The sequence below is a fragment of the Schistocerca americana genome, chromosome 3, assembly GCF_021461395.2.
Source record: "Schistocerca americana isolate TAMUIC-IGC-003095 chromosome 3, iqSchAmer2.1, whole genome shotgun sequence".
In the NCBI taxonomy this organism is placed as follows: Eukaryota; Metazoa; Arthropoda; class Insecta; order Orthoptera; family Acrididae; genus Schistocerca; species Schistocerca americana.
The window spans coordinates 524996413-525063934 of record NC_060121.1 but is presented as its reverse complement, the minus strand read 5'-3'; the positions used below and the strand labels follow the sequence as shown (position 1 = coordinate 525063934).

Here is a 67522-nt window from a genome sequence, read left to right as displayed (position 1 = left end):
AACGGGAACTGGGAGAAGGACAAAGATTTTTGCTACTGCACTATGATGCGTCCCCAAACTACATACAAATACTACAGATCCACGTCCATTCACATCTATCTTCCCAACGAGTTATCTTCATTATTCTGTATCATCCAACAGAGAAATATTACCAACTATAAAAGCTCCACTAACTTCACCCAACAGAGAACTCGATAAGATTTTTACCGCATCTCTCCCCTCCCATACATCGATAACAAATACCGCATGCATGCAGGCATCGAGCTCATGTGACGATCCTGTTAAATATACAGATATTGATCAGTTGCACAGACCAGTTTAAAGTTTCATAACCTGTACTGTAGGTGGATGATCATATCCCGCGGACCATACTGTAAGTCGCAAGAGACGTGGCTTGTGACCCTATCTCGTTGTTTGAAACATTGTTTTTTTTTCTGCTCTAACATGCTTTCTACACCGCCAAACATTTTGTTTTTCCGCCACGACCTCGAGGTATGTGTCAGGTTCTAAACTGACATTAACGCATTCTGATCCATGACCTCTCCCAGAAAACTAGGTGTTGCACAGTGTAAATCATGTTGTTACTGCTATTATCATAACACACCACACACACTGGATGATTTTAAGTAAAATTCAGTTACAACATGTGGAAATTGGAAGAGTTTTGCGGCGTTGTGTGGGGTTTCAAAACTACAGTCTGAAGGTGATTCACGAGCACTACATCTAAACTCATCTGTCACAGTGATGGCATAGCTGATGGCTCTGCGTTCCATTTTAACTGATTCCTCATACTGCAGTCATGTATGCGATAACTGTTTTAGTGCTAGCCATCGCCAGAAGGTGTCACCCCTCCACAAAACTCTTTCTCCAACTCAAAACAAGCATTGTCAGTCAAACATTATGTGCTAACCAACAGCGTGTCAGTGGATGGATGGGATGGAAAAGACACCACCGATGTACTGAAATAACAAGCATTACAGTTGGTAGTGTGAACAATTTTAGCAATTATACAGTATCCAGAATGAGAATTTTCACTCTGCAGCGGAGTGTCCGCTGATATGAAACTTCCTGGCAGATTAAAACTGTGTGCCCGACCGAGTTCGAGTCTCGGTCGGGCACACAGTTTTAATCTGCCAGGAAGTTTCAATTATACAGTAATTTCAACACTGACCAGTGATGTGACACAATGTTTCCCAGTTTCACTAACATAGCTAAACCACCGCTTCTCCACTTTGCGAGTATCATTGTGGATGTAGATAGATGACTGTGAAGTACGTCCATTTATTGTTAATTCTCGAACACATACATCATCAAAGTATATCATACAGCACTCTACATATTTCTAACACCTCGAGCATAGTGCTTAATTTACGATCTATCTCTATGCTGATGAGAGTCACAGACTGAAAGACCCCCCTCACACGGTCTTTGCCAACACACCCTGCAGCACCATTATCGATTTAATCTGCAACCGACCAGAAGTAGACCGCTACATTCCACGTCTCGAACTTGCTGAGTCCTTGCCCATTCAAGTGCACAAGATTTCTCGAGAGGCACCTATGTCGAGGAGTTTAGCACTCCTTATCGATGTATAATAACAAATTTGAAAGTGTTATGATGTAATAGCAGACAGTTAAGAAGAACAAGAAATGGGTGATTTTTACGCGCGATGGAGCTCCAAGCACGAAGGAGTTCGAAGCGTTTGTACGTAAATCAACCAAGCTATCAATCTTAAAGTATTATTCCAGAGTCTAGGATCAGTACCTGGAAGGTATTGGGAAGAGAGAACATAACACACGCACTCCTAAGGCTACAATGTTCCGCACTTAAAATGGACTATAATGATAGATCGCTTGTGTTTCCAACCTATCAGTCTTATGGAAGGTAACACTGTTAATATTCCAATGTAAGAAATACATTTCAAGTGCTTGACATACATCCTACTTCCCGGTTTCTCTACGATGAACTATGGTATAGAACCATAAAACGAAAAAACTACTTCCTTAAAACATTGGCTGTGTGTGATACGAGCACAATATAGCCTTCCAGAGATGTATAGCGACCACTGTTCACATCCGATCACAGTTCAGAAATTGTACTATGCCTGCATGGGCCCTATATAAAATGATCATTAGTAACGGGGAATACCTCTTACAAGGAAACAGATAAACGCACAGCAGCAGTGTTCGACATGTGAAAATTACAAGTCATTCCCCCACTAACTCTGTAAACAGCACATCAGTCAGATAAATGTATACATGGGGAGTGCAGTGCCCCACAAACAGCTATTGCTAACTTAGTTATGAAACTGAAGTCTTGATTTTACACCCAAGATGCGACAGGGTGATGGAGTACATTGCATAAATCATAGTTCATTTAGAGGAATGTGTCACGTTTCATTACACATGAGATGGAAGTCCTCTGATGACCTACAGGTTTACCGTTAACGATCGCAAGTAGGCAGTGCTTTAAATCGCATACACAACACGTCTGAATGTCACGTCTGTAGAAAGAAATAAAAGGCGGATGGTGCTTCCCTAGGACTGAGGAGCATCGTGACATATAGCTGGTGTGAGTGTAGGCATCCCATAATTTTTTTGGGGTGCTGTACAGATATAAAAGAAAACTGCATTAATCGTGTAAAATGTGTATACAGGGTGTTACAAAAAGGTATGGCCAAACTTTCAGGAAACATCCCTCACACACAAAGAAAGAGAATATGTTATGTGTACATGTGTCCGGAAACGCTTACTTTCCATGTTAGAGCTCATTTTATTACTTCTCTTCAAATCACATTTATCATGGAATGGAAACACACAGCAACAGAACGTACCAGCGTGACTTCAAACACTTTGTTAAAAGAAATGTTCAAAATGTCCTCCGTTAGCGAGGATACATGCATCCACCCTCCGTCGCATGGAATCCCTGATGCGCTGATGCAGCCCTGGAGAATGGCGTATTGTATCACAGCCGGCCACAATACGAGCATGAAGAGTCTCTACAATTGGTACCGGGGTTGCGTACACAAGAGCTTTCAAATGCCCCCATAAATGAAAGTCAAGAGGGTTGAGGTCAGGAGAGCATGGAGGCCACGGAATTGGTCCGCCTCTACCAATCCATCGGTCACCGAATCTGTTGTTGAGAAGCGTACGACCACTTCGACTGAAATGTGCAGGAGCTCCATCGTGCATGAACCACATGTTGTGTCGTACTTGTAAAGGCACATGTTCCAGCAGCACAGGTAGAGTATCCCGTATGAAATCATGATAACGTGCTCCATTGAGCGTACATACTGACTAAACTAAAATGAGCTCTAACATGGAAATTAAGCGTTTCCGGACACATGTCCACATAACATCTTTTCTTTATTTGTGTGTGAGGAATGTTTCCTGAAAGTTTGGCCGTACCTTTTTGTAACACCCTGTACATTGCATTGTAAAGTTACTGTGGCTTATGTTGTGGCATGAGGGACGTATAGATTCAGCACATCGATAACTGTGAGCGTATGAGACAGATTTTTTACATGGAAATTTATGTGCGCTATAGATACTGAGATCCTATCTAGAAGCACAGCCGTCAAGAGGAGACATTACCTGTACATTGATCGGTGTCAGACTGTAGCAGCAATCGTAATATTTAATTGTGGTTACAGTGGTAAATATGTTCCTGGTTTCCCATATTCTTGTGAGTCTCGTATGTAGTTGATGATCTGTGGACAACTTTGCAGGTTTAACTGTCAACGCAATTTAGCGATCTGTGCAAAATAATTTTAGCACTGAAAGTCCCGTCTACAGAAAGAAAGAAAAGGTGGATGGCGCTTCGATACCGACAGCATCAGTAATTCGGCAGGTAAATTCGATAAGACAATCATAATGCTCGATTCATTCACATCCTTTGTGCTGGGATATAGGAGCCTCTACATAGCGATGGGAACGTTTGTGTGTGTTGAAAACAGGAAGGTTCAAATGGTTCAAATGGCTCTGGGCACTATGGGACTTAACATCTGAGGTCATCAGTCCCCTAGAACTTAGAACTACCTAAACCTAACTAACCTAAGGACATCACACACAGCCATGCCCAAGGCAGGATTCGAACCTGCGGACATAGTGGTCGTGTGGTTCCAGACTGAAGTGCCTAGAACCGCATGGCCACAGTGGCCGGCGAAAGCAGGAAGAGTAACACCTGATGGACTGGGGTATCACATTAGGACCGCTGGGAAGAGTGCATTTGATGTTATTCTGCGCTATTTACAGTTAAGCACGGTTAGATGCGTCTGTCATGTCACGCTTGGAACAATGTGCCCTGTGCTACTCTGTCATCAACGGTAAAGACACTTGGTGCCCGGAGGTGTCTCGCATTTGGGAGCTGCGTGAGCATGACTTGGAGTTCTGTGATGTCAGTGTAACACTGACTGTATACTTGAAAATAGAGGCAACTTTCACCTGTGTCCAGCGGTTGCTCATGGCTGTGATGGCGCGCATGTCCCTCGAGTGTCTGCACTCCCACTCAGTCGCGTCAGCAACCATGCCTAGGTGAACATGTATTTTGAAAGGAATTTATCAGGTATGAAAGGGGTGTCGCTGCCTCATGCATGTGGGCATCTGTGCATGATTTGACAGCTGACGGCCACATCACTTCGCAGGGCTGCAGGTAGCCTCCTGTGGAAAGGAAATGACTATGTCCAGTCGTAAGGAAGGTATGGATTTGAGGTGGAATACTATGATGGCGAGGGGAGGTGTATGTCAAGTCATAATAATGGTACAGATATTTCTATTTCCAGAGCCATAGCCGTCAGCAGGGTGTATTTCTGATACTTCACTCATCGTCGAATGTCATTCAACTGAAACCGCGATCCTAACACTTAATTGTAAGTATAGTGATCAAATATATATGTGACCGATTTCGTAGGATGATTCTGTCTATGCATGGCCTGTGGTAGGAATGATTCACATTTCCCGCTAACAGCAGGGATCGTCCAAATGGAGAGGGCTGTTGCAATGCAGGAATGTAGTTGACTTAAACGTGTAGTCCTCTAGATGGCCAAATAGCGAACTAATACTTAGTATGTGTTGGACAGCTTATGTGATCAAGTGGAAATTTGATAAGATTCATTATGGATGTTTGTTTGTGCTGGGCCATTATTCCCTCCCACGTAAATTGTTCTGTTGACTGCTTTTTCGCATTTGACTTCTTTGTTTAGTTGAGAGAAGATCGAGTGTGGTGTGTGGATCTAGCAGGTGGAAGACACGTGTGCCGATTCTCTAGATACGAGAAACACCTTATTTTACTTTGTAAATTAATAGGGATGATTCGGAATCTGTTATGTCTCCAACATTGATATTTGCGAGTGGAAGTATCAGATTGCTGTCTTTTCTTTTTTCGAGTTTTCACGTAAAGGTCTTTGCAGACAGAATAAGTTTCTAGTTACTTTATGGTTTACAGCACGCTACACCTACCTAAAGTTCAGGGTTTCTAGAGAAATAATTTCCAGTCTCAGGGTGTATATGCGGACAACAAAAAGAAAGTTCCCGGATTTTTCCCGGATTCCCCGTTAAAAATACATTTTCTCCTGGGTGAAAACACACTTTTTCCGTGTTAAGTGACAGTATATTTTCCTCAGAACAGTAAAACTTAAGAATCATCTGAATGGTGAAGGTTTTATACACGAGTGAGTATTTCCCGGCCCTTTAGAAAACCACACTCAGTATTAAAAAATTAAAAACAAACTGTTGGAAAGATATTTGGTGTGCAGCAACATGTATGCTGCATATTTTCGTATTACGAAAGTATAAATTTGAATTCCACCAAACACCGTATGTTACTTTCCAAAGCATTGAAATCGAGACTGCGATGCGCTTTTTGTGAGTCAGTCATAGCTCATGTCACGTGATCTCCCCAACTGATGACAGCAGATATTCCGAGCATTGGACATGTGATGTAGTCAGGCAATAGCAACATCACTGTTAAGTAGCGCGAACTCTCAAATAGGAAATGTTAATGGTTTAAATTAATATGCATAGTGTTTCTACAAGAAAAGAAGAGCTTCACAGATAATATTAGTCTTAAAGCTGCAAGAGAAGGTAAACTTTCACATATAATGTTGATCTTTTTTTCACGTCTTACACTTTAAGATACATCACACAAATGTGCCAGTAAAATTTTTAACAACGACATAAATGTCAGATCTTCTGGGCTCGGAATTCTTCTAAATCGTCGTCCTCAAAGTGTTGATTTTTAAATGAGAGTCAAACGCTCTGTGATTTAAGAAATTCATCGTACATTCTCGCACATAGTTTGTATTGCGTAAAAGTAAATTTACTTTGAAAATAACGCTTTTCAAACAACCATTCGCAATATCTTCCCGCGACCTGTTAGAAATTGGTTCGTTTCAGCAGTTGCCAGTCACCGCGCCTACGCAGCTGCGATGACGCAGGAGGCCCGTATGTTCCCACTGAACACTACGGGACTCAACTTCTGTGGTCATCAGTCCCCTAGAACTTAGAACTACTTAAACCTAACTAACCTAAGGACATCACACACATCCATGCCCGAGGCAGAATTCGAACCTGCGAGCATAGCGGTCGCGCGGTTCCAGACTGCAGCGCCTGGAACCCCTCGGCCACTTCGGCCGGCCACGTGTAAAACATTAAAAGATCTTACATTATGTCATAAAAGAAACAAGACATTAGAGGATGCTCCTAGAGTATCGGAATTTCGTGAACCATACTAAAATGCATAATTCGGCTTAAAGTGCACATTCGTATGTCCAGATTCAGACGTAAATTTTCTTGGGGTACCAGTACCGTATTACTCCGTCTGCAGTTGCTAGTCACCCATCTGGCGCCTCCCCGGGTGATGGATATGGGAACGCTCACCAGATACGGTGGGTACTGGGGAAATAAAATACCCAGGGTGGACCAAAACTAGCAAGCCTCCACCCCTCTAACAAGGGAAGGCGGTTGGCGGCAGGAAGGGCATCCGGCTGTAAAAACATGGATGCTTCTAGATAAATGTTCCGGGCTAATAGCCTCCCATTCGGATCTCCGGGGGAGGCGTTTTGCAAAGTATCCAAAGGTATTCAAGATCCGAGTGGGAACTCTAAACGTGGGAACGATGACGGGAAAGGGAAGAGAGATAGTAGACATGATGCAGAGGAGGAAGATAAAGGCTTTGTGTGTGCAAGAAACAAGGTAGAAGGGCAATAAGGCAAAGATCTTAGCTGAAGGCTATAAGCTACTTTATAGTAGTGCGAGCCCGGAATTAAGAAATGGAGTTGGAGTTATTTTGCACAGAGTGCTTCAAGAAGAGGTATGTGAAGGCAGCAGAGTAAATTATAGGATCATGTATGTTAAGATGATGTTTGGCGGAGAAATGGTAACAGTGCTGACAGCCTATGCACCCCAAGCGGGATGTTTGGAGGACGAGAAGGAAAAATTTTGGAGAGATTTGGATGGAGTAATGGTCGGAATACCAGAGAATGAAAGACTGATAGTTGGAGGGGATCTAAATGGTCATGTTGGCGGAAGGAAAGGTGGGGAAGAGAGGTGGAATGGAGGATGGGGGTATGGCGAGAGAAATGAGAAAGGAAAAAAGATAATGGAGTTTGCAATGGCTTTTGATCTAGTGATTACCAATGCCTACTTCCAAAGAAAAAGAGAAAAACTAATAACATACAGGAGTGGCGAAAATAAAAGCCAAATTGATTACATATTATGTAGAAGGAAAAATGGTGGGGAGGTGCGAAATACTAAGGTCATATACGGTGAAGGAATAGCAACACAACATAACTAGATTGTAGCGGATTGTGAGATGAAAGTGTGTAAAAGACAGAGGCACATAAATCAATGTGAAAGGAAAATAAAGTGGTGGAGATTAAAGTATAAAAATTTGAGAGAGGAGTTTAGTGAAAAAGTACTGGAAAAGGTAAAATTGGCAGAGAGTGTGCAGGAGTGTTGGAACATAAATAGTGCTGTTATAAGAAAGACCAGGGAGGAAGTGTTTGGGATAACATCTGGAAGAGGGGTGCCAAAAGAGAAGGAAGCATGGTGGTGAAATGAAGAGGCGCAGAAGGTTGTGAAGGAAAAAAAAGACGCTAAGAGGAAGTGGGATATGTCCGAATGTGCTGAGGATGGGAAGCATACAAAAGTGCAAAGAAGGAGGCCAAACGAGCCGTGGCTAAAGCTAAAGCTGAATCAGTAAGGGAGGCATACGAACAACTATAGAAAAATCAGGATATGAGACAACTGATATGGATAGGCAAATCAAGAGATAAAGCTTCTAAGGACCTAACAGCAATAAAACAAATGAAAGATGAAACAGGAATAATTCTGCATGACCATGGAAAAATAATCCAAAGGTGGTTGAAACATTTTGAGAAATTGCTGAATGAAGAAAATGTAAGAGTGAAAACTGAGGGAGGAGGGGCAAACGAAGGATTAACGATGGATATAAGTAGAGATGAAGTCGAACAGGCAGTTGAAAAGATGAAAAATGGGAAGGCAGTTGGCCCTGGCCAGATCCCCGTTGAGGTATGGAAGTGTCTCGGTAAAAAGGGAATTGAGCTCCTTTGGGATTTAATGAAGAAGATTTGGCGACAGGAGGAGATGCCAGATGAGTTGAGAACTAGTGTACTGATCCCAATATTTAAGGGATAAGGTGATGTGCAGGACTGCAGTAACTATAGAGGTATTAAACTGATGGCACACTCAATGAAAATTTTGGGAAGAGTTATAGAAGCAAGATTACGCAAGGAGACTGTGGTGTGTGAAGAACAGTTTGGGTTCATGCCTGGAAGAGGAACAACTGATGCAATACATGCTTTAAGGCGGATAGTGGAGAGACTTGGGGAGCTGCAAGCTGATTTACATATGGCTTTCATTGATTTGGAGAAAGCATATGACAGAGTCCCAAGAGACTAAATATGGAGAAGCATGAGAGAGCGATGCGTGCCAGAGAAGTATGTGAGGGTAGTGAAGGAAATGTACAGAGGAGCAATGACAGGTGAGAAGTAGTGTGGGCATTAGAAAGGAGTTCCCAGTAAAAGTAGGGTTACATCAAGGGTCTGCACTTAGTCCCCACCTCTTTGACCTGATTATGGATGTGCTGGTGAAAGATGTGAAGAAGGAATCGCTGTGGAATATGATGTTTGCAGATGATGTGGTTCTTTGTGAGCAGAGTATTGACAGAGTTGAGGAAAAGCTGGAGGATTGGAGGAAGGCACTAAAAGAAAGAGGGATGAAAATTAACAGGACAAAGTCAGAATATTTAGCACTGAAAGATGTGCAGATGAGGTCTTGCAAGTTCCAGGATGATGAGCTGAAATCGGTCTGCAAATTTAAATACCTGGGGTCATACATACAGAGGGACGGAGGACTGGAAAGCGAGAGACAACACCGAATAAATTGCGGTTGGAACAACTGGAGGAAAATGAGTGGAGTGTTGTGTGACGCCAGCCGGGGTGGCTGAGCGGTTCTAGGCGCTACAGTCCGGAACCGCGCCACCGTTACGCTAGCAGGTTCGAATCCTGCCTCAGGCATGGATGTGTGTGATGTCATTAGGTTAATTAGGTTTAAGTAGTTCTAAGTTCTAGGGGACTGATGACCTCGGATGTTAAGTCCCATAGTGCTCAGAGCCATTTGAACCATTTGTTGTGTGACAAGAAGGTCAGCACTGGGTTGAAAGGGAAAGTGTGCAAGTCGGTGGTAAGGCCTGCTATGATGTACGGGGCAGAGACATGGCCAATCACAGTAGCCCAGGAAAGGAAGATGGAAGTGGCGGAAATGAGGATGCTGAGGTGGATGTGTGGGGTAACAAGGAAGGACAGGGTTAGAAATGAATTTGTTAGAGGAGCTGTGAAAGTGGGACCCATGGGGAAAAAGATACAAGAGAGCGGACTAAGGTGGTATGGACACTTACAGAGAAAAGGGGAAGAGTATATCGGAGGCTGGCCAGAGTTACCGAGTGGTTCTAGGTGCTACAGTCTGGAACCATGTGACAGCCACAGTCGCAGGTTCAAATCCTGCCTCGGGCATGGGTGTTTGTGATGTCCTTAGGTTAGTTAGGTTTAAGTAGTTTTAAGTTCAATGGGATTGAAGACCTCAGATGTTAAGTCCCATAGCGCTCAGAGTCAATTGAACCATTTTTGAGTATGTCGGAAACAGAGTTGAAGATATAAAGATTGAAGGAGCGAGAAGGAGAGGAAGACCGAAGAAGAGGTAGAAGGATAAGATATCCGGGGAACTAAGGGAGAAAGGATGGAAGAAGGAAGAGGCAATGGATAGAGTACTATGGAGGAGAAGGATCCAGAAGAGCAACACCGACCCTACGTGACGTGGGACAAGGAGACGATAAAGAAAGAAAGAAAGAAAGACCAGTACTGTATTACCTCATGTTTGCGTCTTTATTATGGCAATTTTGAAATGCAGTGAACAGTTAAAACTAGCCAGTAGTGTGGAATTAAACACTTCGTTTCAAATAAATTGACTGCTTCAGTGTAAAAGATTAATAAAAGCCAAATTTCTTTAGCAAACCGACAAAAATAACTTCATTGTTGTGCAAGCCGATTAATGCTTGACTGTCAGAAAGGTGGAAACAAAATAAATTCTGAAACTAATAACATTTTTAGCCTTCCATAATTATGTGGATGTATTTTAATTCACTTGCTAGCTCCCGGCCACAGAAATCTGTTTTGTTTTCATTTGACGTGAGAGCAATAAACGAAGAGAAAACAGCAAACTCACTAAACGTAAACACGGGTCACGTTGAGACTACCCATCTCCCCACAACAACTCAGACTGCTCTGTGCATCAGGATCAACGATATTTCCAAACCGCAGCAACACTAGATAGTGGTGCCACCCCCCGCCCCCACCCCCCTTCCGCCGTCGAGCATTTGAATTAAATTATATATAACTTGGAGAACAAGAACTCTTCAGAAAATTTGCACTCTTTATTGCCTATTAGCTAATAACTTCATGTTTTTGTGAAATAAAATTAAATAGAGGATACTTGAAACCAATAAAGACAAGTGACAAGCAAGAGAGTATACATTTCTTCAATCCTTAAGTCCTAGCATTCTTTTCTCTCTAACTTTGCTATAGCTTTATATGGGGTGCTTTCGTTTCTGCGAAAGAATCTATTACCTCATCAAACTTCATCAAACGTTTTGCTACATGAAAAAACGAAATGTAGCTGTGTAATACTGAAAAAGCAGTTAATACAAACTGTACCCAAGACTGGTGCGGTTTCTCGATCTGATTACGTGTATTTTGTCACTGTCTGCTAGATAAAACGAAATAGGCCTGTCTAATATTGCAGCAATTGTTACACACACCGAATAAACGAGATTGTTTTGGCACAAACGGTCACTTTTTTTTTTTTAACACGACAATATAATTCACAAAGCACCAGTATCAAATGCCTATTAGACTTACTACAAGCAAAAAGTTTTATGTTCGGAAATAGTTCCACATTTCATTCATACGCTCCAGCTTCTCAAGGATGAGATCGAAAAGTAGTAGATAGAAATTTTTATATAAATTTGGAATCGTCATAATTTTCCATAATTTGTGTGATATCCCCGTCTCTTCTTCCTCGTTCTAACAAACAATCATCATCACCAAATTTGTAATTATTCCTGCCAGTGTCAAAACGTATTCCCCAGTTAACTTCATTAACCCTGCCACAATCAACGGCTTAGTTATCCCGCGTTTATTCTCCGGTTAGGCGTTATTACGTCTTTGTACAACGCGTTTTCCGCGCTACTCCCAGAATAGACCTTATGCGGCTGCTACTGGGATCTATACAGCTGGCCGTTACTAGTGTATCGGTCTGACCAAAAAGTTTCCATCAAAATTTCATTTTCTTGGCTATACCGAGAGGATAATACATAAACTTTTTTACATGTTATTCCTGTTAGTCTTTAATTTCCACTCTGGTAATCTGAATCTATGGAATTAGCTGGTAATTATAACAACGCTGATCATCAGCAAACCCAGTCAATCACATAAACAAGCAACGATTGGCATTCACCCGTTCGGCTTTATTCCGCTCAACTAGTGTAGCCCCGTCCCCTTCTGTCTGCAGGAAAGTTTATTTCTAGATGCGAGGGGGATTCCCCTGACAGAGACATGATGTACGCTATGCATGCATTCAAAAATCAACTTATGATTCATTCGGGAATAAACTCAGAATTTGTTCAAAAACCAACAGGGATGCATTTCAAAATCACATGAATAATCGATAGACCAACTAGTACTGGATACTAGGCACTTTGTGAAACAAGGTTTTTTTTCTCAAGAATATGATTTGGCACCCTCCCCCGCCCCCCCTCCCCACGAGCCCATGTAATTGCCGCCCGGGGCAGATACCCCGGTTTGCCCCCAGTGAATCTGGCACCTTGAATGTGCCAGTAAAATTTTTCTGGGCAGCATCTTGCTGCTAACTGCTACTGCTTGTACAGTTAACAGCCACACTTCTGTAGCCAGAAGCGGGAGAAGGTACTACACATGCACGAGCCCGCTCGCAACTCCTCAAATGAATCAAAGGTAAACAGTTGTGACATCACGCTCATCGGAGGCAATTTGTTATTATGAAGCATTGCACAGTCTTCCTAAAGCCTTTCACACATTTTGCTGTTGGCAGACACTTGTATGAGCACTGTGTTTATTGTTGTATATGGCGCATTTGCTTTGCAACTTCAGTTTTATTTATTGCTTCAATATTACTCTGCAGTAGGGGCTACAGTAATATCCTTTGTTAGAGTATTGTTTCTTACCAGTCAAAATTACAACAATTTAACTGAAAACTAAAACAAAAAAATTCCCGGAATTCTAAAAAATTCTCGGGATTTTCCCAGTTTTCTCACAGATGAAAAAGGTCCCAGGTTTTTCCTGGATCTCCCAGTTGTCCCAGGTCGTATACACCCTGAGTCTACATTTTCGGAATTATGTTGCACAAGTGATACTGCTATGCAAGGGATATTGCTATGTGCTTGATATCGAGAAGTACTACGAAAATTGTATGATATTCTAGCAAATAATGCGAATTACATATTTTCTTGTAATCCCAGAGTCTGGAGATGCGTGTAGGAAAGCAAGCAAGCAAGGAGGTCCAGACCAGAAACAGTAATGCATTTGTGCTGAGGGGGAAAGAAGCCCGTCTTTGCACAACAGTTCTGAAAGTGACTTCGATCCACAGAGGGCACTCTGGTCACGCGTTGGGAGTGGATGACCACCCGACCTTGCGGGAAATATCTAGTGCCGCGAGTATACCTACAGTGCATGTGCGTATGTTGTCTGTCTTTGCGGTATACATACAAATGATGTAGAAGGGGTGATATTGTATGGCACAGGATACGAATTGTATGTTTACTACATCGTCACAGTACACGGTGATATATTGTTGGGTTGCAGATCGGTTTCATGCTCTAATATTCAAGCTCCTGTCCTCAGTGGGAGAGCAGTGTAATTGAGTAACAGTCTTTCCGTATTTGACAATATGTAGGGCACTTTGCAAGGTTTAATTGTTGATGCAATATGGTGATCTGTGTAAAATAGTTTTTTGCCACTGAAAGTCTCGTCTGCAGAAAGAAAAAAAAAGGCAGACAGTGCTTCCACACTGGCGGCATCAGTAACTTGGTGGGTGAATTCGATAAGAGCCAATCATAAAGCCCCATTGAGTCACAAGACATCCTTTGTGCTGGGATATAGGAGTCTACATAGCGGTGACAACATTTGTGTTTTTTGAAAGCAGGAAGGATAACATGTGACGGACAGTGTGCCACATTAGGACCGCGAGGAAGAATGCATTCGACGTTATTCAGCGCTATTTTCGGAAACGGGTACTGTTAGGGCAAGAATTTCCATGCATACAAGCTGAGACATCATGAAAGCTCCTACAAAAGCGAGCATTAACTATTTCTGCGACACTATAAAATTTCAGAGAGAATGACTTGGTTTATATTTTAGATAGCCATGTGACACCAGTTTAACATTCAGAACGTTTTTTAGATGTGCTTGTGATGGCTTGTAGCTATGCGCGCGCATTTCACAGTGATGCGTCAGCCACACTGAGCAGATAAGCACGTGTGTATGGCTAGTCGCAGCTCGATTGTTGGTTGGTTTAAAAGAGGGGGGAAGACACCAAACTACGAGGTCATCGGTCCCTTGCTGTGAAAGAAACAATGCCACAAGGTTGAGAATAAGAATATGAGACTTACAACACAAAACAGAATAAAAGGAAAAACCATAACGACTGAAGGGCAACAAACGCTTAAATAGACAAAAGGGGACAAGAAAGCCACAAAGACGCAAGAGACAGGTAGAAGAGTTTAAAAAAAGAAAGTGGGTTACCGTGGCTGCCTGACAATGTGGACAAAAAGGAAAAGCCAGCTACTCTATAACACATTATAATCCCCGCCTTGAAAGCACTAGGATGGAGGACACACAGGGACAAACGAAATGTGCTAAAACTTAGAGCAAATGATAAAACTCACCCTCACGAATTAAACGTAAAACTAAAGCTGCTGTTGAGGCATTGTCGCCCAACACCGAAGGTAGGGTGCTGTGAAAGTTAAAAGTCCGTAGCAGAGCGGCTAAAAGTGGGCAGTCCAGCAAGAGATGTACGACAGTTATTCGTGAGCCGCAGTGACACCGAGGTGGGTCCTCGTGACGGAGGAGGTAACCACGTGTCAGCCATGCATGGGCAATGCAGAGCCAACAGAGAACCACAGAGTCCCTGTGAGAGCCACACGTGGAGGTTTTCCACACATTCGTAGTTTCCTTAATGGCAGCTTTTTGTGCATACTGAGGTTATGCCATTCCATCTCACAAAGCCACAAAACCTTGCGGTGTAAAACTGAACACAGGTCAGTTGCAGAGAAGTCAATCTCCATAAGCAGTTTCCGTGTAGCCTGTTTCGTCAGCCTGTCGGCAAGTTCGTTGCCTGGGATTCAGACGTTACCTGGGGTCCAGACAAACACCACTGAATGACTGGACCATGCCAGGGCATAGATGCGCTCCTGGGTGGTCGCTACCAAAGGATGACGAGGGTAGCACTGGTCGATAGCTTGTAGGCTGCTCAAGGAGTGAGTACACAGGAGAAATGACTCGCGTGGGCATGAGTGGATGTGCTCAAGAGCAAGAGATATGGCCGCCAGCTCTGCAGTGAAAACACTACAGCCATCTGGCAAGAAGTGCTGTTCTGTATGTTCTCCATGAACATAGGCAAAGCCAACATGACCATCAGCCATCCAGCCATCGGTGTAAACCACTGCATGGCCCCAGCACATGGCGAGAATCGAGAGGAAGTGACAGCGCAGAGTCGCAGGATTAACTGAGTCCTTAGGGCCATGTGAAAGGTCCAGGCAAAGCCACGGCTACCATGGAGGTGTTTGCGAACCTCAAGTATAGGTGTAAAGGCAAGGATTCCAGTTTGGAGAGAAGGGATCACACATGAACTGCAATTGTAAGCACTGAACTGGGACGCCGATGATGGAGATGAAACACTGTGGACAGGAAAAGGAGACAGTAATTTGGATGTACAGGAGAACTACAAATGAGTGCAACGTAACTGGAGCGCAACTGTGCACGCCTAACCTTCAATGGAGGGATTGTGGCCTCCACCAGGACGCTGGTCACTGGACTCGTCCTATAAACTCCTGTCACTAGGCAAACGCCACAGTGGTGCACTGGGTGGAGTATACGCAACACTGAGGGTGCTGCCGAACCATAAGCTATTTCCTATAGTCATGGTGGGATTGAGCAAGGGCTCTGTAGAGCTCCAGCAGCATAGAGCGATCTGCACCCCACTTGGTGTTGCTCAGGCAGCGGAGGGCCTTGAGGTGCTGCCAACACTTCTGCTTAAGCTGACAGAGGTGAGGAGCCAAGTCAATCGGGCGTCGGAAACCAGCCCTAAGAATCGATATGTCTCCATTACAGTGAGTGGATCGTCATTAAGGTAAAGCTCTGGAATCCGAATGAACGGTGCGATGCTGACAGAAGTGTATAACACATGACTTTGCGGCCGAAAACTGGAAACCTTGGGCTCGCTGTAGGCACCACTCAGCAACATTAGCACTGGTAGAGCAGTACGAAATACAGAAATCGTCTGCATACAGAGAAGATGAGACGGACGGCCCTACAGCTGCTACTACACCATTAATGACCACTAAAAATAGAGATACACTCAATACAGAACCCTGCGGGACCCCATTCTCCTGGATATGGGGAGAACTATGGTAGGCACCAACTTGGACACGGAAAGCACAAAGCGACAGGAAACTGTGGATAAAAATCGGGAGTGGGCCTCAGAGACCCCATTCGTATAATGTGGCAAGGATATGATGTCGCCAGGTGGTGTCATACGCTTTTCGTAAATAAAAAAAGACGGCAACAAGGTGTTGGCGTCAGGAAAAGGCTGTTCGTAGTGCAGACTCGAGGGACACAAGATTATCAGTGGTGGAGCGACCCTGACGGAAGCCACCCTGAGATGCAGCCAGGCCACATGACTCCAGAACCCAACCCAACTGCCGACACACCATACATTCCAGCAGCTTACAAAGAACTTTGGTGAGGCTGATGGGCCGATAACTATCTACATCAAGTGGGTTTTTACAGGGTTTAAGCACCTGAAAGATGGTGCTCTTCCACCACTGCAAGGGAAGATGCCATTGTACCAGATCTGGTTGAAGATGATTAGGAGATATCGCTTGTAGTCAGGTGAGAGATGTTTAATCATCTGACAGTGGATACGATCTGTCCCAGGAGCTGTGTCAGGGCAATTTGCAAGGGCACTGAGGAGCTCCCACTCTGTAAATGGGGCGTTATAGGGTTCACTGTGGCGTGTAGTGAACAACAGGACTTGGCTTTCTATCCGCTCTTTGAGGGTGCGAAAGGCTGGCAGGTAGTTTTCCGATGTAGAGGCTCGAGCTTAGTGCTGAGCGAAGTGCTCAGCAATCGCGTTTGTGTCGGTAGATAACATGCCATTGATATTAATGCCAGGGACACCTGTTGGGGTCTGGTATCCAAAAAGACGTCTGATCTTCGTCCACACTTGGGAAGGTGACATATGGCACCCAATGGTCGAGACGTATCTCCCCCAATACTCCTGCTTCTGTCTTTTGATAAGCTGTCGAACGTGGACACGGAGCCACTTAAAGGCTATGAGATGCTCCAGGGAAGGGTGCGCTTATGCCGCTGTAGAGCTCGCCCAACGCACCTTAATTGCCTCAGCGACGTCCGGCGACCACCAAGGGACTGGGGACTGCCTTTCGCCGGGCGCACCCTAAAGAGCGAGGGATCGCGTTTTCCACCGCAGTGACGAGTGTTGTAAGTCACCTGCTCAACTATCACATCGATGTTACTCTTTGGGGGAGAGTCAACAGTGACCACAGAGGTTAAAGTTTCACAGTCTGCCTTGTTTAAAGCCCATCCGGACAGGCGTCCATGGGCCTGTCGCCAGGCCAGTGACAGGAAGATGGGGAAGTGCTCACTACCACACAGGTTGCCATGTGCTCTCCAGTGGATAGATAGGAGAAGTCCTGAGCTGCAAATTGATGAATCAATGGCCGAGTAACTACAACGAGCCAGACTGAAATGTGTGGCGGACCCAGTATTTAAGAGGCAGAGGTCAAACTGTGACAGTAAAGTTTCGACATCTCTGCCTCAGCCAGTAAGCACAGTGCCACAAGGGGTTATCGGCGTTAATATCTCCCAAAAGTAGGAAAGATTTAGGGAGTTGATCAATCAGTGCAGCTAATACATTCATGGGTACTACACCATCTGGAGGAAGACATAAATTGGAGACAGTTATTTCCTGTGTCGTCCTGATTCTGACAGCCCAGCTTCAAGAAGGGTTTGAAGGTGCACAGTTTCACTACATACTGAGTTTAGGACATAGACGCAAACTCCACCTCACACTCGATTATAGTCGCTGCAGTTCCTGTAAATCCCTTATAGCCATGGAGGGCAGGGTCTGCATTGCCGGGAACCAGGTTTCCTGGAGGGCAATGCAGATAGCAGGTGTAAACGTAAACAGTTGCCATAGCTCAGCTAGGTCGTGGAAAAAACCACCGAAATTCCACTGGAGGATGACGTCATCGTGAGACTGGGAAGGCATAGAACATTCAATGAGGTAGTTGACGCCTCAGGGTCACCTGCTGCCACCGACTTATTCCCTGAGCAGTCTATATCCATTGTGTCTGACTGTCTGGTGAGGTCCACGTGCTCAGTATAAGCCAGAATCTCCACCTTATCCCCAGACGCAGAGCTTGTAGGTAGCAGTGGTGTTTGTGCCACCACAATTTCCTTGGTCTTTGAGGTCCTCTTTTTGGTCTTTTCTCGATGCTCCTTGGGTTTGGGCAGGTATAGCCTTCTGGCTCTGAGAGCCAACTGGAAAATGCGGAGCTGATGGGGCTACAACTGTTCTCGTAGTGGCGGCCTATGAGGAGGTCATAGCCACAGAATGTAGGCACTCATATTTTCTCTGAGCCTCAGTATAGGTCAGTCAGTCCAGGGTCTTGTACTCCATGATTCTCCTCTCTTTCTGTAAAATCATGCAGTCTGGCGAGCAAGGTGAATGATGCTCTCTGCAGTTGACACAGATGGGAGGCGGGGCACATGGATTATTGGGATGTGATGGATGTTCACAATCTCGACATGTAATGGTGGAAGTACAGTAGGAAGACATATGCCAAACTTCCAGCACTTAAAGCACCACATTGGGGGAGGGATATATGTCTTGACATCACAGCGATAGACCATCACCTTGACCTTCTCAGGTAAGGTGTCACTCTTGAAGGCCAAGATGAAGGCACCATTGGCAACCTGATAAACCCTTTGACCCCAATGTATGCACCGCATGAAATGAATATCTTGCCGTTATAAATTGGCGCGCAGCTCGTCGTCAGACTGCAAAAGAATGTCCCTGAGAATATAATACCCTGGACCATATTGAAGCTCTTATGCATTGTGATGGTAACAGTGACCTCTCCCAACCTGTTATAAGTGGGTAAAGTCCGTGACTGTGCAGGGGATGCTGATGTTATCAAGACTGACCAAGATCACATTTTGGACAAGCCCTCCACCTGCCCAAACTTGTCCTCTAAATGCTGTACAAAAACCTGTGGCTTCATTGAAACAAAGGAGTCCCCATCAGTTCTCGTACATATGAGGTACTGGGGTGAATAAGGTTTACTGCTATCCTTAGTCTGGCGTTTCTCCCATGGTGAGGCCAGGGAGGGGAATGATTTAGGGTCGTACTTCCTTGAATTATACTGAGACTTGGAACGCTTAGAGACTGCTGGTGTTTGATCACCAGCAAGTGATGACGTGGTACACTTCATCGCACGTCATCTGCCCTGATGTCACCCACTCCAACCAGGGGCCACAGCAAAGGCCACCTGGCAGGATGGGCATTGCTGGCAGTGTCGATGCCTGAGGGCGATGGGCATCTACTCCTTGGCATATGTGGGGAGTTAATGGTGCAGGCATAAGCACAGCGATTCCTGTGTTGTCGGGGGCTACAACCAACAGGGTACATGGCGGCCCCACCACAACAAACTGGCTACTGTGCTGGATATGAGGTGTAAAGAAGTCCATGGTCATCGATAGCGCAAAAAGCGACACTGCATATTGCATGGTGGAGAACGCACCCAGGAAGTCGTCCTCACCCGAGAAATGGAGAATGAGTTGGACTGCTGTGCAACGACGAGAAAGTGGGCTAAAGATCTCAAGGCATGATGGACATGATGCACCATGTAAGACGCCCTTCCCCAATTGTCTCGCTATTCGGGAATATTTTGAAAAATGGAGGTCAAACCCTATAGGAGACCATCACATAAAGGCCGAAATGTGTGAGACTCCTTTTAGTTGCCTCATTCGACAGGCAGGAATACCTTGAGCCTATTCTAATCCCCAGACCCGCCAGGCGTAGCTCGAATGTCCCATTAGGATCACGAGGAAGAAAGGAGCCTGTGCTATTTGGGGAAGCAATGGAACGGATTTCTGCAGCGTCTGCAAGGGTGAGTCACTCTGCAAATAGGTCTTCCCTCCCGTCCAGTCTTCGCTCCCATTCTCAGTGAGTGTAGTTGAGTAAGAGTATTTCCATATTTGACGACATGTAGCGCTCTTTTGCAGGGTTTAACTGTCAGTGCAATATGACTATCTGTAAAAAAGAAAAATAGTTTTTTGCCGATGAAAGTCTCGTATGCAGAAAACAATGGTGGACTGTGCCCCCACACTGGCAGCAGTTTGATGGGTAAATTCAGTGACGAACAGGCTGTCCAGTTAGGATCGCAGTGAAATATATTTCTATTGTGTGACCTGTGATGTCAGTTTAATGTTGCGAACCTTTTATATGCTATGCACACATCGCTCTCAGCACTGGACCCACACCGCAGCTATGTGTCATTGCATCAGCAACGGTGCCTAGGTGAACACGTTTTTTCGACAGGAATTGCTCACACGTCAAGTATGAAAGGGATGCTGCCACCTCATGCTTGCAGAACCAAAACGGACTCCTGTGCGTGGCTTGGCAGCGGTGGTGGCTTGTGGCAGCGTCGACGTGCATGCACATTGGGACCTCTGATATGGCATGATTGACTGTAGTTCGAAAGCGTTTTTTACCTGCACTGAGTGTTTGTGCAGTGCATTAGTTTTGGCTGTTTAAGCATTGTGCGCATGTTGGCAGAACGTTATATATGCATTATTTCGGTAATTTTCGAGTTGATTTCGTGTCTGTACATCAGTTTACTGCATTATATTGATAATTTACAAGTAGTTTGCATGTCTCTGTGCGGTGTAGTGCATTATTTGGACAGTTTAGAATTAGTGAATGTGTCTGTAGAGCGTTTAACATGCGTTATTTCGGTAGCTTAGAGTAGTTTGCAGGTCTGGAGGCTATAAACTGTGACCCTGAGCACATCAGACTATGTGTTTTATATCAGTGTAATAAATGCACAACGTGAAATCCGTCCCTAAATAAATTGTTCCAAAAATAAATAAAATATACTACTTCCTCTCTCCATTTGCCCATCACAGTTTGAGTCATTTTCGCGTCATTTTCCCCCCTCCAGACCACTTTCTTGGATGACTCACACAAGGGATGACAGCACCCTCTGGTGGCAGTACTGTGTACCAGGTCAGTTGGGCTGCAAACCCCACAGAGAACACTCTTGATGTTGGTACTGTCTACAATTGTTTAAATAAAGACTAAAAATAAAGACATGTCCAGCACAGGCCGAGTCCGTTTCCTGCCAGTTCCTAGGCGGAGGTGGTGGTCAGGTGACTTAAGTTAGTGGAGGTAGCCCAAGTGCCCTTTTTTCCCATCATTTACTTAGGTTAGTGGAGGTAGCTGTGGTGTGTTGTATTGTCCTGATGGAATTTGAACTTCCTGCCATTTTCTGGGTGGGGGGTGGGGGGGGGGGGAATGGGGGCTATGTTAGTGGAGGTAGCCCATTTGACCTATCTTTCTGCCAAAAGTAAAACTTCCTGCCAAAAGCCACCTTCTTGGATAATGGTATTTCCCTCATCAGCTGATGTCATGGCCACCATCTTGGATGACATCGCCGCCATGGATAATGGTACTTGGGGTGACACAAACTTTGCCCTACTACTCATGTGAAGGCAAACTGAGTAAGGCACAGCAATCAAAGCAGATGCAACAGGAAAGGCTAACAACAGTTCCACAGTGAGCATCAAGAAAACACGCCTCGCAATGCCCCCTTTCCCTATCATCCTTGAAGGAACAGACTGCAGGGAAAGATTCACAACATTCAGGTCAAAAGCTGTCCCAGATGCCGTCAGTCACTATTCTGGCACGTCTGACTGATGAGGAGGACATCATGGAGTTAGATGCCTTGGAGCTAGGCGGCCCCTCCATTCCCTCTCTCTCTACAAGTGCTTCACCTCCCCATTGCAATGATAGGGGTAAATTAAAACCAAACTGATGAAGTTGTTCCCATACTACAGTGGAACATGAATGGGTGGAGAAACTGGAACTCAAAGTGCAGGCATGCCCCTTGTGCTTGTGTTTACAAGAAACATATTTTGAAGATACTGTCGCCCCTGTGCTGTAGGGCTATATGCTACACCACAAGGATGTCCTGACTAGGGAAAGAACCAAGGGAGGAGTCGCTGTGTTTGTCAATAATGCATACCACTCCTCTGCTCTCCCCCTGGCTACCAACCTGCAAGCAATTGCAGATGAAATTCATGTGTATCAGGGGATTGCTGTTTGCTCACTGTATTTCCCTCTGCAAGATGCAATAGACTCTAAGACTGTCATAGAATTTACAGAACATTTCACCCAGCAATTTCACCTAGTGCGAGACCTCAATGTCCATTCTGCCTTCTGGGGTTCGACCTCTGCTCGCAACCGATGTCGGGTTTTGGAGAGCCTCATGACATCTCACGAGCTGTGCATCCTCAACACAGGCACAGCAACTCATTTCTGTGCTGCTATTGGGTTAAGCTCAGCCATCGACCTCTCTTTCTGCTCTCCAGACCACTTTGACTCTGTTCGGTGGGAAGTTGTTCACAGCATGCATTTCAGTGACCATATCCAACTACGCATTCACCCACTGAATAGAAGCCCCCAAAATGGATGATCAGCAGGGCAGACTGGACGGTGTTCAGCCAGCTGGCAGCCGACTGTGTTTGAACACCGCAACAACATGCAGGAATGAGTGGACCACACCACATGAGTGATCGATTATGCCGCTGACGTATCCATTCCGAAGTCTTCAGGTCATCTTAAGAGGCAACTTGTACATTGGTGGACTGATGAGTGCTGTTTAGCGATGTGGGACAGTCGTGTGGCTCTTCGACGGTTTAAATGCCGCCCAACAGTGGACAAACTCACAGCCTTACGAGTCGCGAGAGCTAAAGTTCGATGCATGGGCGTACCCAGCGAGGGGCAGGGGGGGGGGCAGCTGTCCCCCCCCCCCTAGAAGATATTCGCAGTTTTTCACTAGTTTACTGTTTTATTTAATAAGAAATGCTGCATGTTTTCTCGGATTGTACAAGAGCATTCTTGTATTGAAAATGTTTATTAAAAGCATTTTTTCACTGGTTTACTGTTTTATTTAATACGAAGTGCTGTATGTTGTCTCGAGTCCTTGTTTCCTGAGACTAGTATGACCTGCCCCCCCCCCCCCCCCCCCCCCCAGTTCAGATACTGGGTACGCCCTTAGTTCGATGAGTAATTAACGAGAGTGAGAAAAGATCATGGCAAGCGTTCCTGGACTCCATCAACCATTCCACTTGTTCTACAAAAGTATGGGAAGCCATCGGAAGGATTTCCGGTAAATCTAGTCGTTTACCAGCAGTGCTGAAACAGGGGCGTCTCCAAACGACGCCTGGAGACATCGCTCAGGCGCTGGCAGAGCATTTTGCAAAAACTACTGATAATACAAGCCAGGATTCAGCGTTTCGTCGCTACCATGCAACGGTAGAGAGTGGCAAGTTTGAATTCAGATGCAACATTTCTGAGTCTTACTACTGCCCTTTCACTGTATGGGAGCTGTAATCGGCGCTGAGACTCACGTTACTGCATCCAGCCACGACCAAATCTAGTATTGCATGCTTCGACATTTGCGAGCAGTGTCAAAGGAAATCCTCGTCGAACGTTTTTATTTGATATGGCACACAGTTCACTTTCCAAACTCATGGAGAGAGGCAAATTTGATACCTCTCCTCAGACCATAAAAGGAGGCACATGTCCTACTAGTTACCGGAGTATCGCCATAACGAGCCGTGTAGGAAAGACCGTGGAGCGAATGGTTAACCGTCATCTGGTCAAGCTGTTAGAGACCAGACAATTCCTTATCCACTTCAGTGTAGTTTCCGAACATTTCGGTCCACTGTCAACAACCTGACCCAGCTAGAGGTTGCTGTTCAGCAGTCACTGACAGCGCGGCGTGCTTGCCAACAATACTTGCAGATGAGGGGTTACTAGGCATCAACAGTTTCCGATATTTACTTCTGAAGGGAAAAGGATACACCCTGTGGTCTTCATCAGAGCGTTTCGAAATGTTTTACCTCGTACCTGGACCGAAGACCAGAAAATTAGATTTGTTGTTGGATTCACACAGGGTGACGTTCTTCTATGGGCTACGGACATGGCGGAACGTTACCACTATCATGAACAGTTTGAGAAGGCATTTCTGGATAAGTATTGGTCTGTGGCTGTACAAGAGAGGCTCCGACATGAGGTACTCAACCCAGCTCCGTTCAATAGCAAGTACGGAAGCTTAAGGGGCTATTTTGAAAAATACGAGGGCCGTTCAGAAAGTAACCTCCGGTTGATTTAAAAAATACACCAAGTTAAATAAAAATATTTTAATATATACATCTTACAACTACATCTTTGCACTATTTTTCTACATAGTCTCCATAGCGATTGAGGCACTTATCGTATCTCTTCACAAGCTTTGAAATTCCTTCTGCATAAAAATCACCCGCTTGTGCCTGGAGCCAGCCTGTGACCGCATCTTTGAGCTCTTCGTCGTCATCAAACCGCTGTGACCCGAGCCATTTCTTCAAATGCATGAAGAGGTGATAATCACTTGGCGCCAGGTCTGGGCTGTAAGGTGGATGGTTGATAACATCCCACTTGAAGGACTCAAGAAGGGCCGTTGTTCTGCGAGCAGAGTGAGGACGGGCGTTATCGTGCAAAAAAACGATACCGGAAGTCAGCATACCACGGCGTTTGTTCTGTATAGCCCGTCGTAACTTTTTTATTGTTTCACAGTACACGTCTTGATTAATGGTCGTACCACATTCCATGAATTCAACCAACAACACCCCTTTGGCATCCCAAAACACCGTTGCCATCAGTTTTCTGGCAGAAAAATCTTGCGAGGCTTTTCTTGGTTTGGTAGGCGAATTTGAATGTGCCACATCTTTGATTGTTCTTTTGTCTCAGGGTTCACGTACTTAATCCAGGTTTCGTCACCGGTCACGATTCTGTTTAACAATGGTTCTCCTTCGTCCTCATAACGTGACAGAAAGTCTAATGCAGAGGCCATTCTTTGAGTTTTGTGGTGGTCGGTAAGAATTTTGGGCACCCATCGTGCACAGAACTTACGGTAACCCAATCTTGCTGTCACTATCTGGTACAAGAGAGTCTTAGAAATCTGTGGAAAACCAGTAGACAACTCCGACATTGAGAAACGTCGATTTTCACGAACTTTTGCATCAACTGTCTGAACAAGTTCGTCAGTCACCAATGATGGTCTACCACTCCTCTCTTCATCATGAACGTTTTTTCGTCCACTTTTAAATAAACGTACCCATTCACGGACAACTCCTTCACTCATAACTCTTGGTCCGTACACGGCACAAAGCTCACGATGAATAGCTGCTGCAGAATATCCTTTGGCTGTAAAAAACCTTATGACAGCACGCACTTCACATTTGGCGGGGTTTTCTATTGCAGCACACATTTCAAACTGCCACAAAAACTAAACTAGCGCAGGTACGACGTTCACTCGACCACGGCTTGATGCCGACTGACCTGTTGAGTGCGTGAACGCACAGATGGCGTCGCTACTCCCCCCACAACCCGCACTGTGACCAATCGGACGTTACTTTCTGAACCGCCCTCGTATTTGAGTAAAACCAAATACTGCACGAACCCGTTGTCACAAGTAGACTTACTGAAAATTTAAAGTGCCATCCACCTGCCAACATTAGAGAAAAACTCATTATCATCCCAGAACAGGAAACTGAATTCTTTCTATCTGCACTGGACTCAATAGATTCAATATATGAAGAGAGACCAGTACAGCCGAAGCCTATTAATACGCCGATAGCAACACAGAGATTTACGGACCAGCAAGTAAATAACGGATTCCTATTACAGCACGGATGGCAACCTTACCCCACAGAGACCTATGGTAATGGTAACGGCAATCACAGCGGCAATGGAGAAAGCCATAAATACAAACGTTGATATAATAGAAAAGGGCATAAATTTCGCAAAAAACAGCTACTCTGGGGGATTAGCGTATGGCCAGCCTGTACAATATGTACAGACACAAGCTACCAGCAATAGTCAGCCGATCGCTTGGCAAACGCAAAACAACGACAGACAACCGAATAGCCCACAGACAGCGGAATTCGGCCAGCCGAATACCCCACAGACAGCGGAATTCGGCCAGCAAAGTAACACACATATACAATTCTTCATGCTTTCCCGGCGATCTGTTGACATCTTGGATATTCGGGAATCCAGCCGGATGTTCGCGTCGTTCTCGCACGATATTTCAACAGCGTGCCTCGCTCTCTTCTTCAGGTGCTACCTCAGAGGCAAAGAGAATCTCAGTCGAGAGCCTCTCAGGACAATAATTGTCGTAAACAAACACCAAGGGTCAACGTAGCGGAAGTTATGTCTAACCTAGAGGTCGATGCCACCGCGACGCCACTTGACACAGGTGCTACGACTAATTTGATGTCACAGGGATTGTTTCAAGAATTGAAGAAAGGTGGACGTATGCCCACAATGCCAGTAGAAAACTGCAAGGTGCAAACTGCCACTGGTCATAAATCGAAATGAATCAAGATACAAACCTTAATTCTCGTACAGTTAGGACAGTTTTCTGTATGAAGCAATTTTTTGACAGTAGAGAAATTAATAGTTGATTGATTAATCGGTATGGACACATTTAGGACATACCAAGTACAAATTGATATAGGAAAAGGCCAATGTCATTTCACTATAAGTAACCAATTATTCGTAATAGACCTGATCAGGGGAAGTACAAATAGATGTAAAACTTAAGTTATTCATGACTTTGAAGTTCAGTTGATAAATCCCATAGTTTAACACATACAATAATGAACCGTCGTCAGCAGAAGAAATGAACGTCGACACAATGAGCACAAAGGTAAGTGAATCAAAGTGCTTGTCTAAAGAACAGCATGCGGAACTTAAGGAATTGATACTTGCTTATGTACATGTATTTGAAAAAAGAACAGGTATTATTAAGGATTTCGTATGCAAAATTGAAGTGTATCCTCACGAAATTTTTTGTTCCCTCTCATACGCTGAACCATGGACAAAGACGGAAGCAATAAGAAAAGAGATTAACACGATGCTTGAATGGAACGTAGTACAGCGTTCATCTTCCCCTTATTGTAGTCCTATCTTGGCTCTGATTAAGCCAGATGGCAAGGTGCGCTTGTCCCTCGACGCACGTAACATTAATAAGATTATTGTATCAGTCCGAACACTTCCAGGTAATTGGGAGGAACAGCTTATGAAATTCCACAATGCTAAATTTCTTACTGTAATCGACCTCTGGTCTTCATACTGACAAATAAAACTACCCGAAGAAAGTCGAAAGTATACCGGCTTTGTATGTGGAGGCAGGAGCTTCGAATTTCAAGTACAACCGTTTGGATTGAACGTAAGTGCAGGTGTATTTATCTCTGCACTTGACAGAGTGCTGGGGCCCGAACAAGAGTAAGGTAACAGTATACGTGGACGACCTTTTAGTCACTACAACATCGTTTTCACATTCGATTTCACTTGTCGAGCTTTTTTTGGTAGAGGTGAGACAGGTGACTTCCATTGTGATGATTGTTGTTTACTTTCTGGATCGTACCCATAGCACCATGACTCATCACCTGTAATGATTTTGTTGAAAAAATGTGGATCATCTTTGAACGCGTCCTTCATTTTGAGACAGGCTTGATCACAACGATCCCTTTGATCTCCGGTAAGAAGCTTCAGCATGAATTTTGCTACCACTCTTCACATCCCCAAATCGATGGTCAAGATGCGCTGAACTGAGCTCCAGGACAACCCGGACAAGTTCTCGATTTGGTCGATTGTCCTGCATCGATCTTCACTGATGAGATCACGGATATTGTCGATGTCGTCTTCGCTTCAAGCAGTTGAAGGTCGACCGGAATGGGGCTGATCTTCAACCACCATTTCTCCCTTTTTAAACCGAGAAAACCATTCGTACACTTGCGTTTTACTAAGAGGATGGTCTTTGTAGGCTGTCTGAATCATCGCAACAGTTTCTGCTGCGTTCTTGCCGAGCAAGAAACAAAACTTCACTGCCGCACGTTGTTCGTAAGAACTAGCCATTTCCTCATGTCACGTGTGCACTGTAGGCACACTCAAAGAACTGCCAAAGAAACCACACTTCTCACTGTTGGGTGATGCTGCGTGGCAGAATGACTCAGCAGAGCTCCTACTACAGCCCTCTGGCGAAGCAAACTGCTACTATAAGTACACGATGTGCAGCATTACGATTCCGGCTACTTTCGGGCCCCCCTCGTATTTTGTGGGATCTAAGTGGAAAGACTTCGTAGACTCCAACCGAATCAAACACATTTTAGTATCCAAATTTCATCCCAAAGCGTTCCCCATATAAAGGGCGTTTATGGAATTCAACAGGTTTGTGAGGACCTATATACCTCGTAAACACGCCAAGTGGATTGAATATGTCGCTCCTTTCTTATAAGTTTACAAACTTCCCCATACATCAAATGCATTTGCACCAAATGAGCTATTGTTCAATTACAAACAGATAGACAAATGGGAAAAACCTTTACCCAAGATACCGATATCGGAATTACCACAGATGATAAAATACGACAAGCAGTAATCAACCTTGAAACCTGGGCTAAATATAGGAAAGGAATTTACGACAGAAAGCTGAAACGCACAACACAGTTTTACATAGGACAAAAGATGTTACTTAGAACACATCCCAAATCCACAAAAATTGGAAAAGTGAACCTTAGGTGGAAATTACTATACACCGGACCATACATAATTACCAAAATTCCCTACCCGGGAGCATCCAGATTGGCACACGCGAACATGAGTAAGGACAAGGGCCTTTGCCCACACAAGGCTTGAGAACGTTTATATACTGAAGAAGGGCTGTATACCCTCTTGAGTTGTATACATGTATAGTAATATTAAACTTATGTTGCGCGTAGCCCAGTTGTAAATGAATAAACGAACTTGTGAAACACTCGGTAGCGCGCAGTGCAAAACACAACTCGCCGCGACTTTAGTGGTAATGCATGCGCATTGGGAGAAAAGTTGGTCAACAAACTGCAAGCGTGTGTGCGCCAGACACAGCTGAAACTGTTGGAGCACCCAAAAGAAACAAACCCAGTGAGCTACTTCCTGCACTAGTAGTTTTAAAGCCTATTGCATAGAATGAGACCTAGAAAATTAAGGAAGAGTCTGTACTACAACTACGACTATCTGCACAATACACACAAACAAAGATAAGCTAAGGGATTATATAAACGGAAAGGAAATCCTAAACTACGAGATATTTACTTAAGTTATGCTACCTCGTACATTATATCTACATATTTACAAATTTAAGTATTGAAAGTACATGCACTAATTATATAATTGAGGACCAGAAAACTCTTGGCTGCAGGTAAACAAGCGAGTACAATACGAGTGGCAAAATGTATAGGAGTTCGCTTCATGCCTATAGCACACCTTATCTATCAGATTTATAAGTTAAGTAGAGACGCACACATGACATTAAATGAGTTTGTGATGGCACGACTGCACAATGAAGTACATGAATACATGGTTGTATATATGAAAGAGGTATTAGTGACACTTATCTATGAAGGTTTAGTTTTAAGTTAGTATTAAGTTTTTTCTTCCAGGGAACGATGCATTGACAAGTCCTAAAGTGGAGAAAGACAAATGCTTGTCGAGTTCGAGGTACCATATTAACATAAGCAAGGACTGCACCTCAAGTAAATATGGCTGTAGGTTTGTGATATGTATGAATGTGATAGTGTGAAAATATGTGTAGAAGAATACAACTACAGTACGTAGCATATCACGATGCTGACCTAAGGTGGAGCACTATCAAATAACCAAGGATTCGAAACCTAACTACTGTGAGCGTCGACTACTCATGAACGCGTCAAACACCTGATTTACAATGAAAATTTTATTCATGTTTGCTACTTATACAAACACTATTTTACGCCCATTGTACATGACATATAGTATTGATGATACATCTCTGTATGCCTCAGCATATGAAATGGTTATCCTTTATGCGATGAAAATATTCAGTAAATATTGAGGTGCACTTTAAACACTGAATAAATATTCGGTACGATTGGTATCGTTTGGTTTGCGTTGTGTTTGTAAACAACAAACTATTTTGTTCTTGAGATCATAATTAATTCTAGTAAAGAGACGTAACTGAGCACATAAATGCCTTTCGTGAAATTTCCTCAACTGTGTAGTGTGTAGATCTTTCCTGGTGAATGCTAGGGAGGCGAGGCCTCGCGTAGTTATTTAAGCAGCACGTAGAATCTATTGTAGCGACTATTGTTTACCTCTTTAATTCTTTGAAATTGATAAATATGCTCCGACAAGAAATCACTGTGGATTGGAAAGAAACGTATGCCAATTTATGCCATAAGGGAAAACGAATCTATCATTGTATGAATGTTATGTCAAGAATGTAAAACCAAACGAGAGTAAAAGTGCACACATATAATTGGAATTTAACAAAGTAACAAAATTATAATTTAACAAAATGTACTAAACAAAATTACAATCAGACTATAATCTATGTAAGCAAATGAATAAGATAAGTTTATTCTTGTGGTTGTATTTTTTTTTTTTTTTTTTTTTTTTTTGTCATGTGTATAGTATGTGAAGAGGACACTACAGAAATTTTGTGTAATGCAAAAGTATGAAAGACGCTCAAAAACAAAGCCCAAAAACATACGAAACCTGCCTGCAAAGTGTTAAGTGTGCATGTGAGATATGTGGGTGTGCACATGATGAACTAAAAAAAGACAATACTTCGTGTAACATGAATTCTCTGTGCTCGACAACGTCGTAAAAACATGAATTTTCTGGGCTCGACGGCGTCGTAAAAACATGAATTTTCTGTGCTCGGCAACGTCTTAGAAGCGGCAAGAAACTTACCTTGACGCCGGATGTCGGATTTACGGCTGGTGTCCCTACTGAACAAGTGCGAGCCACGAGGTGAAATACTTTCCTCAGACCGCTGGTACGGAAACCAGTTGTCACCGCATCGAAGATTTCACAAAGGATCGCGCCGCTGAAAACGAGCTTCACGAGTTTGTGCAGTCAAGACTATATGAACTCATGACACGGGCACTCTGACTTCGTGTTAAACACGTGAAATGGACGTCGAGCTGCGCGCGCGTGCTTCGGAAGCTAAGCACTGGGCAGATAACTGACTGACAATAATGGGACTGTGCGCTTACAGCAAGCATTTCATTATGAAGGAGAATTTTTGTACGTACATGTTAAGGGAGCTGACATGGCTATATAAATTGTTAATCATTGAGGATAACTCTGATGGCCGAGAAATAAAGACTATGCTCATACCGGCCAGGGTTATCAACCCACAAAAAGAGAAATAACTCAGACACTGTGCACCTTCGTCTGAGTCAGTGCACAATGGGGGTTAATTACAATGTAACATATTATTATTATTATTATTTCTCTTTTCTTCCTCTCGTTCTTTTCTAAGTTATTTTGTACCAGCGATACTACAGGGTCACAAACAAAACAAGGAGATGGATGCTCTTCAGTATTTTAATTCCTTTAGATCTTCTATTCGTCTCTATACCAAATAGTGGGCGGGCGTATTACGAGTTCCGTCGGTTTTATACTGTTTAAAAATGTATATTCCAATTGTGCATTGAAAATTGTTATCAAGATAGCAAAGTTTATTCGCACAGTCATTTTTTGTTCACTATACAGCAACGCGCCGAGAATCCTACATCAAGAGGATCGAAGCTAACAAGAAGAATTCACGTGAGCGGAGGAGGGGCATTCTGGAACCAGTATTCTCATATCAATCTCCATGTACAATAGCGGTAACAAAAAAGAAAGGATGTACGTAAATTTACGAATGTTAAATACTGAATATATGTATTAAATATTGAAGGTCTGTTTATATTAGTACCAGTTAATGTTCACCCAGAATATGAGTACTTCTCAATTTTTCAATTATTCTTTCAAAATTTTCCTTTTTAATTGTTTAAGCAGCAAATTTTTATTAGGATTTCCAATATATATCACATTTTAGTCGCCCCTGCCACTATTCACTTAGCGTGTTCATAGATATCAGTAAGGTGTATGACACTAGTTGGAGACACAATATTCTAGCGCCACTGCATCAATGTGGCTTTCGTGGCCACCTCCCCTTTTTCATAGTCTCTCCTGTTGTTTTTCAGGACTCGAGTTGGTGACTCCTTGTCAGATCGTTTTGAGCAGGAGAATGGAGTCGCTCAGGGCAGTAGTTTAAGTGTTACCTCTTCGCCATAGCCATAAACGGTAAGGAGTCCTGTACAATGCTCCTTGTTTGTGGACGATTTTGCTATTTTCTGTTCCTCCTCTAGTGTTTAACAGTGACCTGTCAGTTGCAACTCACAGTGAAGAGATTAGAAGAGTGAATTTCAAAGATAGGTTTTCAGTTGCATATAATTGTGTGTGTATTCATTTTAATCATTCTCGTCGTATTTTTAATTTACCTGACTTGCGTATGAGGGACACCACCCTACATTTTAGAGACTTTGTGAGGTTTCTGGGCCTCATTTTTGACGCTAGACTGTCGTGGTTACCACACCTGAGGGACCTGAAAGCCAGAACCCAGAAAACACTGAATATCACAAAGTGCCTTACCTACAGGTCTTGGGGAGCCGACAGGGTGCGTCTGCTCCAGTTTTATAGGGCATTCGTGCGTTCATAGCCAGATTATGGAAGCACAGTGTATGTGTCAGCGAGTCCTTCTTACCCAAATTGACGCTGTTCACCATGAGGGGATAAAGTTGGCCACAGGTGCTTACAGGCCAGCCCTGTATCCATTTTGTGTGCTGATGCTGGAGAATCATGACTCCCCGTCCGATGGCAGCTCCTCTTGATGAGCCAGGCATTTAAGTTCCTCGCAGGTCTGACTTCACCTACAGACCATACTGTTGTTCATCCACCTCTGGAATGCCTTCTCTCCAACTGTCCACGAGCAACAAGACCATTTAGGATCCACGTGCTGCATGTGCTGGAATCACTTGGTATGGGGCAACTACAACCCCAAATCCAGGGTTTTAACCACCTGCCACCATGTTTGAAGCGGAGGCAATCCGCGACGAAACATGCTCCTCATCTCTGGATCTCCCTCATATGCGTTTCATACCCTACAAGGGAAGCGTTACGAGCACGTCATTGTCATCCGGAATCACTCGGAAGTGACGTCAAAATGACAGATACGAGTCAGCTAGAAACGCTCAGCATATTTGTCGACTGCTATCGAATTTCGCGGTCGAATCGAGTTGTGTGGAAGCGAAGGTCTACTACTTTCCTCGCCGGCCGGGGTGGCCGTGGGGTTCTAGGCGCTACAGTCTGGAACCGCGTGACCGCTACGGTCGCAGGTTCGAATCCTGCCTAGGGCATGGATGTGTGTGATGTCCTTAGGTTAGTTAGGTTTACGTAGTTCTCAGTTCTAGGGGACTGATGACCTCAGAAGTTAAATCCCATAGTGCTCAGAGCCATATTACTTTCTTCACCCTCGTCTTGTCAATGTGTCTCACATGGTAACGTGTTTGCCAGCAAACGAAAATATGGGAAGTGTGTGAGACTATACGAGGAGTGTTTGAGAAGTCTGTGCAAAAATAAAAACTACTTTTGTGTTTGGGGTAAACCTTTTTTATTTTTCGACATAGTCTCCTCTTAGACTTATACACTTCGTCCAATGCTGTTCTAATTTGTTGATCTCTTCCGAATAATAGGAACTGTAAAAGTCATGAAAAATAGGTATTAGTTGCTGCAATCACCCCTTCATTTGAATAAAATCTTTGTCCTACCAGCAATTTCTTCAAATTGGGGAACAAATAGTAATCTGTGAGAGACAAGTCTGGAGAATAGGGGGGATGTGAAACGAGTTGGAAATCTATTTCCAATCATTTTGCTACCACAACTGCTGAGGTGTGTGCTGGTGCATTGTCGTGATGGAAAAGGACTTTTTTGCGGTCCAATCGCCGGCGTTTTTCTTGCAGCTCGGTTTTCAAACGGTCCAATAACGATGAATAATATGCACCTGTAAGAGTTTTACCCTTTTCCACATAGAGATGAGGATTATTCCTTGCTAATTCCAAAAGACAGTCGCCATAACCTTTCTGGGCGAAGGAATGGTCTTCGCCTTTTTTGGTGCAGATTCTCCCTTGGTAACCCATTGTTTAGATTGTTGTTTGGTCTCAGGAATATAGTAATGTATCCACGTTTCATCCACAGTGACGAAACGACGCTTAAAGTCCTGCAGATTCTTCCTGTACAGCTGCAACCATCCTTGCAACACTTCACATGATTCCGTTTTTGGTCAAGTGTGAGCAATCGCAGAACCCATTTTGCGGATAGCTTTCTCAAGTCCAAATGTTTATGGAAAATGTAGCCTATATAAAATTTTATTCTCGACTGGCAGCCAGTATTCTTTATAGCTAGCTTGAAATTTTCCAGTGGGGAGGGATGTGATTGAGTGTAATGTTACCTCCTGACTTGCATGCAGCTGCCTATTTTTATATAGTACAGTTCTATGACTTATGAGATGAAACTCGCCTTTGTTTCTTGTGTCACTCGGGCAGGTCACATTTAAAACTGTAAGTTTTGCGCCCCCATGATCAATTTACAGATATATCTACATCTACATGGATACTCTGCGAGTCACATTTAGGTGCCTGGCAGAAGGTTCATCGAACCACTTTCACAATTCTCTATTATTCCAGTCTCGTATAGCGCGCAGAAAGAATGAACACCTATATCTTCCCGTATGAGCTCTGATTTTCCTTATTTTATCGTTCCTCGTTATGTAGGTCGGTGTCAACATAATATTTTCGCATTCGGAGGAGAAAGTTGGTCATTGGAATTTCGCGAGAAGATTCAGTCGCAACGAAAAACGCCTTTCTTTTAATGATGTCCAGCCCCAATCCTACTTCATCTCTGTGAGACTGTTGGGATCCCAGCTTTAACTAAAAAAATCGTATGACTCTCGTGGTTTTGCACCACAAATTATTGCATTAACATTTTTCTGCAACAGTAAAACCTTGCAATGGTTTGCTTGTGTTCTGGCTCCCCATACTTCTGTTGCATGTATTGGACGAGACAAATGTATGATAAATGGTTAGCAGTACATGAGTACTATTGCGGTATTTGCTAAGTGTATGTATTACAAGTATATTTTTACCCTGTGTGCTTACCAAAGAGTGAGCATGCATATTCCACTTAACTGTATCCTGTATTGTTAGTCCCAGGAGTTCTAGAAAGTTATCTTTAATTTGAAATATCAGTTCCAAGGCACATTTCCATTAATGCTGTTTCCTTGGTGCTGTTACCCAGATACTCCCACTGAGATACTGAGTATAGAGATTAGCTGGAAAAATGTCTATGCTGGAACATAGAGGTCTGTGTACACCAGTAATTATAATATGTTGACCACTGCATACAACGATCATTAAAGAAAGTTCAATAACATCTTCAACTATGAAATAATTTACATCTAAAGTGCTGTGGCATAATTACTGCCACTTTTTGCAACCCTTAAAAAATGACCATCAGGTTTGACCTCTCTACTGATATCTGAGCAAAGTTTTCTACTAATGGGCGCCGAGGATTTTTCTTCAGATACCATTTGTCAGTAATAACTAGCTGCCTTCTGCATGTAATGTACGTCTGCCTGTTACTGCAGTGACAGATAACTCAGCAACCAATATCGTCACATCGTCCGAGCTTCTGGTTTAAGGTCGGGACACTCATGTCCGGACCGTGTCCATGCCAAGACACGTCCGAGTATCAGCCGTCACACGGACAACGAAATACATCATTAAAAGAAATGTGGTGGGCCCCACTTGACCGGGGAACATCAACAGTCCGGGACCGGGCCGGGCGGGATTTGCCGTGTTTAATATTTCACATGACACACATGGCCTAACGGTAGAATTGTCTCGTTAGCTGTGCAACTGCGCAAAACTGTTCTGTGTACAAAACATGGATTTGGAACGACTAATAGAAGAAGTTCGTAAGTTTCCTGTTCTTTACGATCAGGGAAGTGAAAACTACAGGAATATCGAGTACAAAGACAGAGTTTGGATGACAATTGCAACAGATCTACAAATTAAAGGTTAGATAAAAACTATACAAGTTTTAATACCCGAAAGATATTTATTTACTTTTTATTTTGCAAACAGATGTTTGATTTATGTCATCGTTATATCGCCAAGGTGACATGTTCTTACCATTCCACAGTCCCTTGTGGAGAATTCAGGAATTTTTTGAGTTGTTCTCGTAAAGCAAATGCAGCATCTATTGATCTCCCACGAATTGGAGATAGGTTTCGAAGATTTGATGATCTTCCGGATCCCTCAGCAGTTTCCTTTTGATCCATCCTCTGTTCGGGCACCCTATAACCTTCCATTTTTCGAATAAAGTTGTACAGTACACATGCAGCCGTCACAATCATTGTTAGGTTATTAGGTTCTCCCTGAAGGATTCTTCTAAATATTCGAAATTTCTATTGCAATATACCGAATGCATTTTCGGATATTCTTCTTGCCCGACTCAAACGATAATTAAATATAGCGTTGTTGTTAGGACATGGTCGCATCAACTATGTTTTGAGAGGAAAAGCTTCGTCGCCTACAATTACTATTGGAAGTTCAACATCAGTTCCGGGTTAAGTTTTACTCTTTGGGATGCTAAGTGTATTGTTTTCCAATGACTTTCCAAGGTTTGAATGTACTAGAATGCCTCTATCAGAGTTTTTTCCGTACGCTCCCACATCCATTGCAATAAAATTATAACAAGGGTCAACCAGAGCAAGAAACACAATGGAATATGTTTTTTTGTAATACCAATAGAGACTTCCTGAGTTGTTTGGAGCCTGTATTGTTACGTGCTTTTTATCTAAAGATCCAATGCAGTTTGGAAACTGCCGTTTTGTCCAAAACTCCTCAGCTATAGCATTCCATTTTTCTTCATTCGGTACAGGCATCACCTCTTCTAACAATACATCGATAACTGCTCTAGAGGTGTCATGGACGATAGCTCCAACTGTGGATTTTCCCAACCTGTTGCTGAAGGAAATAGTTTTAAAGGAATCTCCTGTAGCAAGGAACCTGAAAAAAATTGAACTGTATAAGATGAGAAATACTGTATAATCTATAAAATATTAGCAGCATTTTAATCCTTGTAATATAAATACGTGATTTAAAATATTTTTGCTACATGGGGAATAGAAGAATGCAAAAAAAAAGTGCATCTGTTCGTGACCAACTAGGGAAGACGCTGCAGAAAAGGAAAACTGATTCAGGACAAGCTGCTGTTCATCAACATAAATATAAGTATGAAGATCTCTTAAAAGTTCCTGCTACCTTACATGGTAGAATGAGAAACAGTTTCCAATGTTCCTTACATGCAAGGCAATAATGAGTGTAAACAAGAATCAAATACAGATTCCCAAGAGGAGCAGTCTATTGTTGAAAACGAAAAAGAGTCTACACAAGAAGACATTGCAGATGAAGAATGGATCATTAAAACCCAGGGTAGTGAAACAGAGAATTTGACAGAGCACACTCGGCATTCCCAGAAGTCCTCAGCTCATTCGTCTGTCACTTCAAATAAGAACACGTTTATGAAACCACCACTGAAACGAAAATTTCAGTGTTAGGTTAAATCACAAGAATCTGCATCAAGCCAGCTCATGGTTTACATTGTGGCAGAAAAAAAGCTGAAAAACAGAGAGAAATACAAAACCCAGTTAATGCTTCTTTGGCTGATTTAGCACCAGCCCTGAAATGGTTGCATCCACTACTTCTTCATCAAGCTAAAAGTAGGTTTTTTTCAATTGTACAAGACTTTGAACTGAAGAAACTCATGAATGACGTATCAGTCCATCAATTCACTCCATCATCCTCTAATTCCTCAGCAAAATCTGTTTCAACACCATATCCTTCACCTTTGGAAAACGAGTCAACAGAACCTAAACAGCAGCTTTTGAATCTGCAAAGGGATTCCCACAATTCGTATATAAATAACCAAAGCCATCATCCTCCAAGTTCCCCTGCACCCTCATCAGCTTCAGAAACTAATTCACTGAATAGTCCTCATTTGTTTCTCTTGGGCTAGTAGAAATTTGACTGTATTATTTACTAACTTATGTATTTATCTTTCAATTACTAAAGTAACAAAATTGCTGTCCTTAAAACTTCTTATTTATTAGTATTCTGTGTACTATTCTTAAACCTACCTTAAAAAAACAGCCAGTCGTTCTTTGGGTGAAACTGATACTCTCCAGGAAGTGTCGTTTTTTCTCAGTCTTTCTTCTAGTTTCTTTAAAAGTTCACAGAAGGTGTACTGCATCATTCTAAAATATTCATAAAACTTAGTTCATCATCTATGAGATGAGAAAATAATGTTCGAAACTCTCCCTGTACTGGTCTTGTTTTCCAGGCACTGTGGATCCATAATTTTCTTCTTCTTGTTTGCCTTCGTTCGTTTTCCTCTTCGTCTAAAGCAAGTGCTGTAAGTCCTAACTCACTATTACGAAAATTGGTGAACATGTTTTACAGCTTTCACAAACAGAAACACAGATGACCGCGTCCGAGTCACTACAAGGAAAAACAAAGACACGGACGTGCCCGTCATGTGTGGCCCCTGCAGGAACGGACCGGAGCACGGCCGTCACTTGTCCGACGCTCGGTCCTGACACGGCCCGCGGACGTGTCCGTGCCGAGACACGTCCGACCGGACAACGAAATACATCATTAAAACAAATGTAGCCGGCCCCACTTGACCGGGCCGTGCACGGGGAACGTCAACGGGCTGGGGCCGGGCCGGGTGGGATTCGCCGTGTTTAATTTTTCACGTGACGGACGCGGCCTGACGGTAGAATTGTCTTGTGAGCTGTGCAACTGCGCAAGACTGTTCTGTGTACAAAACTTGGATGTGGAACGACTAATAGAAGAAGTTCGTAAGTTTCCTGTTCTTTACGATCAGGGAAGTGAAAACTGCAGGAATATCGAGTACAAAGACAGAGTTTGGAAGACAATTGGAACAGATCTACAAGCCAATTAAACTTTCCACCTGGCGCCAAACGATGGAGGACGATGCTGTAGAATGCTGCAACAGCTTTCACATCTCGTGAGAGGCTAACTGTCTTCACCAATTCAGGCATCCACATGTAGGTACTGCAATTGGCCTCACAAGTCGGGATAGTGAGAAAGTGGGCAAGTTGGGTTTTGGAAACAATATTTTAAAAAATGTAGTGTGTTGGGAACTTCACCAGATATTGTGCTATATTTATTTAAGGATGACATGGGACTTTATCAAAATGTTTTTTTTCGATCCCAGTTTTTAAATGGAAATTCGCCCCACGAAATAGAAGGAGTCGTGTGGGAGAAACGATTTTAGGTTAGATTAAAAATTTGCCTGGTAGACATTTTATGTTATTAAATAAATGACCAAAGATTTGTTACTGCATATTGAACTCCTTTCTGGGCCCCTGACAGATTTAATAATGGGTAACAAAGTTCATTTTTCCCTTTAGAGCTGCAGGTACAGACCTCGCTGCTCTTCTTAAATTGGGACGGTTTCTTTCTGACGAAATTCATTTGCAAATATACGGTATGTATTATGATGACGCAGTTAAAATGCACAGTTCCTTGAAGAGGTACCTACATGACGTCTGTGGCTAAACGCCACATATTATTCTTACTGCTCACTTTTGTGCGATTAGTATTTTCTTTCACTTATTTCTTAAGACACTATTGAGTGGAATATATGCAAATGGGTGTATCGTGCTCTAAAGTGGGACAAATACTGAAAAGGAAGAGATTATAGTTACATGAAATTCAAATTTTAATGGAGGTAAAACATTAATACTACATAATATTTTTAATTTATTTAGCTATATTGTTATGATTTTTGTGGGGAAAGGGTGGATTGGTGTGACACAAAATATTTGCTGTTCCATGACCCAAACGGACCTAAATCCGCCACTGGTCACAACTCAATTAATAAGGTGCTTAGATGTCGACTAGTATCAGTATGCTAAATTTATTATGAGAACCCAAAACGTAAGCAACGGCAGTATTCAAAATCTTTCCAACACAATTAACCCCTCTACTCGATACTTTACTAGATTTCATCTGATAACTTAATTGCACAGATAGTTGGAAGATATCTGTGGCTGGCCGGACTTATAATGCAACTACTCTGTTGGAAATTGTAGTTCTGAGCGTAGTAACAGTAACAGAATTGTTGCAGTTTCCACGTCACCCAAGTGGCGTGCAGCTCAGTGCGTTACCCTTTTTGGTAAGTAGTTAGGTTAGGTTAGGTTAGTGGTGTTTAACGTCCCGTCGACAACGAGGTCAGTAGAGACAGAGCGCAAGCTCGGGTTAGGGAAGGATGGGGAAGGAAATCGGCCGTGCCCTTTCAAAGGAACCATCCCGGCATTTGCCTGAAACGATTTAGGGAAATCACGGAAAACCTAAATCAGGATGGCCGGAGAGAGGATTGAACCGTCGTCCTCCCGAATGCGAGTCCAGTGTGCTAACCACTGCGCCACCTCGCTCGGTTTGGTAAGTAGTGGTTCGCGCCAGTAGCCGTATAACAACTGTTGTAGGCAGATGCAGAAACACACTTTTCACTCAGAAGGAGGTATGGCGTTGCACACTTTACAAGTGAACTCAAAGTTTTCTATATTGTTGGGACTGCGAAAAACTTCACAGCATCTCGCATGTAATCGCACCATTTTATTCATTTCACAGTTTGGCACTCATTTGGTTCTAAACCACAGTAAAGATATCTATGGTGCACATTTAGAGACATCTCTGACAGCCTTAGTTGCCAAAACTGTCGTGCACTAGATGGATTTACGCCTTCGGTGAGCGACTCTCCTACAACCATGTTATTCAAATAAGTAATGACAAGTAATTCACAGCTCCAACCATCTTTTGCCTCGAAAGTTCTACATGGACCAACTTAAAGTCCCTGCAGGTCAGTTTATTCAACACAGACATGTAATCCCACGACCTAAGAAAGTTTTTAAGCATTGATGGCCAATTTTCACATTTCCCATTTTGCGTACATTGCTACTTGTAGCTTTATGTTCACTGCAAACAGGCACCATTTAATACCATTTACTTTTGCTGAAATGATAATTCTTTAAAATCTTCAAGATTCTTGCAATATATAGGATTATTTCTACAATTTCCTCCTTTCCAAATACTGCCATCTATCTGAGAGCCAATGTAGAAATTTTTCTCACGACCCTAAAAGATAATCTCTGCACAACATTCTATAACAACATTTGTCAGCCAGCTGTAATCGAAGAGAGATTTATAATCCTCGCTTTACAAGAACTGTTTTCTTGGGCCTCAACCGTGTCACGGGAAACAGCAACTAAGAAAATTCACATTGCATCTTTTTTTCATGGTAGGTCGGATACTTGACCAAGCGGTTCTTTAAACATACATTTACACAGTCAGGAACGTTATTACTTCAAAAATGGCTGTGAGCACTATGGGACTTCATTTCTGAGGTCATCAGTCCCCTAGAACTTGGAACTACTTAAACCTAAATAACCTAAGGACATCACACACATCCATGCCCGAGGCAGGATTCGAACCTCGACCATAGCGGTCGCGCGGGTCCAGACCGTAGCGCCTAGAACCGCTCGGTCACACTGGCCGGCTAACGTTATTACTTCCTGTGCACTTAATTTCTTTGTAACTGCCACAGAATACTGAACGGCCACGACATCCAAATTCTGTGTGAAATAAGAAGATTTTGTCTTATCTTTTTCTTTGCCAGAATTCCTCTGCGTTCGACCTGTCATTATTTTCAGATTACTTCTGTCTTCTCTTCTCTTTTGACTCTCCTGCAATTTCTCCCACTGGATGGGAAACATTGAATTTCAACACTCTGAAAACAGGTCATACTTGGGTCTCCATTATCTGTAAGAACCGTCCGACTCCCTGTTTCCTGAAGTTAAGGAGTATTTCCATTTTCATCCACTTGAACCAGTGATCCAGTGCTGCACTGGTGCACTCATTGGTGCACTTCTTAACGCCTTGTACGCCAGGTAGGAGATCTATGGCAGTTCCAGAGCACAAAGGCACAAATGGCATATATCTCCTTAAAAAAAGACGTAATAAAATCTTCGTCATGGAAAGGATTCTGGGCGGTATATTTGTTCAAGCTACATTTGTTCTCTTATTTCTTCTTATTTACAATTTGTACACAAAACACATGGCAGTTATAAGGGTCGAGAGTACGAAAGGCACAAATGGCATATATCTCCTTTAAAAAAAATGCGTAACAAAATCTTCGCCTTGGAAAGGATTCTGGACGGTATATTTGTTCATTCAAGATACATTTGTTCTCTTAGTTCTTCTTATTTACAATTTGTACAGAAAGCACATGACAGTTATAAGAGTCGAGAGTACGAAAGGAATGCAGTGGTTGAGAAGTGGATGAGACAGGGCTATAGCCTATCCCCGATATTATTTAGTCTGTGTCTTGAGCAAGCAGTAAAGGAAATAAAATAAAAATTTCGAGTAGGAATGAAAATCCAGGGAGAAGAAATAAATACTTTGCGGTTTGCTGAAGATGTAATTCTGTCAGGACTTAGGGAGCAGTTGAAAAGAATGTACAATGACTTGAAAGGAGGATATAAGATAAAAATAAACAAAAGCAAAACGAAAATAATGGCTTGCAGTCGAATTAAATTAGGTGTTGCTGAGTGAATTAGATTTGGAAATTAGACACTTAAAGTAGTAAAGGAGTTTTGCTATTTGGGCAGCAAAATAACTGATGATGGTCGAAGAAGAGAGGATATGAAATGTAGACTGGCGATGGCAAGGAAAGCGTTTCTGAAGAAGAGAAATTTGTTAACGTCGAGTATAGATTTAAGTGTAAGGAAGTCCTTTCTGAAAGTATTTTTATGGAGTGTAGCCATGTATGGAAGTGAAACATGGACGATAAGCAGTTTAGACAAGAACAAAATATAAGCTTCTGAAACGTGGTGCTACAGAAAAATGCTGAAATTTAGATGGGTAGATCATGTAACTAATGAGGGGGTATTGAATAGAATTGGGGAGAAGAGGAGCTTGGGACACAGCTTGACTAGAAGAAGGGATTGGTTGGTAGGACACGTTCCGAGGCATCACGGAATCACCAATTTAGTATTGGAGGGCAGCGTGGAGGGTAAACTTCGCAGAGGGAGGCCAAGAGATGAATACACTAAGCAGATTTAGAAGGATGTAGGTTGTAGTGGTTACTCGGAGATGAAGAGGCTTTCACAGGATAGAGCAGCGTGGAGAGCTGCATCAAACCAGTCTTTGGACTGAAGACCACAACAACAACATTTCTTCTACCTTCGTTTTGGTAAGGCAGTAAAATCTACTTCGTTCATACAACATATACATGCTGGCATAGGATCTTCAGACTCGCTTTCAGAGCTATCTGTTGAGTAAAGTGAATGGTCATTCATGTGAAACTGACCTAGCACATTCAATTTCTTCGCAGAAACGATTGTAGCCATATCCATCATAATAAACTTTATGTTCCACTTTGGAAGCCCTCGTTTCTCGAGATGCACTAATATACTCGTAATCTTCAAGAAATGAGCACAACAAACATGGAGTGTAGCTGAACACTGATCCTTAAAAACCAGTCAATATCAGTGTACAGGATGTTCACGCATACTTCTAACCTAACACCATAAAATTTTTCTAATACGTCCTATTCACGAGCCCGCCTCCAGTCCAGTACGATCCTAGACACAGGTGACCATTTGGCGCCTCCTGTAACACAATATTGTTTAAAACATCCAAACGAAGATGCAACTGAACTGGCGTCATGCTCAGCAATTAGCATTGTGAACATAGAATGCCTTCCTAAATATTAATTACTCCTGCGCAGTAATAAATTCTGCTTTCCTTCTCTCCTGGCTGCGAAAGAACTACGCATCCTGTTTCGTCGAAGTACAAGTACAAACTTACATGCCTTATTGTTTTAACAAAGTAATCTGTTCGGAGCAACACATGAAGATCTGAAGCGGCACCGCTACACGCTGAATGCACTTCTCTTCTGCCTTTGGATCGAGGCACTGCACTACCACATGAAGATAATCGCTCTTATCCAACTCACGATAACAAAAAGCTTCTAATCTGGTTGTCCGCAAAACACGTAATTCCTGTACATCTTACATATTACCGTTTAAATCAAAATTTTCTTTGCAGAAGCAATTTAATTTAAGATATCACTGTCTTGGAGTGACAACTCTTAGAATACTTTTCATCCTTTCTCTGTCGGCACCTCTGGGAGCATAGAATTGTTTATCCTAATTTGTGTAATTTCCATCTTCATTAGCTGTAGTCACATGTACACGCAAGATTCCTTTGTTAAGAATGCAGCCAAACTTGAAAGTCGTATAGTTGCTATATCTGTACTTTCCATAGCAAACATAATTAAAATTTGTATTGTGCATTCCATTTGTGTAGTCCTTTAAAACTTATGACACAAGGTAACTTCATCTCAGTAAGCTTTAGTGTCAGGGTGAAAACTTCTCTTCATCAATGTTGTACACGCTTTGTAGACCACATGTAACAAATTCTAACTCAAATACACTTACTTTATTATTAAACGACGGTGTCTAATTGTTTCTTAGTCACTTTCGTGTCAAAGATTGCATTTACTTTATGTAAGTGTCCTTTCGCCAGTATATTTGTAAAGGTCTGTCATGATCACACAAATTTTACAATTCGATATTACAGGTTTTGGCTACTGCTATCTTCAGATCTGTTACAAATAAAAAACCTACTAAGTTCACTTAACTGATGCAAAATCTATAACAGGCCTGGTGGTACATAATAAAAATAAAAAATCTATTTATATCATTAACAGCCATGCATATAATAAGACATTTTGATGTACATATCAACGTCAAAATCTATACTTGTTGGTACACACTAAGTGCTAGTGATGGCCAAGATGCGTCTGCTATGTATACAAATAACTGAGGCTAGCAGAGGGCACTATAACTAAGGTATAAGAGTAACTAGTATTTTATAGTTAAAATGCAGTGTGCATAGTCATTAATAAAAGTTACTTCACATGGAATAATGAGTATCTGACAATATAATATGAACTGACATACAATATGTGGAATTACATTCACACTTAAAATCAATATAAGAGGTATAAAGAGTAATAATGGGAAGCTCCTAGCTTGGCATAGTAAATAAAATGCAGTTGCGTAAAAGCCAGAACCAAAATTCTAAAAATAACACCACATCTGTAAATCGAAACCTTCCAGCATGACAAAACAATTAAATCATAATTGTAAGTGTAAGGAAATTGACAAAACAGTGACTATTAAATAAAAACTCGATAGCCGATAACACGTCCAGAGTGGGATCTCAATGACGCCACCTCGCGGGTTCCACGTAAAGTTCTTGTTTTCCTATGGAAGAGCTTGCGGAAGGAGGCTCAGGTAAGAATGGCTGTTAATCATATAGATATTTCTTTTTGTTTTTCTTATGTACCACCAGGCCTGTTACAGATTTTGCTTCAGCTAAGTGAACTTCTTTGGTTACAACACAGTTTTTTTATTTGTAACGGATCTGAATGTGGCAGCAGCCAAACCGGTATTATGGACTGTAAAATTTGTGTAGTCTAGACGCGCCTTTACAAATAAAGTACCACAACATGACCGCGGACTCATTTACAGACTGTATTACTTCAGTTGATACCTTTCACCTGATCCGGTTTAAGGCGCAAGCGACACAAGACGCCGCTTGTGAGAACAGACTGAGGGACGCCAGTGGCGCCGAACTGCAGGACTTGCATACGTTTGTATCACACTCAGTAGCGAAAACTGATACAGCTGAAATGTATACGGGAAAAATAGTGGGAAAAGGGAGACGCCAAGTGATAAGTCGGTTATGTGGAAAAATGTCGTCGGAACGGCCCTGCCTTTCATCATTTATTGTATTCAACCAGTATTTTTCTGCCATCATTTATGAAGTCGACGCATAATTACCTTTCTACACTATGTGATCAAAAGTATCCAGACACCCCCAAAAACATACACTACAGGCCATTAAAATTGCTACACCACGAAGATGACTTGCTACAGACGCGAAATTTAACCAACAGGAAGAAGATGCTGTGATATGCAAATGATTAGCTTTTCAGAGCATTCACACAAGGTTGGCGCCGGTGGCGCACCTTCAACGTGCTGACATGAGGAAAGTTTCCAACCGATTTCTCATACACAAACTGCAGTTGACTGGCGTTTCTTGGAAAAACGTTGCTGTGATGCCTCGTGTCAGGAGGAGAAACGCGTACCGTCACGTTTCCGACTTTGATAAAGGTCGGATTGTAGCCTATCGCGATTGCGGTTTATCGTATCGCGACACTGTTGCTCGCGTTGGTCGAGGTCCAATGACTGTTAGCAGAATATGGAATCGGTGGGTTCAGGAGGATAATACGGAACGCCGTGCTGGATCCCAACGGCCTCGTATCACTAGCAGTCGAGATGACAGGCATCTTATCCGCATGGCTGTAACGGATCGTGCAGCCACGTCTCGATCCCTGAGTCAACAGATGGGGACGTTTGCAAGACAACAACCATCTGCACGAACAGTTCGACGACGTTTGCAGCAGCATGGACTCTTATGCCTTGTACACATGATAGCGTTGCAACGCGCGTTATGGGCAGCGCGTTACAACGCGCGCTGTTGAAAAACAATAAACCGTTGACTGCGTACACAAGCAACGCGCGCTTCGAAATGACGCCGCGTCGTAACGCGCGTCTCGAAGGTTCCTCGAGGATCGCGCGTCCGCCGCGCACCTCGAGTTCCTAGTAGTCTAGCGCCCGCTTTGGTGCTCTCATCATGGAGGAACGTACTTTTGACACCGAGATATTCATTGAAGAAGTGAAAAGTCGTCCTGTGATATGGGATATGGGAAGTGCGGACTACAAGAACAGAGTATTAAAAAGATCAGCGTGGCAGCAATTGGTTGATTTGTTTGCTGAAGAGGCTTGTTCAGAGGAACAGAAGAAAATTCTTGGTAAGAGGCAACTTTAATAAAAGGTTAAACTACACAGTAGATTAGTACAGTTACACATAAGTAACTGTTTTACCTTGTAACTCTAAATTTAGTCGTAAGTTAAAGCAGTTACTATTTAATAGCATTACTTATAATAGAGCACAATGCGAATAATTATGTGTAAAATTGAATAATTAACATACAAATAAACGTTTGTATATGTAACTACTGACGAAGCCTATTTGGATGTAATATCTGTCAAAGGTAACTAAAGCTATTTATTTATGTTATCTTAATTTTATTTACAGAAAGTTGTTAACGTGATGTCTATTACAAATAGTGTATAATATCTAATCAATATCTACAGAGAAATGCATGGCAGAAGAATATTTAATTGTTCATAATTACACTGTATTGTTGTAATGGGCAATGTAATGTTGTATTATTAACATATACTTGTCTCATAAGTGTTTACAATTGCACTCTTGTTTACACCATTTTATCTTGCCACGGTAGCTTGCCTTCACTGACGAAGAAACGAGCAAATCTGTCCCTTATTTCTTTTGCATACATGTTGGGCCGTGAAGAAGTTAAGACAAGTCAACGAATGGCACCTTATAAAATGTATCTTCATACCTGTACCCATCTCGTTGTCGTACATAGTTACGCAACACACAACATGCCAAAACTATACTTTCTGCAAGTTCTAAACTCACATTTAGAGTCCTATGAAATATTCTCCATTTGTTTGCCATTATACCGAAGGTACATTCAATATACCTGCGAGATCTTGACAATCGGTAGTTTAAAACTCTTTTAATATGAGACAATAATTTTCCAACATATGGACACATGATGTGTTTTGACAGACCGAACGCATCATCTGATACAAAAACATGAGGCAATGGTGTAATGTCCACATTTGAAATTGGTTTTGCTTGTGGAATATTCAATATACCTTCTATGAGTTTTTTTTCCTGGAAAACTGATGAATCATTACTTTTGCCATAGGTTGTTAGCATCACAAACAGCTAGTAGTACAATTGAATGAAGATGTTTGTAGTTGTAAAAAAGGGACCCTGAATCATTGGGTTGCACAATACGAACATGTTTACAGTCCAGTGTTCCAAGGCAGTTAGGAAAGTTGGCATACTTCAGAAAGTCGTTACTAACTTGTTCCCACTTGTCTTCTGTCATAGGCGGTATACAAATTGTTTTCAATTTGTTCCATATTACTGTACAAACTTGATGGATTATGTTCCCTATGGTTGACTTACCTACTCTGTAATTGCAATGAAGTTCAGCAAAAGAACACCCTGTTGCCAGATACCTGGAAAAAACATGTTAATTTTTTACTGTGTTAATTGACTACAAAGTTTACAAACTTTTTTTAGGAACAACTTTGCAAATGAGATGGAAGAGTCTGCGTGACAATTTTGCCAGAGAATTAAAAAGAAGGAAGACCAAGATATCAGGATCTGGAGCAAACAGCTCTACTCCTTATATATATCTCTCACGGCTCCATTTTTAGAAAATACAGTAAGTAATAAGGAGACTACCAGTAATCTTGATGAGCATGGCCAGGACACAGTCATCTTGGAGGAGGAGGAAGCAGCTACTTACAATTTGAACAGGCATGAACAAAGTATTGAAAACCCAGTAAGTAAGAAAAAAATTAAGTTAAATCCAGTTGATAAACATTTTTCGGACATTTTAAACAAAAGTATTTTGCTAAGAGAACAAAGAGAAATGGAAAAAAATAACAAAGATGAGGACAAACTCTTTTTCTCTATCTGTACAAGGAAGTGAAGAAAAAGCCTAAACACGGAAAATTAGAACGAAAATTCAGTTACTTGAAACAATACAAAGAGCCCTAGATTTCTACAACGCAACTGCGATTAATGAGACACGAGGACCTGTGCACTACCAACCATTCTCCAGTATGCAACATGGCCAAGTATACCCAGGTGCTTTTCCAACCCAAGCTTCTCAGTCTCCACAAGTACCGTTCACCTCACAAGCAGGGTCTGAACATCAACAATTGCCGAATATACAATATGGCCAGGTACACTCAGGAGCTTTTCCTACACATGCAACTCAGACCCCACGACGACCACAAGAGGCCGCCTCACCAGCAGATAGTTGCACTTCTCTACAAAGTTCTGAAATATTGGATTTGTACTAAAAACTGAAGGATTTTCTTTACTTTAAGAAAGAATAAAAAAATTTAATTGATGTCTGGTCAATTTGTTTTGTTATATACAATAATTTATACCGTACATGTAATATCAGTTTATAAATAAACTTACCTCAATGTGATTACGAGTTTCTCTTCTGGTGAAATACTATCCCTAACGTAGTTCCCACTAGGTGCCAGGTCATCATGAACTATGTTCAATAACTCGTCAAAGGACGCAATCGACATTCTTAAGTAATTAAAAAACTTTGGCCCATGTTTTATTAGATTTGGGTACAGAGTTACAAAAGATCCGTGAGTTAATTTGTCACGTAAAATCAGATGTACTCAGTACTGTCTTTGCCTTCGTCTCCGTTCTTTAAGCCTGCGGTGGATAATCCAAAGACATCCTGCCTCTTCAACTTCCATGGCTAAAATGGAGTTGAACGCAGCGTCAACGCCGTACGCGTGAACACGCCACTTTCTCTGACGCGCGTTGCGACGCGCGATGCAACGCTATCATGTGTACATAGCCTTAGCTCGGAAACCATGGCTGCTGTTACCCTTGACGCTGCATCACAGACAGGAGCGCCTGCGATGGTGTACTCAACGACAAACCTGGGTGCACGAATGGAAAAGCGACATTTTTTCAGATGAATCCAGGTTCTGTTTACAGCTTCATGATGGTCGCATCCGTGTTTGGCGACATCGCGGTGAAAGCACATTGGAAGCGTGTATTCGTCATCGCCATACTGGCGTATCACCCAGCGTGATGGTATGGGGTACCACTGGTTACACATCTCGGTCACCTCTTGTTCGCATTGACGGCACTTTGAACAGTGGACGCTACATTTCAGATGTGTTACGACTCGTGACTCTACCCTTCATTCAACCCCTGCGAAGCCCTACATTTCAGCAGGACAGTGTACGACCGCATGTTGCAGGTCCTGTACGGGCCTCCTGGATACAGAAAATGTTCGACTGCTGCCCTGGCCAGCACATTCTCCAGATATCTCACCAATTGAAAACGTCTGGTCAATGGTGGCCGAGCAACTGGCTCGTCACAATACGTCAGTCACTACTCTTGATGAAGTGTGGTATCTTGTTGAAGCTGCATTGACAGCTGTACCTGTACATGCCATCCAAGCTCTGTTTGACTCAATGCCCAGGCATATCAAGGCCGTTATTACGGCCAGAAGTGCTTGTTCTGGGTACTGATTTCTCAGGATCTATGCATCCAAATTGCGTGAAAATGTAATCACATGTCAGTTCTAGTATAATATATTGGTCCAATGAATACCCGTTTATCATCTGCATTTCTTCTTGGTGTAGCAATTTTAATGGGCAGTAGTGTACATTTTTCATAATTTGTGCATTGTGCTGCCACCTACTGCCAGGTGCTCCATATCAGCGACCTCAGTGGTCATTAGACATCGTGAGAGAGCAGAATGTGGCGCCCCGCAGAACTCACGGACTTCGAACGTGGTCAAGTGATTGGGTGTCACTTGTGTCATACGTTTGTACGCGAGATTTCCACACCCCTAAACACCCCTAGGTCCACTGTTTCCGAAGTGATAGTGAAGTGGAAAAATGAAGGGAAACGTACAGCACAAAAGCGTACAGGTTGACTCGTCTTTTTGTTGACTGATAGAGACCACCGACAGTTGAAGTGTGTCGTAATGTGTAATAGGCAACATCTATCCAGACCATCACACAGGAATTCCAAACTGCTCCAGGATCCACTCCAAGTACTATGACACTTAGGCGGGAGGTCATAAAACTTGAATTCCATGGTCGAGCAGCTGCTCATAAGACACACATCATGCCGGTATATGCCGAACGATGCCTCGCATGGTGTACGGAGTGTAAAATTTGACGATTAGAAAGTGGAAAAATGTTACGTCGAGTGAAGAATCATGGTACATAATGTGGCGATCCGATGGCAGGGTGTAGGTATGTCGAATGCCCAGTGAACATCATATGCCAGCGTGTGTAGTGCCAACAGTAAAATTCGGAGTTAGTGGTGTTATAGTGTGGTCGTGTTTTTCTTGGAGGGAGCTTGCACCCCTTGTTGTTTTGCGTGGCACTAACACAGCATAGGCCTACATTGTTGTTTTAAGCACCTTCTTGCTTCCCACTGTTGAAGGCCAATTCGGGGATGGCGACCGCATCTTTCAACACGATCGAGCATCTGTTTACGAGGGGTGTTTGAAAAATCCGTGCAAAATCCGAGAGATGGCACAACCGGCGCGTATCGAGCTCATGTTTAGTTAGTAACATCTTCGGAAAGAACACACACCAAGTTTCAGCCATATTGGTCTATTTCTTTGTGTTTGGAATTCGTGTGAATCAAGGAAGTCGAGCGATTGTTAAAAAATGGACGAAAAAGAATTTCGTGTGGTGATTAAACATTACTTTATGAAAGGCAAAACGACTCAGGAGGCTAAAGAGAAGCTTGGTAAACATTACAGTGACTCTGCACCTTCGATTAGAACAGTTTATAAGTGGTTTAAAAATTTTCGGAGTGGCCATATGGGCACAAGTGATGCTGACCGTTCTGGACGCCCTGTGGAGGTTACGACTCCAGAAATCATAGATGAAATCCATGATATGGTGATAGATGACACAAGAGTTAAGGTGCGTGAGATTGCTGGTGCTGTGGGCATCTCGAATGAACAGGTATATAATATTTTGTATTAACATTTTGGGCATGACAAAGCTATCCGCAAGATGGGTTCCGCGATTGCTCGCGCTGGACGAAAAACGGAATCGTGTGAAGTGTTGCAAGGATGGTTTGCAGCTGTTCAGGAAGAATCCACAGGACTTAAGTGTCGTTTCGTCACTGTGGATGAAACGTGGATACATTACTATATTCCTGAGACCAAACAACAATCTAAACAATGGGTTACCAAGGGAGAATCTGCACCAAAAAAGGCGAAGACCATTCCTTCGCCCAGAAAGGTTATGGCGACTGTCTTTAGCGATTCGCAAGGGGAAATCCTCATCAACTATCTGGAAAAGGGTAAAACTATTACAGGTGCATATTATCCATCGTTATTGGACCGTTTGAAAACCGAGCTGCAAGAAAAACGCCGGCGATTGGAGCAGAAAAAAGTCCTTTTTCATCACGACAATGCACCAGCACACACCTCAGCAGTTGTGGTCGCAAAATTAATGGAAATAGGATTCCAACTCGTTTCACATTCCCCCTATTCTCCAGACTTGCTCCCTTGGACTACTATTTGTTCCCCAATTTTAAGAAATGGCTGGCGGGACAAAGATTTTATTCAAACGAGGAGGTGATTGCAGCAGCCAATAGCTATTTTGCAGACTTGGACAATTCCTATTATTCGGAAGGGATCAACAAATTAGAACAGCGTTGGACGAAGTGTATAAGTCTAAAAGAAGACTATGTCGAAAAATAAAAAAAGGTTTACCCCAAACACGTGAATAGTTTTTGTTTTTGCATGGACTTTTCAAACGCCCCTCGTATAATGTACGGCCTGTGCCAGAGTGGTTACACAACAATAATATCCCTGTAACGTAGTTGCCTGCACAGAGTTCTGACCTGAATCCTATAGAACACTTTTGGCATGTTTTGGAACGCTGACTTCGTACCAGGCCTCGCCGACCGACGTCGATACCTCTCCTCAGTGCAGCACTCCGTGAAGAATGGGCCGCCATTCCCCAAGGAACCTTCCAGCACCTGATGGAACGTATGCTTGCGAGAATGGAAGCTGTCATCAAGGCTAAGGGTGGGCCAACACCATATTGAATTACCAATGGAGGGCGCCACGAACTTGTAAGTCATTTTCAGCCAAGCGTCCGGATGCTTTTGATCATATATTGTACACTCCTGGAAATGGAAAAAAGAACACATTGACACCGGTGTGTCAGACCCACCATACTTGCTCCGGACACTGAGAGAGGGCTGTACAAGCAATGATCACACGCACGGCACAGCGGACACACCAGGAACCGCGGTGTTGGCCGTCGAATGGCGCTAGCTGCGCAGCATTTGTGCACCGCCGCCGTCAGTGTCAGCCAGTTTGCCGTGGCATACGGAGCTCCATCGCAGTCTTTAACACTGGTAGCATGCCGCGACAGCGTGGACGTGAACCGTATGTGCAGCTGACGAACTTTGAGCGAGGGCGTATAGTGGGCATGCTGGAGGCCGGGTGGACGTACCGCCGAATTGCTCAACACGTGGGGCGTGAGGTCTCCACAGTACATCGATGTTGTCGCCAGTGGTCGGCGGAAGGTGCACGTGCCCGTCGACCTGGGACCGGACCGCAGCGACGCACGGATGCACGCCAAGACCGTAGGATCCTACGCAGTGCCGTAGGGGACCGCACCGCCACTTCCCAGCAAATTAGGGACACTGTTGCTCCTGGGGTATCGGCGAGGACCATTCGCAACCGTCTCCATGAAGCTGGGCTACGGTCCCGCACACCGTTAGGCCGTCTTCCGCTCACGCCCCAACATCGTGCAGCCCGCCTCCAGTGGTGTCGCGACAGGCGTGAATGGAGGGACGAATGGAGACGTGTCGTCTTCAGCGATGAGAGTCGCTTCTGCCTTGGTGCCAATGATGGTCGTATGCGTGTTTGACGCCGTGCAGGTGAGCGCCACAATCAGGACTGCATACGACCGAGGCCCACAGGGCCAACACCCGGCATCATGGTGTGGGGAGCGATCTCCTACACTGGCCGTACACCACTGGTGATCGTCGAGGGGACACTGAATAGTGCACGGTACATCCAAACCGTCATCGAACCCATCGTTCTACCATTCCTAGACCGGCAAGGGAACTTGCTGTTCCAACAGGACAATGCACGTCCGCATGTATCCCGTGCCACCCAACGTGCTCTAGAAGGTGTAAGTCAACTACCCTGGCCAGCAAGATCTCCGGATCTGTCCCCCGTTGAGCATGTTTGGGACTGGATGAAGCGTCGTCTCACGCGGTCTTCACGTCCAGCACGAACGCTGGTCCAACTGAGGCGCCAGGTGGAAATGGCATGGCAAGCCGTTCCACAGGACTACATCCAGCATCTCTACGATCGTCTCCATGGGAGAATAGCAGCCTGCATTGCTGCGAAAGGTGGATATACACTGTACTAGTGCCGACATTGTGCATGCTCTGTTGCCTGTGTCTATGTGCCTGTGGTTCTGTCAGTGTGATCATGTGATGTATCTGACCCCAGGAATGTGCCAATAAAGTTTCCCCTTCCTGGGACAATGAATTCACGGTGTTCTTATTTCAATTTCCAGGAGTGTATGTTAGACCTAATAGAAACAAATAAACCAGATCTGCCTAAGGATGTTCATCTCAAAACTGGTATCAGTGACCACAACACTGTTGTAGCAACAATGAATACCAAAACAGGAAGGTCAATTAAAACAAGCAGAAAGATATTTAAATTCAGTAAAATAGACAGAAAAACAACAGTATCGTATCTCCACGAGGAATTTGAAACCCTTAGTTCAGGACAGGAACATCTAGAGAAACAATGGCTCAAGTTTAAAAGAATAGTTGACTGTACACTGGATAGATATGTACCCCTAGGAAAGTTTATAATGAGAGGAACCCTCCATGGTGTGGAAATTACTACATATTAGGTATAAAACAAAGAATAGGGCTATAGATAGAGTGTAGTTAAATGAAACACATTTAAATCTCAAGAGGGAAATGCATGAAGCATTCTATGACTACCATAGCAGAATATTGTCAAAATATCTTTCACAAAGCCCTAAGAAAGTCTGCTTCTTATAAAGGCTTTAGTGGCACCAAAGTTAGTGTTCAGTCACTCACAGGTCAGACAGGAACTGAAATTGAGAGCAGCAGAGCAAAAGCAGAAGCGTTTAACTCCGTTTAGAATTGTTTCTTCACAAAGAAAAATCCATGATTATTGCCCCAGTTTAATTCTTATACCACCAAAAAGATGTGTGATGTAGGAATTAGTGTCAGTGGCATTGAGAAAAAACTCAAATCGTTAAAACTGAACAGTGGAATACCTATTAGATTCTGTACCCAATTTTCATCTTGATTAGCCCTCTGTTCTACAACCTCTCCACTATGATATGGGGAAGTCTCCTCACAGTGATGCCCACCCTCTCCTTGACCAAGTGTTCTGCACTACTGGGCGAGTGGGCCTGTGTGGGGAAACCTCTCTGACCACTGAGTGCATCCTTCGTCCCAAGTGTATCTTTGTAAGGTGGACACATTTCGAATTATGGCTGCCAAGTAGAGTGATGTACTTTCATGTTTGTGCCATATGGTAAATAAAGGGTGTTTTAATAAGCAGCATATCATTATTAACTGTCATCCTTATCTTATGCCAGAGCAAGATTCTACAAGCTAAATTCTGCACAAATATATTTACTCCCATTTAATTACTTTAGTTGATACCAGCTTGCAAACTGCATGTGTGGAAACACTTTTTACTTGTCTCTGAAGCTGTTTGTAGGAGGATGTATATGAAAGTATCTATACCCTGTGGAAATACTGCAGTGGCATACACCACAGAACGCCACAAATTCTATTTTATTTATTTATTTCAAATTCCATGAATCCATATAGTGATGAATCACAAGGACGTGGAACGAGTCAGGTTTACATCTTTATAGACATATAACAAACATTTGTACAATGACAAGAATGTAGCAATCTGGTGAAATAAGCTTAATGGGTGAACTAAAACTACATAGATACAGTTCAAATAAATAGGACTTAAACTATTGAAAATACCTTTTGGTACAGTAAAAAGAAAATTCTTACATCAGCTTAGGCAGCAAAGGCGAATTACAGCTAACCTAATATAAACAGAGATTAGAATATAAATAGGAAATACAATAAAAATTACAAAGACAATCACTGATGAAGCCTACTTTGCAGGTAGCCACCCAGAGAGTAGAAGGACTTATCCATAAGGTATTTTCTTAATTTAAATTTAAATATAGGTGGAGAATTGATGTGAGCTTTGATATCAGATGGAAGAGAGTTGTGGTGGAATAATGAACACCTTTTTGCACAATACTTAGATGCTATAGATCTCTATGTAAATCATTTTTAGGTCTTGTATTGAGATCATGGTATGCATTATTGGATGTTAAAAGAGAATGGTTATTCAAGACAAAAATCAACAAAGAAAATAAGTACTGACATGTGTTTGTTAATATTTGGAGCTTACAGAACAGATTTCTGCAAGAATATCTTAGATGAACCCCACTCATGATTCTAATTGCTCTCTTTTGCCCAGTAAAGATCGTTTTGGCTCAAAGTTGATAACCCCAAAAAATTATACCATAAGGCAAGTTGCAGTGAAAATTGCCAAAGTAAGCTGCTTTGATACCATGCACGTCACCAACAGCGTAATTACGCGCAGGGCATAAGTTGCTACACTTAGTCTTTTACAAAGATCTAGAATATGTCCAGACCAGCTTAACTTGTCATCATTTATAATGCCCATAAGCTTAGAATATATTTTTACTGTCACACTGTAAGTTGATTGCTTCAAACATTGAATACTCATATGAGGAATTCAGTCCCAGCTCGAATAAAAATGCAGGTCACTACCTTTACATGGGACACATATTCCAGAAGCCGAAAACAGAATTTCGAAAACAGTTTTTCGCTCTCACGTTTACATTTTACGGCCTGAAGTGGATTTGCTAGCACAGTCTGATGTGACATCTGGAAACCTGGTATTCCAGTTTCTGATTCAGTGGGCACAATCGCTATGTCTCTTCAGTTAAACATTAGAAGTAGACAGTTTCAGGCTCGTTGTAATACTTCCACTTCTCCTTCACTGACGAAAAAAACCTAACAGCCCTAGTATGTTTCAAAGACAGTTGTTCATTTACATGGTACCGAAAATCGATTGTGAAGTGGAAAACAGGCCGCAAGAAGTGGATTTTCAGAATCGAATTTGGAGTGTTTACATGACTAACCAAAAGCGGTATAGGGAAAACGGTTTATGAAATCCGCTTTTGTGAGTCCCATGTAAACATAGTGAGAGACACAATAGGTATACCAGTACAATAAGTGGCGATTCCCTATCACCTCTGCTATACCATAAAACCTACTGTGTCCCCGAGAATACCAATACTGTGTCCTGAACTGTTATTTTAAGATGTGTAATATAATAATGTCGTTGTTGCCAATGTCAGCAGTGAAAGCAAACAGCTAAAATTTAACCATGTTATATGGATGTTATTTGAAGGCTGCGGCTGCACTGTAAGATTTTTATGAAGTTATATGTACTGCAGAAGTCATCTGTCACTAATATATTATTAGTACAACACATTTTGGCAGTATCCTGAGATCATCAGGTGCATTTACAGCAACTTTTATATTGTAGTTAATATGAAGTGAGGTTAGATTGCTTTGCTGTATGTACTAGTAAGGTTAAAAAAGAGGCCTATTCAGGGAGATAAATATATTATAGTGTGTAAATTACGTGATAAGCATGATAAGTTATTTTGGTAGCGCCTTTGCTTATATTGTTGCTGGTAACTTCGTAGTCTGGCACACAGAGCGCAGTAACAAGAACATCACAACTTAGTTAACACTTTCACAACCATTCGCTTACATCAATCCAAAGAGTCTTAAAGCTAAGATAAACCAGTTTCTATTGCTAAAACAGTAGTACACAGTGCTTTTACACATTTATATCTAGATCTATTTATGTCATATCAAATACTTGATGAGTATTTGGTAAAGACAATTTTTTCAATGAAATAGCCATTCAACATCAAAGAAGTTTTTAAAGAAGGTAATATTATTATATTCAAGTTTATCATTTAATAAAATCTTTCCATGTACTGTGCTATCAATGAATATTTCCAAACCTCGATATAAGTCCTTTTGGTGTCCATTGCTCTTTTTATGTAATATATGAAACCATGTACAATATCATGGAATAGGTGGCCTGTTTTTTTTTCATGGGGTTGTAAGTGGTGATTTATTGTAGTTCTTGGGGTGGTAGACATTTATGTGCTTGCTGTATCTTTTTTGGAAGTCCCACCTGGTGTGGCCTACATAGAGGGCTCTGCAGATACTACCTCCTGTTTTATAAATGCCTGATTGTCAGTGCTTGTCTGTATGTGTGTAAATATTGTGTCTCAGTCTGTGTTGCTCTTTGTTATGTGTTGTCAAGGCAATGTCAATGTTGTGTGGTCTGAAAATGTTTGATATCTTGTAGTGTAGTTTCCTTGTGAAAGGAATGCAAACAGTGAGTTTCCTTTCATTTCCTGTGTGGACATTGGTTTGACAATTACATTAACTTCTTTGACAACTGATTAATGGAATGCTGACAGTATATTCAGATATTGGCAGCTTTGGTGCTCTTAAACACTTGCTCAGTGGATTTTCAGAACAGAGGCAAAGAGGTTTGCAGTGTCCAGCATAATTTCATCTTGAATGTAGCCACTTGAACCTGAGCATCATATTCCATGAGGATAGCTTTGAGCATGGCACAGGGCGGGAAATTAGGCTCTGATTCCAGATGCAATTGCTGCATCCTTTGTAGCAGTATGAGCACAGGGTGCTGTAAGACCATTGAATTGTTGGCTGTTGCCATGATGGAACAACCCTAGAAGTCCATAATGGCTACATGGAACAGTATGTGTGGAATGAATAAAAGTTCTTTAAACCTTAAATACACTGTAATACAGTTGTTTATTTCGTTTATTAAAAATGAATCAAGCCGAAATTGTTCTGGAAACCAAAAACCTTGCTACTTTCTTTCTCAGATCCAATGAGCACATGAGCACTTATATGAACCATAAATCCAAAGTTCATTACAGAATAGCTTTAACATATTATCTTATTTAACGGATGTCACGTGCAAGTTAAAGTATGGAGTCTTAGGCAGATACTTGGAATTTCATGGTGTCATACTGAGGAAGTCCCAACAAGAGAACCAGAGACAGTGTCTAAGTTTGTGCGAGTCCTGCTACCACTATGTCTAACACTGTCAAAGTGATGAAGAAGTAGTCCAAGGGCTCTCAGTGAAGTCCAATCTGTCTATGATGCAGAGTGGAAAGGTGTCCATATTGTAGCGACAGATGTCCTTGGAAAGTCTTTCTCGGACTGCTCGCTGCACTGGAACTGACTTCTGGAGCTGGAGCATGAGCCAAAATAATTTCCTCACTGAGTGATATCCCATGTGTGATTGGCTCCAGTCAGTATTCGTGTTAGTAGGAAATCATTCAGCCTGTGTACACTGATTGTAGCTGTGCTCCCGTTTAGGTGTACTGTTCCTGTATCACACTCTGTTGATCAGGTGGTGTATCTCACTGGTTTAAGAAGCCGTGACCACTGGTCTGTCAGTGTATGGCCCCTGGTACTGCCACCATGATATATGCTGTGTGGGTAACTATTGGTGTTCATTTCACCACAGCAATCCTCTACCTCTAGGATGGAAGAGAAGAGGTGGAGACAGTTGTCCGATTCTTGTAAGATGTCCATGTCTGCATTCTCCAGGGAAGGGGGTGGGGTGGCAATCTAGGTCGCTGGTTCACTTTCATAGATGAAGGTGAAGGCTTGGATCTCCGTCGAACAGTGTCATAAGGCAACGAAATCTCTGCTGTCAGTATAGGGCCTTGAAGCAGCCACATTTGGTTGACATTTAGTGGTATCAGGAACCTACCAGGAGGTCGACTTCGACCATGGCACATCCCAGAAGTCGAGTAACTGAGGCTAACAGCCAGCAAAGGTGGTGTTGCATGCACATTATGATCCAAACTGGCTCGAAAAGTGTAAAATGGTTGCTGTGGGACAGCCTGGGATGTGAATTGGCCACTGGGGAGTGAATGAAAGACAACTGGGTTCGAAGGAGGAGGCCATGGAACCATGCAGCAGGGGATGTGCGGATGTCTCCTCTTGAGCTGTTGGACAATAAGAAGAAAGAAAGAGACACAGAATTCAGCAGTAGAGTGGTGGTGACTGAGCTTACCCATCTGGATCTTGAAGGTATGCACAAATCTTTCTGCCAATCCGTTCGAGACAGGATTGAACGGTGCAGCATGCACAAGGGCGATGCTGTCAGGGACACAGCAGTTGGTAAATTCAGCATAAGTGAACTGCAGACCACTTTCTGTAACTACGGTCTGTGAAAGCTCTTATAGAGAAAACAAAATAGTGTGGGCAGAGGAAATGGGAAATTGGTTCCCGTGTCAACAATTATGAGCCATGAAGAGTCTAAGAAGGTGTTGGAGAATTGGAGATGTACATGGGACCAGGATACAGAGGTGATGGGCGAAAAGGAGTAGTGACGGGTAGGGGAGGCCTCCTTGCTTTGACAGGATGAGCAAGAAGAGGTCAAGGTAGTAATGTCAGTGTCCATACCTCGCCAAAAACGTGATGATGAGCTGGCTGTCTGGTGAGCTTAAAATATTACTGTAGGTAAAGGACTAACGTTTCTTGAAATTTTCGGTAAAAACCTGTTTTTCGCGTGTATCTGCACTTTTTTTGAATACACGAAAGTCTTTTTGTAAATCTCTGTGCTCAAAAACCATATGATGTAATAGTAATTGCAAAGAAATCACCGATATAAAATCAGCCTGTGGCTGAAAAAAAAAACACTTTTGCACTTCTCTTTTGTAAAAGTGAAGCTCTGTATGTTTTTCAAACGTCTTTTTGCTCAGACTGCCACTGTGAGCAGATGCAAATTGTTAGTTATTCGGTGTTAGCTGGCTGTATACTTAGGATTAAACCTGAAACAGAAATGGAAAACCTTTTCTTATTATTCTTAGCCCAGTGTGTATAATTCCACATTTGTGTGTAAATTAAAGTTACTTTACATCTCTCTGATTGAAATAACTGAGTCAGCACATTATTGTGGTTGGAGGTAATGGCGGAATGCAAATTGTATTTAGTCGTTAGTTTGCTATTGCTCTGAGCAAGTTATGGTTCTGAGATTTGATGCCAGTCATTGTAATGGGTATAGCGCTTACGACGTGCAAGAAATTATTGTGAATGATTCAGTCGTTTGTCTCTGATCAGTGATTCTGCTGGGCTTCAATCCCATCAGATACAGGCTCCACTAAGCAGTACTGATGGATGATGAGTCATGAAAATCAGCTTAGGTATTTGATGGTAACACATCAGTGACTTTTGATGAGCATTATATGAGGTAATTCCACGCACAAAAACGATGCATCACGAAGGCCACATTCCCACCATCTAAACTGTGTGCTGCTCTCCCTCCTTTTGGTGATATTTGCTTTATTATGAAGATAGTAACTGTTCTCGAAAGAACAAATACCATGACCGAGCAGCTTCTCTAGAATAAATGATAATTAATTGAAACCCTCAGCTGCCAACAGGTGTTGCTGATATACCTCGATGGGCACAGCTGAAAATGTGTGCCCCAACTGGGACTCGAACCTGGGATCTCCTGTTTACATGGCAGACGCTCTATCCATCTGAGCCTCTGAGGAACTGCCCATACCTCAACACATGTACCACTTACAGTCAGTGCTTGATCAAATAAATTGTTACCATCTCTTCATTCCACACGCCACAGTGCTTTCAGAGCCACTCCATCATCTCCTGTACAAGAATGTATTCTGCCAGTGTTCCCCAAAAAGTGAAAAAACCTCCAGAGACTTAAAGCAGGCTCTGCTTCAGCCCACCTGCCTCACTGCGTGTGTCGTGGCACTAACTCTCCTCTTGGTAGCAGGCGCTTCCGATTACAGCGCAGGTGTGGTGCTCTGCCCAGAAGAATTACGGCCAAGTCAAGAAAGAGACGTTAGCAACCATTTTTAACATTAAGAAATTCCAAGACTTTGTCTGTGGACTTTTCATTACCTTACTGACTGACCACAAACCCTTATTGCCTATCTTCAAAGCCTCAGCTACAGTCCCTATAAAAACCGAAGACAGCTGCAATGATGGGAATTATTCCCCTCGGAATGCTCCTGTGACATCCGCCATAGTTCCACTAAACATTGTGCCAACACTGACATCTTGTCATGCCTACCAGTAGGTCACAACCTGACTTCAATGGAGACCCAGAAGTGTTTTTTCATGTGGACACTTATGTCAAAGAAAGTGTCACTGATCTCCCTCTAGATGCCTGCCTGCTAAACCACCACACCAAAGAAGACTCCATACTCTGGGCCCTTCAGCATCATATCCAATGGCGCTACCCAGCAACAAGAAGACACTGCAGCATCAGACTTTTGGGGGACGCTAACATAGCCCTCCACCATGAAGGGTGTGGTTCTCATCCAAGGGGACAAACGATGTACATGGATTGTCATTCCTCACTCTTGCAGCAGGTACTTGCAACGTTACATGAAGTACACTGGGAGGGTGGTGCTGATGCGCTGCTCTCTTTAGAAATTTATTTATTACTTTGATTGAACTACTACGATTTTCTGAAACCAAATGACGTTGTAGCACTTATGAGGTGGTCTAATCAGGGACTGAAGATGAGCAAATGTTTGCATACTCGTTGAGGTTGTGTTATGATAAGAACATCAAGTTATATATACACATGTTTAAAGCAGACCATAGTTTTTGTAAGAAAACTGAAATGAATAGAGACACTTGTTATCAACCGCAAATAGCACGTTTTACTTATAGGAGCACTTTCATAATGAGTGTGCTATTCGAAGAAACCCAAAGTTGATCAAAGCTGTTTAAGAACACATCTATGTCTGTTAATACTAGTTTTATGGAACCCCTAAACCGTACATAAACTATTGAATTATTGCCGATATTTCAGATAAGACAAACTGTAATGCACTTATTTATGGTTACATTCAACACAAAAGCAAAAACATGTAAGATGTTTCAAATTATTCTTGCACTGCAACATGTTCCTTTCCTTGTATCTTCCATCTCCTGAATGAGAAATTAGAAGCAAACATGAAGCATGTATCAACGATTTTGTCACAACTCTAAAGGTAACGTAGTTAAATCAGTTTATCTCCATTTCTTACGATTATTTTATCAGTAAATTAATAGCTATTTACACCTCCTTTTCATTCGGCGTCATATTGCTATACCAAAGTGCTCCTCTCCTCATGTATGGTGGAAATGTTCTTGTATGTATGATGACAGCAATATTCATAATTTTCGGATGCAGCTCATGGATCTTTTTTGGTAATGACATTTTTTTCTTTGTCTGAAAGAGAAAAATACAATAGTTAAAAGGAATACTTCTTAAGAATGACGTTTATTTCAAAACTAGCGAGTAATGTGACACTAGATGGGACTTCTAATTCAAATGCCTAAAATACATAAGATTTAAATTTTTTATTCCTTCATAATAATGTCTGTTTGTAAGCTTTTTTCCAACAATTTTGTCTTTAGTTTCAAGTGTCATGTATTTAGATATATATATAACTGATGTATGTGGAAGTGCAAACATATACACTCCTGGAAATGGAAAAAAGAACACATTGACACTGGTGTGTCAGACCCACCATACTTGCTCCGGACACTGCGAGAGTGCTGTACAAGCAATGATCACACGCACGGCACAGCGGACACACCAGGAACCGCGGTGTTGGCCGTCGAATGGCGCTAGCTGCGCAGCATTTGTGCACCGCCGCCGTCATTGTCAGTCAGTTTGCCGTGGCATACGGAGCTCCATCGCAGTCTTTAACACTGGTAGCATGCCGCGACAGCGTGGACGTGAACCGTATGTGCAGTTGACGGACTTTGAGCGAGGGCGTATAGTGGGCATGCGGGAGGCCGGGTGGACATACCGCCGAATTGCTCAACACGTGGGGCGTGAGGTCTCCACAGTACATCGATGTTGTCGCCAGTGGTCGGCGGAAGGTGCACGTGCCCGTCGACCTGGGACCGGACCGCAGCGACGCACGGACGCACGCCATGACCGTAGGATCCTACGCAGTGCCGTAGGGGACCGCACCGCCACTTCCCAGCAAATTAGGGACACTGTTGCTCCTGGGGTATCGGCGAGGACCATTCGCAACCGTCTCCATGAAGCTGGGCTACGGTCCCGCACACCGTTAGGCCGTCTTCCGCTCACGCCCCAACATCGTGCAGCCCGCCTCCAGTGGTGTCGCGACAGGCGTGAATGGAGGGACGAATGGAGACGTGTCGTCTTCAGCGATGAGAGTCGCTTCTGCCTTGGTGCCAATGATGGTCGTATGCGTGTTTGGCGCCGTGCAGGTGAGCGCCACAATCAGGACTGCATACGACCGAGGCACACAGGGCCAACACCCGGCATCATGGTGTGGGGAGCGATCTCCTACACTGGCCGTACACCACTGGTGATCGTCGAGGGGACACTGAATAGTGCACGGTACATCCAAACCGTCATCGAACCCATCGTTCTACCATTCCTAGACCGGCAAGGGAACTTGCTGTTCCAACAGGACAATGCACGTCCGCATGTATCCCGTGCCACCCTACGTGCTCTAGAAGGTGTAAGTCAACTACCCTGGCCAGCAAGATCTCCGGATCTGTCCCCCATTGAGCATGTTTGGGACTGGATGAAGCGTCGTCTCACGCGGTCTGCACGTCCAGCACGAACGCTAGTCCAACTGAGGCGCCAGGTGGAAATGGCATGGCAAGCCGTTCCACAGGACTACATCCAGCATCTCTACGATCGTCTCCATGGGAGAATAGCAGCCTGAATTGCTGCGAAAGGTGGATATACGCTGTACTAGTGCCGACATTGTGCATGCTCTGTTGCCTGTGTCTATGTGCCTGTGGTTCTGTCAGTGTGATCATGTGATGTATCTGACCCCAGGAATGTGTCAATAAAGTTTCCCCTTCCTGGGACAATGAATTCACGGTGTTCTTATTTCAATTTCCAGGAGTGTATGATTAACCCTGAGAATCAGAAAAGAATCATGATGGAGCGAATTAAGCATCCCAAAGCTGTTATGATAAAATGCAACACAATTAAAGTGTTGCATACCACAAATTAGTGAGTCACTCACCATGATGCACATCACTAAAAGTATGCTCTTCGATTGCACAAATTTTATTTGCTAACTAGGAGGAGAAATCCATTTAATGACGACTCGATGCCTTATGAATGGACCAATGACATGTTGTTGGCGAAGGCATGAGGTACTCACCTCTTATACTGGGATTATTACACTGGCATGGATGTTCTGATGGGTTCTTAAGGTGATGCTCATCTGTGCTGTTGTCGGAGTCTGTGTATTATGCAGACAGGATTAAGAAGAACATGTATGAGTAAAGACAATGCTACAACTATTCAAAGAATGAACAATAGCTGGCTGTGGCCAGTGATACTGCAAGTGGATGTCAAATCCAGAAGCGTACCCAACCAACGGCCCTAACAAAAACAATCAAATTGTCTTTTTCTTCTGCAGTCAATAAAGACCTTATGTAATCCCACAATATTAATTGGAAAGTTTGTAAAACTTAATAACAAAAGATCGAAAAACAAAAATGACTTTTGCCCTACTTATGTACTGGAGAAAGGGAAAATAAAAATTTTACATGTATACATATGTATATCTACTGCAATATTAGGATTTATTTCATATTTGTGTATGGTTGGGTGTTAAACTGTAAAGAAATATCACAATTCCACAAGAACTGGATAACTGATATATGTAAATAATACCTGTTCCTCTTTTGTTTATTTTTGTCATGATAGTAGAAAGCAATATTTAGAGTGAAGTTGTGATCAAAGAGGTTACCATCATAATTAATTAAACATATCATCATATGTTCCCAGAGAACAGATTAATATACAAAAGGCTGTAAATAAAATCTCTGCCCATTTGGCCTTGCTAATAGTGACACACTGCCTTCCCTCTTATATTTGTATACATAAATTTTTTTTGATAACAAAAATTTTTACGTACAGGCAATGCTCAATTATGTGTGCTGTATATCGTTGTAAACATCACACAGTAGGGGTAGATGTGGCGGTAATTTTGTAAGTTGACTAAAAGACACACTCTTAGTAGCTGTCTGTCTGTGTTGAAATCTGAAAGAGACCAGACACATATGAAGACTTGTGCAAAAAATGTATGCATGTCAAGTATTATTAACCTTGGGGATGTGTTACATAAAGGTTGTGTGTGAAAATATATCTGGGACAGTTTTAAAAAGTTGTTTGAATATTTATTTGTTAGTTCATGGAAGTACATTACAATAATTGTTTGGACGATCATAAGGACCTGCAAGGACACCAGCAATAATGGAGGGAAACACCAATGTTTCACAGCAGCAGTGAAGAGGTATAAGAAATCAGTTGAAGAAGGGACATAAGGACATTTTTAATTTTTATATCTATATATTCATAATGAAGTATTATCGATCAAGTTTTTCTTCATTAGCTAAGGTGACTGTTCGGATAGCCAAAGCCAATTTATCCAATAATATATTTCAGAAAACTTTAAAAAATTATTTAATCCATTAAATAATATTTCATTATAGTTTCCAAATGCTTTTCCCATAATTTTACAGTACTGAAAAAGATAAAACATTACAGATAAATTGTTACACTAAAGTGAACCATTTAGTTTATACACTGGAAATTCATCAGTTTTAAGAGTTTCTTACATTACAACCAACAAATATTGCAAGTATGTACACTACTGGCCATTAAAATTGCTACACCAAGAAGAAATGCAGATGATAAAAGGGTATTCATTGGACAAATATGTTATACTAGAACTGACATGTGATTAGAAAAAAAATGTTCAGATGTGTGTGAATTCTTATGGGACTTAACTGCTAAGGTCATCAGTCCCTAAGCTTACACACTACTTAACCTAAATTATCCTAAGGACAAACACACACACCCATGCCCGAGGGAGGACTCGAACCTCCGCCAGGACCAGCTGCATAGTCCACGACTGCAGCACCTTATACCGCTCAGCCATGTGATTACATTTTCACGCAATTTGGGTGGATAGATCCTGAGAAATCAGTACCCAGAACAACCACTTCTGGCTGTAATAACAGCCTTGATATGCCTGGGCATTGAGTCAAAGAGAGCTTGGATGGCGTCTACAGGCACAGCTGCCCATGCAGCTTCTACACAATACAACAGTTCATCAAGAGTAGTGACTGGTGTACTGTGTCGAGCCAGTTGCTGGGCCACCATTGACCAGACGTTTTCAATTGGTGAGAGATCTGGAGAATGTGCTGGTCAGGGCAGCAGTCGAACGTTTTCTGTATCCAGAAAGGCCTGTGCAGGACCTGCAACATGCGGTCGTGCATTGTCCTGCTGAAATGTAGGACTTCGCAGGGGTTGAATAAAGGGTAGAGCCA

The 67522-nt window shown here is 42.7% G+C and overlaps 3 protein-coding genes across 3 annotated transcripts; 2 read left to right on the top strand and 1 right to left on the bottom strand.

The window, feature by feature from the left end:
- Positions 1 to 7341: 7341 nt before the first annotated feature.
- On the top strand, positions 7342 to 7791 carry LOC124606188 (craniofacial development protein 2-like). The gene has a single exon (XM_047138156.1). It carries the CDS (start codon positions 7342 to 7344, stop codon positions 7789 to 7791), a length of 450 nt encoding a protein of 149 aa, XP_046994112.1.
- A 1302-nt stretch (positions 7792 to 9093) lies between these two features.
- LOC124606187 lies at positions 9094 to 36421 on the top strand. The gene is made up of 2 exons (XM_047138155.1): positions 9094 to 9324; positions 36230 to 36421. The coding sequence occupies exons 1-2, from the start codon at positions 9094 to 9096 to the stop codon at positions 36419 to 36421; spliced, it is 423 nt and encodes a 140-aa protein (XP_046994111.1).
- A 293-nt stretch (positions 36422 to 36714) lies between these two features.
- On the bottom strand, positions 36715 to 49524 carry LOC124606186. Its single transcript, XM_047138154.1, has 2 exons — positions 49409 to 49524; positions 36715 to 37156 (listed from the first exon to the last, which is right to left on the bottom strand). Exons 1-2 carry the CDS (start codon positions 49522 to 49524, stop codon positions 36715 to 36717), a joined length of 558 nt encoding a protein of 185 aa, XP_046994110.1.
- Between the last annotated feature and the right edge of the window lie 17998 nt (positions 49525 to 67522).

What these genes read in the sequence shown, in the direction of transcription:
- LOC124606187 (XM_047138155.1), top strand. Translation starts at nt 9,094, where the DNA reads ATGGATGTGCTGGTGAAAGATGTGAAGAAGGAATCGCTGTGGAATATG. An exon ending in AGGATGATGAGCTGAAATCG is followed by an intron (nt 9,325 to 36,229) that starts GTCTGCAAATTT and finishes TTTTGCAAACAG; the next exon opens with ATGTTTGATTTATGTCATCG.
- LOC124606188 (XM_047138156.1), top strand. Translation starts at nt 7,342, where the DNA reads ATGTATGTTAAGATGATGTTTGGCGGAGAAATGGTAACAGTGCTGACA.
- LOC124606186 (XM_047138154.1), bottom strand. Translation starts at nt 49,524, where the DNA reads ATGTCGATTGCGTCCTTTGACGAGTTATTGAACATAGTTCATGATGAC. An exon ending in AAACTCGTAATCACATTGAG is followed by an intron (nt 37,157 to 49,408) that starts GTAAGTTTATTT and finishes AATTTTTTTCAG; the next exon opens with GTTCCTTGCTACAGGAGATT.